The sequence below is a fragment of the Setaria italica genome, chromosome IX (assembly GCF_000263155.2).
Source record: "Setaria italica strain Yugu1 chromosome IX, Setaria_italica_v2.0, whole genome shotgun sequence".
Taxonomy (NCBI): domain Eukaryota; kingdom Viridiplantae; phylum Streptophyta; class Magnoliopsida; order Poales; family Poaceae; genus Setaria; species Setaria italica.
The window spans coordinates 56,697,022-56,763,102 of NC_028458.1; the positions used below are offsets into that span (position 1 = coordinate 56,697,022).

At 47.3% G+C, this 66,081-nt stretch overlaps 11 protein-coding genes and 1 long non-coding RNA gene across 13 annotated transcripts in view; 7 read left to right on the top strand and 5 right to left on the bottom strand.

Annotated features, from left to right (window-relative positions):
- The window catches only part of LOC101754597 (cyclin-dependent kinase inhibitor 5), a 4,289-nt gene extending 3,491 nt beyond the window's left edge, over positions 1–798 (bottom strand). The window contains exon 1 of the mRNA XM_004985722.2: positions 152–798. Coding sequence (XP_004985779.1) covers positions 152–501 — 350 coding nt within the window. The 5' untranslated portion in view covers positions 502–798. The remainder of the gene's footprint in view (positions 1–151) is intronic.
- An 8,189-nt stretch (positions 799–8,987) lies between these two features.
- Positions 8,988–11,982, top strand: LOC101756231 (putative magnesium transporter MRS2-H). Of its 2 annotated transcripts, XM_022823313.1 has the most exons (5): positions 8,988–9,593; positions 9,807–10,216; positions 10,883–11,167; positions 11,494–11,673; positions 11,763–11,982. In XM_022823313.1, the coding sequence occupies exons 1-5, from the start codon at positions 9,266–9,268 to the stop codon at positions 11,856–11,858; spliced, it is 1,299 nt and encodes a 432-aa protein (XP_022679048.1). In that variant the 5' UTR covers positions 8,988–9,265; the 3' UTR covers positions 11,859–11,982. The 2 variants fall into 2 exon arrangements, with proteins under 2 accessions (XP_022679048.1, XP_004985784.2); XM_004985727.3 differs by having other exon boundaries at positions 11,494–11,982.
- Positions 11,983–12,123: 141 nt separating this feature from the next.
- On the bottom strand, positions 12,124–13,917 carry LOC101755008. The gene is made up of 6 exons (XM_004985726.4): positions 13,478–13,917; positions 13,257–13,354; positions 12,953–13,024; positions 12,702–12,826; positions 12,539–12,611; positions 12,124–12,378 (listed from the first exon to the last, which is right to left on the bottom strand). Exons 1-6 carry the CDS (start codon positions 13,734–13,736, stop codon positions 12,274–12,276), a joined length of 732 nt encoding a protein of 243 aa, XP_004985783.1. The 5' UTR covers positions 13,737–13,917; the 3' UTR covers positions 12,124–12,273.
- A 272-nt stretch (positions 13,918–14,189) lies between these two features.
- On the bottom strand, positions 14,190–17,802 carry LOC101756629 (mitochondrial outer membrane protein porin 6). Its single transcript, XM_004985728.2, has 7 exons — positions 17,544–17,802; positions 16,934–17,011; positions 16,370–16,437; positions 16,171–16,281; positions 15,551–15,637; positions 15,138–15,346; positions 14,190–14,895 (listed from the first exon to the last, which is right to left on the bottom strand). Exons 1-7 carry the CDS (start codon positions 17,785–17,787, stop codon positions 14,589–14,591), a joined length of 1,104 nt encoding a protein of 367 aa, XP_004985785.1. The 5' UTR covers positions 17,788–17,802; the 3' UTR covers positions 14,190–14,588.
- Positions 17,803–18,985: 1,183 nt separating this feature from the next.
- LOC101762587 (PE-PGRS family protein PE_PGRS16-like) lies at positions 18,986–19,774 on the top strand. Its single transcript, XM_004987129.1, has 2 exons — positions 18,986–19,608; positions 19,768–19,774. The coding sequence occupies exons 1-2, from the start codon at positions 18,986–18,988 to the stop codon at positions 19,772–19,774; spliced, it is 630 nt and encodes a 209-aa protein (XP_004987186.1).
- A 1,239-nt stretch (positions 19,775–21,013) lies between these two features.
- Positions 21,014–23,806, bottom strand: LOC101757045 (CSC1-like protein At4g35870). Its single transcript, XM_004985729.4, has one exon. It carries the CDS (start codon positions 23,601–23,603, stop codon positions 21,219–21,221), a length of 2,385 nt encoding a protein of 794 aa, XP_004985786.1. The 5' UTR covers positions 23,604–23,806; the 3' UTR covers positions 21,014–21,218.
- A 1,514-nt stretch (positions 23,807–25,320) lies between these two features.
- Positions 25,321–28,493, top strand: LOC101757442 (protein CHAPERONE-LIKE PROTEIN OF POR1, chloroplastic). Its single transcript, XM_004985730.3, has 3 exons — positions 25,321–25,711; positions 26,523–26,883; positions 28,057–28,493. Exons 1-3 carry the CDS (start codon positions 25,403–25,405, stop codon positions 28,230–28,232), a joined length of 846 nt encoding a protein of 281 aa, XP_004985787.1. The 5' UTR covers positions 25,321–25,402; the 3' UTR covers positions 28,233–28,493.
- Positions 28,494–29,440: 947 nt separating this feature from the next.
- Positions 29,441–33,474, bottom strand: LOC101757840 (probable protein phosphatase 2C 28). The gene is made up of 5 exons (XM_004985731.2): positions 33,012–33,474; positions 32,331–32,752; positions 31,537–31,904; positions 30,725–30,961; positions 29,441–30,056 (listed from the first exon to the last, which is right to left on the bottom strand). The coding sequence occupies exons 2-5, from the start codon at positions 32,650–32,652 to the stop codon at positions 29,784–29,786; spliced, it is 1,200 nt and encodes a 399-aa protein (XP_004985788.1). The 5' UTR covers positions 32,653–32,752; positions 33,012–33,474; the 3' UTR covers positions 29,441–29,783.
- A 12,784-nt stretch (positions 33,475–46,258) lies between these two features.
- On the top strand, positions 46,259–50,285 carry LOC101758660. Its single transcript, XR_002675979.1, has 2 exons — positions 46,259–47,203; positions 48,363–50,285. It is a non-coding gene; the product is annotated as an uncharacterized LOC101758660 (long non-coding RNA).
- A 2,566-nt stretch (positions 50,286–52,851) lies between these two features.
- Positions 52,852–59,802, top strand: LOC101758928 (putative aconitate hydratase, cytoplasmic). Its single transcript, XM_004985733.4, has 20 exons — positions 52,852–53,163; positions 53,261–53,368; positions 53,782–53,942; positions 54,401–54,493; positions 55,157–55,342; positions 55,438–55,599; positions 55,747–55,891; positions 55,992–56,134; positions 56,220–56,276; positions 56,365–56,444; positions 56,523–56,598; positions 56,816–57,001; positions 57,281–57,348; positions 57,430–57,548; positions 57,630–57,751; positions 58,081–58,179; positions 58,297–58,776; positions 58,880–58,978; positions 59,069–59,311; positions 59,404–59,802. Exons 1-20 carry the CDS (start codon positions 52,899–52,901, stop codon positions 59,470–59,472), a joined length of 2,961 nt encoding a protein of 986 aa, XP_004985790.1. The 5' UTR covers positions 52,852–52,898; the 3' UTR covers positions 59,473–59,802.
- A 2,376-nt stretch (positions 59,803–62,178) lies between these two features.
- On the top strand, positions 62,179–65,051 carry LOC101759327 (dnaJ homolog subfamily C member 17). The gene is made up of 4 exons (XM_004985734.3): positions 62,179–62,916; positions 63,310–63,531; positions 64,137–64,307; positions 64,596–65,051. The coding sequence occupies exons 1-4, from the start codon at positions 62,443–62,445 to the stop codon at positions 64,620–64,622; spliced, it is 894 nt and encodes a 297-aa protein (XP_004985791.1). The 5' UTR covers positions 62,179–62,442; the 3' UTR covers positions 64,623–65,051.
- A 696-nt stretch (positions 65,052–65,747) lies between these two features.
- Positions 65,748–66,081, top strand: part of LOC101760141 (pentatricopeptide repeat-containing protein At4g35130, chloroplastic) — a 2,410-nt gene continuing 2,076 nt past the window's right edge. The window contains exon 1 of the mRNA XM_022829804.1: positions 65,748–66,081. This exon is cut by the window's right edge and continues 1,913 nt beyond it. Within this exon, the coding sequence (XP_022685539.1) occupies positions 65,748–66,081 (334 nt within the window).

Genomic DNA, 66,081 nt, shown 5'->3' on the forward strand with positions numbered 1-66,081 from the left:
AGGACTAGATACCCCGTGGCGGCGCTAATGGAGTGGAACCGAGAAGTTAGCGTAAGCCCTGAAGGCGCAAGGTAAACCCTAACCAATCCCCTTTCGCGGCAAAGGAACAAATTGGAGGAAGGCCGGAACAGAGGAGGTCGAAAAATCTCACCTTTCCATGGCGTCGAAGTCGAGCACGTTCTCCCCGAAGGAGACCTCGACCTCGTCCTCCGCCAGCGCGGCCGGCGACGCCGCGGCGGCCGCCTTCCTCCCGGCACCCCTCTTCGGCGCGGGCGCCACCGCCGCCGCCGGCTGCTCCTTGTGCGGCTTCTCAAGCCTCCGGCTCCTGAGCTCGAGGTACTCCCCGGCGGCCTGGTCGACCTCCCCCTTGTCGAGCGGCCTCTGCGCCCGCTGCAGCGCGAGCGTGCGGGAGCGCGTGCGGACGCCGAGCAGCGCGCCGCCGGGGACCTCCATGACGGCGACCTCCCCGGACAGCTTGCCCTTGCGCATGTACTTCCCCATGGCCCTGGTCCCGTGCGTCCTCCGAACCGAACCCCCCCCCCTGCTGCTCTCGCGGTTCGCTCGAAGCTTTCTTTGCTCGGAAGCGAGGGGAAGGAGGAGGCGGGCGGCGGTAGGTGGGTGGGGCGGGCCGCAGTCGCAGCAACAGGGGAATCCCGGGAATAATGGGGAGGGGAAGACGAGGGCTCGCTAGGCGCTGCAGGCGAGAGAGAGAGAGGGGCAGGGGGGAGGGCGCGCCTTGTGGTGCGGTGCCGCGCGTTGGCTAGCGGGAAAAGGCGCGGGAGGACGGGTGGTGTCCCGCGCGGTGGCGGGCGATGCTATTTAGAGAGAGAGTCAGAGAGAGAGAGAAGCGGCTGGGCTTAGGTAAGAGAGAGAAACAAAGGGGATTCTCTCTTTTCTCGGGGCAGGGGTGGGGAGGGCCTGTTGCCGCGTGGGGGTTGCTTGGGTTTTTGGGGTTCCAGTGGCGGAGGGGGGCCGGCCGGCACAGGGGAGGATAGGGGATGTCGTGTTGGCAGCGTCGGGGAGGGAGGGGTGTCCCTGGGGAAAAGGCGATGCTCTGCTTCCTTTCTGATTTCCTTTCCAAATTTTGCTTCTACCTTGGCGTTCCTTCGCCCTCACGTGCCGCCGCGATCGATTCTAAAAACAGAGATTGCAGGCACGTTCTCCGCTTTTATGCCATGGAATAAGGGGGTGTTTGGCAACACCCTGTTAAAGTTTAACACCTGTCACATCGGATGTTTAGATGCTAATTAGGAGTATTAAACATAGGCTAATTACAAAACTAATTGCACAGATGGAGTATAATTCGCGAGACGAATCTATTAAGCCTAATTAGTCCATGATTTGACAGTGTGGTGCTACAGTAACCATTTGCTAATGATGAATTAATTAGGCTTAATAGATTCGTCTCGCGAATTAGGACAGGGTTCTGCAATTAGTTTTATAATTAGCTCATGTTTAGTCCTCCTAATTAGCATCCGAACTGAAATGTGTTGAGGATCTCAGACTCCTACTTGGAGGTACATGCGCAAGAGCAAAGGTGTCCGGGGACGGGGAGGTCGCCGTCACGGAGGATCCTTCCATAGAAGTAGCCAAGTAGGAAACCGTCGGTGCACAGAGACAGCTGAGCGGAGGAGGCACCGCAAAAGAGGCTTGGGGCGTGAAGTGCTGGTTGATGAAAAATGCTAGAGAACTAAACAGTTGGCTACTAAGAATGTTGTGGCGCCTCACGTTTGTGGCCTCATTGTTGGCTAACCACTTTTGGCTGTGTGGACGTGCGATCCCACCGATTTGAACTCGAAAGACGACGATAGGTAGGATAGGAATCTCCTATCTCGATACTGTACTGCACCAGTAATGGATGCCGATCCAAACAGGAAAAAAAAAACTGGGCGAAAACACTGCGCCGAATGGCCCATAATTGAACCTTTCGCGTCAGTCCTCCCGGCTTCAATTCCCCTGATACGACGCCCGGGCCGCCGCAGCTGCTAGCAGAGTAGCATCCCAGCCCTACCCCCCACCCACCTACCGGCTACCCTGTACCCCCCTTGCTTGCGTCTCCCGAGCTGGCGGCCTAGCCGTCCGTGCACCATGCTGCCCGTGCTCCCGGTACTCCGAGCCGCTCGGCCGGGCCCGGGTTCAGTTCAGGTTCATGCATGCGCTCGTGCGCTCGCGCCCTGAGCACCGGGAGCGGGAGGGCAGAGGGCTGCATGGAAATCGGTTTGGCTGGCCTAGGGCCCCGGTGGTCTTGGAGTTGAGGGCTTGAAGCCACTGCCATCGCTGCTGGTAGTACCACCGTCTACCGGCCTACGACTAGATAGGGGGGCGATCAGTAGCTACTGCACGCGCACGAAGGCCCCTCCCTATACGAAACGTGTCACAGTGGTCGGGATTCAATTCCTCTCTCGCAGACTTGGGGCCCCACAGTGCCCGTGCGTCTCTCGCCTCCACAGCTTTTGAACACTGTAGCCTCTCCCAGGTTTAGAGTTCACACAGAGGGATCGGATCAAGCTCATCAAGGGTCTTCAATCAATGATCGGCTGACCGGTGCCTCCGAATTCAAAGCCGGTGTACAGTAGTAGCTTGTACCACTGCTAGACTCCAAGAGCAGTAACACCGCGCAATCAAGCCGGGATGTACCCTCGGCCGGTACTCGGGATCTTTTCCCGTACCGCGCCCATTATACACACTTCCAGTTCCCGTAGGGCCAGGCCACTGATTAACCTTGCAGTAATTGTACGCATGCTCCGTGTTTGTAAGAGACGCATACGGGCCGTGCCAGGGCTCGCAGCACGCAGCCGTCTGTAGCAACTTGAATTCCACGGGCAGGGCACGCGATACGGCTCGTCCGGCACCCAACTATTTTTCGTCGACGGCTGCGTAGCGTACTCTAGTACTCTGCCTACGTAGCCTGGGGCGTTCTGGCAGCAGTAGTGGAGTTAATGCTCTCGCTCGGGTGGTCTTGATGGCCGTCCTGCCCGCGGCGATCCCGCCGGCTCCTCATTCGCCGCCCGGCCCCGACGTGACCGGCGCTTTTCTCACACAGTGCCGTGTGATCCTCCTTGAATTCAGCTTCGGCTGCGCGCCTGCGGCCGATGTCAAACTAGGCAGATTCCGTAGGAGCCGAGGAGTAATACCAGTCTTACTGCTACAGTGGGTAGGCACGAAGCCAACGCAGTCTTTGATATTGCATTTTTAACCAATAATGTTTGTTGGTAAACTTGACCTGCATGCAGTTTAACTTTGATGTCTCTGACATCATCTGAAAATTGATCGGAGGTGATATAAAGTATGTGTTCCATTATACGTACGAATCTAATAATGTCGAACGCGTGCTATCAATCTATGTAAACTTTTAGTTATATGGTCAGCATATGCAAACGTTTAGTTATATGGTCAGCATCTTCTTAAGACGTGCCTGGTGAATGGGAAAAAGAAAAACAGCAAGAATTTCTATTCGCAACTGTCCACACTTTGCGGGTAAAATAGCAGTAGTACTATCTTCCCAGCTTGCACACAATTAGCTGATGCTAACTCAGATCATTAGCAATAATCCTGCCGAGTGCACTTTTCGCAGGTTTGGTGCATGCAAGTGGAGCAGATGTTAAACAACGTGTAGGGTTAGCCATAGTTTTTGCCATCTGTCCTTGCCTGGAAAGCTTTCAAACTGACGTCATGGACCGGAAGCTCTGTTCTCCAATCTTGGAAAAGGAAAAAAAAAACAGAGAGAATAAAGTGACCGGGCGACTTGTTCTAAGTCCACATCACCTTTTGACATCAACAAAATCGAAAAATGCAACTTTGGCACAGACCCCACAAACAATTCAAATCTAACTTGGAACGCGAACATTTTGACAGAATTTGTCGATCAGTAGATACTAACGGTACGTGGTTCAAGCTCAGCCGCTGATGAATAAGCTTCCCGCGCACCCGAGGCGCCGAATCATAGGATCCCAACCCCATCAGCGCTTAAACATACAGTATCCCTCAATCTGCCCGTTGCAAAGCTCTGACTTTCGTATTAACCACAGTTAATACGCCAGTTAATAAGGCATCTCCGCCTCGGTCTCCACGAGAGAGAGCACGTACGGAAGTGCAGTAGAAAAACAAAGCCCCGGCCGGCCATGGGGATCATCCGTGGCCCTCTGAACCGATGACGCGGCTGACGGAGCTCCTGGAAGGAGGAGGCCCCCCTCGGCCGGAGGAGGCGACGGGGAAGAAAACAAAGGGTAAAGGGTGGGCGTGAACGGATCTTATGATAAAGTTTAGCTCTTGTCGTATTGAATGTTCGGATACTAACTGGAATGATTAAATATGAGCTAATTATAAAACTAATTGTAGAAAACTTAGGCTAATTCGCGAGACGAATCTATTAAACCTAATTAATTCATCATTAGCAAATAGTTGATGTAGCATCACATTGTCAAATCATGAATTAATTAGAATTAATAGATTCATCTTGCGAATTAGGTAGGTAGCCTCCGCAATTAGTTTTATAATTAGTTTATATTTAATATTACTAATTAGTATCAAATATTGAGACGAGGGAAAGTTTAGCCGTCAAGGAAACAAACGGGTCCTCAGGGAAGAGAACACGGGCCGCAGCATCCCGGTCACTGCGGCGCCAATTATTTGCTTCGCCACGTGCACTCTTCCCCACGTAGGGAGAGACGTCAAAAGTTGCGGCCGAGAGAGAGAGACCATGCTCTTGAAGTCCTGACGGTTCTGTTTACTATCGTCGCCACGTGCGCCATCGGCGTCAGGTATCCGATGGCACCGCGCCCTGTTCATCACGCAGTGCAGGCACCAGGCAGGATGTGCAAGGCCGATGTGCCATGCATGCATGCGCGTCTATGCGCGTGCCCTTCCTAGTTTGCTGCACCCTTCTTCCCACCGGCTAAAATGGTTCACTTAAGCTTATTCAACCGTCTCACAATAAATCAGCCGTTTCAGCTTTTCAACCGGCTTATGAGTTGAAGCGAACGGGCTCATAGTAGGCAACGCTTTCCATTGATCCATTCATTAATCTACCAGTGATTTTAAAATACAGATGAATTGAATTCATTACAAAATGGACCAATCCATCCGTCCACGAGAGCTAAAGTATAATAGCAGATTGTAAGTAGGCTAAATGCTGAGGTGGAGGAGAGAGGAAAGGAGAGAGAGGAGAAGCAGGTTGTAAACTTACAGCCCGCTTAGACACAAGAACCAAAAAATTTTGTAAGAGAGATAAGTGAGCCTTATATTGATATTTAAGAGCTCACTAGTATATGAGTAGATTAAGAGATAGGCTGCAAAGATACTCACAGCCAACAGCCAGCTGTATTATTAGCCTTTCTAGGAGGATCTTAAATTGTAACTCTCCCCTCCCGTACCAACTACTAACCTTGTCCGGAAAAGAATGTAACTACGGGTTTCGTGCCGTCAAAAGTAGTTCACGTTTGACCAGTGAATACTATTCATATTTATGACTCAAAATTAATTTATTATGAAAATACATTTCATAATTAATCTAATGGTATTTATTTGTTATCTATTTTTTATCTATAATTGATCAAATTTAATATACAAAACCATGACACTGTGCTACGGGGTCGGGGAATATCGCATTGGTGCACACAGCAGGTCGTACCCACCGGAATCACATCACCCCCATCATGGCATGCGTACCAGACGACACGACCTGTGTCCTATCGGAATGATGCAAGTTTCAAAGAGATTCCCCTCGCTTTGGTGAGTGCCCCGCGTCCTCTCTCTGGCTGCATCAGTTAAAAAAGGGGGTCCATCCATGCATAGATTTCACTCCCATCCATCGCCGATGGTTCTCTTCTTGGACTGTGATCATCACATGACCAAAACCAACGTTCTTTCCTTCTTTTGCCTCGCAAGTTCAAACTTCCATCCATCTCGAACATGTAAAAATACGAGACAATCTGGATCACATGATTGCTTTCTAACCTTTTCCACGACCTCCAGAAGAAGCTGTCTACCGTTTCTTCTGAGTCAAGTGTAGGCGCAGTCTCTTACATACACTTTCGAAAAGGCCGAACCACTACAATCTCATCGCTGTCAACAGACCCGTCATCTACCATTAAAAGGAATACCACAATTTCAGTTCCTTGAACAATCTATAAAAACCCAAACAAAAACATCAACGCCGAATCGAAAACTCTTACGGGGTGAGCAGGTCCTACTTGACTACTTGTACGCAAAGAACCTAACCTATGCTTGCAGCTATCTGTCTAGATGCTTAGATCACATATCGATGGTAACTGGGATTCATTTGAACAAATGAGGTGGCCGAGATCACCGGCTCGCAGCATGAGTTCTTGAAGCTGGCACGAGCTCTGAGCGATCATTCGAGGTAGCAGCCCATTGCAAGCGCCAAGGCCAAGCTGCCTATGCTGTTGGACGATCAGGATACGGTCTACGGTGTCGGTGTACGGCCACAAGCTGGCGCAGCGCGCCCTGTTGATGCTGTTGACCTGACGGTGATTTTTTTTTTGTGCTGCCCATACTGGCCGGCCCCACCCACTGACAGCCTTTGCTCGTTTTTGTCCCGTTCCCTTCCCGTGTTGAAAAGCTGCGATCTTTCCACGTTTGGGAGCTGACCCCAGCCGATGAGCAGAAAAGCCGCCTTTTCCCACGGCCGAAATGGCTTTACCGCGTCATGCGTGCATGCCCCCGGGGACTTTCGAGTTTGAGTTTTAGAATTTAGCAGTGAGCAAGGGTTATGTCTGTGGTAAAAATGTGCCAGGTGGTGCAGGCTGCGGCAGCAGCAGGCTTTGGCCTTTGGGTACGGCATGGCATCCGATGCCTGCAGCCAGCTCCAGTACAATCGCTGCATTGTACTCTCTAGTAGTACATGGTATGCGGCGTGTATATGCAGTGTACGCTGGCTGTGTCCATTTTCGTCGAGGTGAAATGTACGTACAAAGTTTTGGTCGTAGAACCTGCACGCGTCAGTGCTTGCACTACAGTTGTACGTGTAGGAATGTACTCTTCTAGCTCGTGGTGAACACGACAGGCTTACGAAGCACACGACGCTTGCCGGTGAGACGTGAAAGGACTGAAAATGCAACCATGGTGGCACGGTCCATGGCCCATGGTGAAAGCCAGATAGAAATAGAGAGAGATGGACGGACGGAACCCTTTCCTTCCGTCTTTCCGCCGCGGATTCGGCCCCCGGACGCTCAAACCGCCAAAACCGAACCTTTCCCGCCAAAACTTGGCGCCAAAAATGCGCGCCGCCGCCAGCCGCCCAGGCCCAGCCGGGCACGTGCGGCGCCGGAAGCTGGGTCAAACGTCCACTCATTCCTCGCGTACCTTCCCCATGATGGCACCCCCGCCGCGGCTGCCCCGACGTGCGGGCCACCCACCTAGTCAGGGTCACGACGGGTAGGACTCTCCGTATCTGTATCTCTGGCCGCGAGCGCCACCTGCGGGCCCGCCTGGACGGAGCCGCCAGTGCGGTGGTCGGGCCCACGCGGCAGGCAGCCGGAGAGCGTGGACAAGCACCGGCGCAGCCGCGCAGGCGAGGGCGACGGAGACGGAGCCCGAGGCGCTCGAGAAGGTAAAAGAAAGGCGCCCCTCTGCGCGGTGGGACCGCAAGCCCCTCCTCGTTTCACGGGTACCTGCAACCTGCTGCCTGTGTCTCTTCAGCATCCGAGGAGGAACAGGTCGCGCCCTACCCTACTGTATCTGTATTTTCTCATGTACTTGACGCGCCCTGTGTCCCCTGTTCCTCCTTGGGAGATACGTACTCCATGTCGAGTGCTCGTATACTCATGCAACAGCCGTCCAATTGCTTGTAAATTTCTCTCGGAAGCAAAACCGTTGCGTACAGCTACAGTCGTATGAGCCGGCAGTGCTGTAGAAGGTGAAAGATGAGGCAGGGAGCTAGGGAGAGTCCGAGAAGCAGGAGTGCCCGTGGCGAGTGCGCTTGGCCGCTTGCCTTTTCTCGTTCCAGGGACCAGTGGATTTGCAGTTTGCACAGCACAGTAGGAGTAGTATAGCAAGATCAGGGGCGCACGCGTCGCGAGGCTCGTGGACCGATCGCCTTGGAGTGCGCAGAGTCCAGGGGCGCTCCCGCCGTACGTGCGCGCCGCGTAAAAACACTTGGAAATTGCCGTGCCCCGCGCGCGCCACGGGCCACCGCGACGGCACCGTATTGCCGGCCAATCACCCGTCCACGCGCGCTGCCGGCTGCCTGCCGCCGCCTCCTCCTTTCGCTTTTCCGATGGATGGAGCTCACCTCGCGTGGCGTCGCCCCATTGCTCGTGCACCTCCAATGGGATCAAGCACGTCGTCATCGGCTCATCGCCGAGCGGCTCGACGATCGCGGACACCGAGAAATTCCTAACGGGCATCGTTGTTCCTTGCCGGTGGAACCGAATCGCTCTGCGGGCATCGGCGAGCAACCACGGTTGATTGGTTGGTCGTCGTCCTGCGGCCTCGCCGGCCCGGCTCGGCGACTGGCGAAGCCTGCGCCGAGGGACGGAGCATCCCGACGTTTTGTTGGTGTTCTGAAAAGGCTGGCTGGCTTGCTCTGGGATTTTCAGCTGCTTCCTTATCGTCGTCTGAAAAGGAATTGATTCGTCCGGCAGGCTGCAGCAAATGACCGGAACGGATGGAGCGATTCAGAGTTTCAGTACGATGGAGGATAATAGTGTAGTGGCATCCTTCAAAGAATCAAGGTACTGTCGTACAGACAACTGAAGAGCACTCGGACAGGAGAATCTTAGAAAAAATGTTTCTTGGGTTGATTTGGTTTTTGGGGCATTGAAAATGGTGATACCACGTCACAGTGCGTCACTGCAAGTTGCGAACAACGCTTGTTAGTAGTGTCAGTGAGACGGTGACACTCGGTCGCTCATCTGAAATTGGCAGACTCGGCTTACCACAGGCTTCTGTACATGGGCTGTGTTAAATAAAAAAGCTGGGCCCTTCGCGGTGGATCGACAAACGCAAATAGGCTCTGGTGGGTTCAATGTATTTCGGAAATCTTGGGCCTCTAATTGGGCTGAGATCAGCGTCAACTCTTAAACCATGAATATTTTCCATTTTTTTTTCAAGTACACGCCCCGTCGGCTTCGCCGGCCGCGCCATCCGCCCAACGGCCAGTCAGGCAGTCACCGCGCGCCGCTCGCGGCCAAACCTCTCGCTCTCGGCTGCCTCCGCCGCTCCGCCCCCGTCTCCCCGCACGACCAAAAACCCCACCGCTACCTCTCCGCCCCTTCCCCACTATGGTCTTCGCCGTGCCGCCGCGATGGGGAGGCTGTGCGGCAGCGGCGGCAGGAGGCCGCCTCCCTTCCTCTCCCCCTCCGCTTCATTCTCGTCGTCGTTGCACTCCAAGCGCTCCCGCCCGTTCCGCCGCCTCCCGTCCCTTCCCAAGCCGCCCCTCGCACCGCCGGCGCCGCATTTCGCCGGGAGGAGGAGGAATAAGGCGCCCGCCCGGCTGTGGATGAGGATGGATCGGTGGGGCGGCTGCGAGGTGTTCATGTGCGACAAGGCCTTCGTCGTGGAGCGCTCCGGCGTGCACACGCGCGAACTCCGCGTCATCGGACCCCTTCTCTCCCGCTACCCCAGCATCCTCGGTGAGTTGATGACTTGATGCTCTCAGATTTTGGATCCGTGCCTTGCACAAAAATAAATAGTGTGGCACAGGTCATTGGTCCATTAATGTGTAATGATAATATGATATCCTCGTTCTAGCATGTCGTGGAGTGTTATTCGTAGAAATATTTTAGCATATCATGAGTCATATTTGTTACTGGTGAGATTAACCTTAGATTTTGCCTGTTTGGCAGCTAGAGAGAAGGCTATGGTAATCAATCTAGAGTTCATAAGAGCTATTGTGACTGCTGATGAAGTCCTGCTGCTGGAACCTCTTGCCCAGGAGGTTATCCCTTTCATCGATAAATTGAGGCACCATTTCCCTTTGAAGAGCATGGTGGTTGATGTTGGTGCCACGCAAGTGGATAATTTGGATGGCAAGCATGCTCAAACTGGTGCCGAGTGTGAGCTTCCATTTGAGTTTCAGGTGTTGGAGCTCGCCCTAGAAGCTGTATGCTCGTCATTTCGTTCCAGCCTATCTGATCTTAATAGGCATGCAGTATTTGTGCTGGATGAATTGACTAAGAATGTGAGCACTAGGAACCTCGAGCGTGTTCGGAGCCTGAAAAGCAATCTCACCTCCCTGCTTGCTGGTGTGCACAAGGTATAGTTAGACATACATATTTTGGTCACTTCTTGAGTTCTTGTATCTTAAATCTGAAGTCTTATGCACGTTTCATTTCAAATTTTTGCAAACGTACCGGTATTGTTCGCTTCATTCCCACTGTGCATGTAGCTTTTGAATTTCTTAAGAATAACATCTGCAGCATGTGTGTCTGCTGTTGATTAGCAGGACACATAACAAGTGCTCCATCTAATAAAATAATTAATGAAGTTTTGGGATGCATGTAGTCAAACTTGCTTAACTTCTGCTGCCTATATCTTTATGAATATTTAGTTTATGCAATAGGCATATGAAAAATGATAATGTGTAGCATTGTCTGAAAAAAGTGTTTTCAAACTGTAATAGTTTATCAGGTTCCATAATTATAGTACATCAACAATTAGCTTTCAAAATTGCACTTTGGAGACTATGCTGATGTTCAAAACATCACTTATCTGCGTTGATGAAATTAGCTATGTTTGAATCTTTGAAGAGGCACAGAAAGACAAAAGTTAATCTATCATTCATATCATACTAGACTTTCTCATACTCCACAAAGCCTTCCAATCTGTTCTTTAATAACTAAAAGACTTTTGTAATAATCCTTATGATGTGTAGAGCCGCTTCCTTTTCATAATATTCGACATTGTTTTCTTAAATTTGCAGGTCAGAGATGAAGTAGAGTATCTTCTGGATCATAATGAAAACATGGCACAGCTACCCCTATCATGGAAGCAAGCAAAAAATCAGCAGGATCAAGCTCTACTGGTTTCTGCTGCAGTAAGTAGCAATTTTCCTTCAAAGACAAGCCTGGCTAGACCAAATCCTATTACCAACCAAGCCATGGGCATTGCTACAAGTGCGCCACTGGACACTGATGCTGGAAACCTAGAGATGTTACTTGAATCCTATTTCATGCAGCTGGATGGAATTCGCAACAGGATTGTGATGGTCTGTTCTTTTCTTTCTCCCAACCTGTACTGCGTTTGCATAGGCATTCCTTGAAACAACAATATACCTCACAATCAGTATCATTTTTGGAAATTTGTGCTTATTCACCATTATATCATCATATCGCCATTATCCAGAAGGTTTTTCTTCTTATTTATTGTGGAGCAAGCTAGTGAAAATGGAAAATCCAGCCAAATTCCTTTGCACTTTCATAGTAAACTGTTGCAGTTTCATTGGACTGATGGAAGCTTAGCATTTTTTTTGGCTAGAGGGCTATACTTCCTATCTTGATCATGCAGATAATTCTTCTTTGGTACATTTAACAGGTTCGAGAATATATTGTTGACACAGAAGACTACATCAACATCCAACTTGACAACCAACGCAATCAACTTATTCAGTTCCATCTGGCCCTGATCATCGTATCCTTTGGCATAGCGATCAACACATTGATAGCTGCATCATTTGCCATGAACCTGCCTCACAATGGTGATGAGAACACTGCTGTAGGTCCTTTTTGGCCATTTGTTGGGGCTACCTCATCTTTCTGCTTGTTGGTCGTAATCGTGTTGTTCACATATGCTTGGAGGAACAGGCTACTTGGCAGTTGAAGACCATACTTAGAGAAACCCTTGGAAGCAGGGCCATTATGTTGGTGACAGCTGGACAGGTATTTCATAATTCCTCCTGACTGGAGATTAGCAATACATTGCTATGGGTATATGATAGTCGAGGACTAAGATCTTGTATGGAATATTTTACATATTGATGCTTTAAATCATAAGAAGAAACCCCCTTTTCTTTTCTTTTCTTTATGGAGATTGCATCGGCATTCATCATGCAATGCATGCTGCCATACCTGTATACTACAAGGATTTTTTTTAATCATTGATAGCCTAGAACCCAATCTTCAGATTTGTCAGAATACAACTGCTATGTGCCGAAAACATTTACTATAATCACGAACAAAGACAAGGATAATAAATTTGCTTTCTCTTACATTATTTTTCTTTATAAGGGGATGCCTCGTGTGATAATAACAAGAGTCGGTTAAATCTCCAAAAACAATCAGAAAGAAGCAAACCCCAAGATATTCTAGCCAAAAGTTAGAAACTGAGCCCAAGCTGCAGGCCGAATGCTGCATGGATTAGAAACAGAGTCATGATGCCACTGCCGAGTAGACCATGTGTAGTCCTAAGCCCTGGGTTCCCCTGGCATTAGAGAAACAAGTTATTCATGCTAGCTATGTAAATCATCAGACATTTTAGACTATTTCCTTGAAAAGATCAGTAGTTTTCGATGAGCCAGATTTGAATTGCGAAAGCAAAATATTGAACTGATGTGATCATTTGATGTATCTTCTCAAGTTACCTCGAATAATTTTGGAAGAATAGACTGAATGGTCAAGAGTGCAAGGCCGATGACTCCAGTTACTGCATGAGGACTGTGAATCCATCGCAGAAAATTCAGATGGCGACCCTTAGCTTCGCAGAAGGAAGATGGTATTCTGAATTCTGAGTTCTAAAAGCAGTACCTTTCAAAGATTGGTTTGTCTGAGGTAAGAAGAGCGGTGACACCGCCTGTAGCGCCGAGGGCGAAGAAGAAGAACATGCCGGCCAGGAGCTTCGGATGGAGATCTTTGGCCTTGGCCTTCTCTTCCTGTATGCAGGTTCCATTCCCGAATTTTAAAAGTGTTCTCAATGGAAGGCAAAAGGCAAAAAAGGTACACTTTTGCTTATGTAAGTGGCCAACTGGCCATATTGGTGAATATTGAATACTACTTACTGGATCATCTGATAGTTTGATCCTGAAGCCGAGGTATGTCCCGTAGCCACCCATTGCAAATAGCACCACAGCCTGAAAAGAAAGAACACAGACTTAGGATAGGATCAGGCAGGTACAGATACAACCAAACCAGCTAGGCTCATCCAGCTCTGTCAGTTCATCTACATCGCTGCTCTGGCAGCCACAGAATTCGATCTCGCAGCATTCTTACAGTAAAGGTTGCTACCGATTTCCAAACTTGTTTGGGAACTTGAAAAACGTGAGACGTGAAGAATGCAACGAAGGGGAACGAAAGACGCAGTACCATGTTGCCTGGGTGGCCCCAGTGCACGAGCCAGCCGGGGAGGTCCAACGTCTTCACCAGCTCCACGAACGGCGCGAACACGGCCGTCACCGGCTCGGCTGTCCACAACAAGGCAAGCGAAACCGCCGGCGAAGAAAGGGCAAAGCCATCAGCACCGGCCACCGAGCGAGCGCGCACTCGCAGAGAACAAACCGAGGCAAAGAACAAGGCTCCGTGCATACCTCCAGGCAGCAGCGCGGCGAGCAGGAGAGGGTAGGGCGCCAGCGAGTAGAGCCGCGTCCCGGCCGGCTGCCGCCGCTCGCCCTCGTAGCTTCTCGCCGAAAGGCCCGGCTGCTTCTGCTGGGTGCTCGCGGCTTGGAGCAGCGTGGCCGGCAATGCCCGGCGGCTGGAAGGAGGTGGCGGCGGGAGCGTCCGCCGGAAGGAGGCGCGCGGCCGCAGGAGAAGCGAGCTCGCCATCGCCGCGGTAGGCACGGCCACCATCCCTCGTGCTGTCGTGCACAACTACCACCTACTGGCTACTCGATCTTTTTTGACTTGGCGTGGCGGTCGTGAGATGCCCGACGACGCGGAGGGATAGACCGATAGAACAAGAGCAGGTGGCGGCGAGAGGAGAGGAGGGAAAAGGCCAAAAGGGGATGTGGGGGATCGTGGCGTGGAGACAGCCCGGCCAAGTGAAGTGAGGCGAGCACACGCGCCAGTGCTTGCGTGGTCCTGTGAGTGCTCTTCGTGAGAACAATAAACCCGATGCTGTCACGAGGGACTTGCAGCGTTAGGACACGCAGCGCAGGCCTCCGCCCCAGCTGCGCGATAAGCTACCATCGGCTCATCTCGAGTCTAGTCGCATTCAACTCCTATCATAAGAACCAGCAAGCAATCAAAACTAAGGCCGTATCTAAATACATGAATTTCACGAGAATAAACTCAGAACAAGAATTTCAGCAAAAGAATCAATGACTAATAGGGAACAATCCCAGTAATTACTCCTTGGTCGCTGGGTACAAGTGTCCCCATTATCATCAGAGTTGTCAACTATCCTCATGATCACAAGCCCTTAGGCGTTTAATCGCCCCCAAAATCAATTTGCCTTGAATAGCAAAACAGGGAAAAACATCGCAAAGAGTAAAAGCTTCTGCTCTAATACAAACCTCTGTATTTTCAATTCTCGGTGTGGAGTTGGCTCTGATGGAAGCATTCCACAAAACAAGTCCAACTCCCAGACGGTTTCCAAAAAGGCTAAAATGGGAGAGCTGTTCTAGGTATTGCTCCAAAGCTTATGTTCTTGGAGACAGTATGTGACGCTTGTACTGTTTTACAGGAGATAAGTCGGACTCATCAAGGCTTGACTGATATGGCCACGCCGAATCTTGAAGGCGAACGCACCACCTTCGGATCATACTCGGCTGAAAGAGTCACGAGGGACTTTGGCCTCCACTCATGCTGACAGAGAAGTCCGACCTTCCCAGAGTTGCTGAATCTCGTCTTAAGTGATGTAGAAGAATCAAGGGCATGGGAGCTCCCAATGGTGAAATAGTTCTCCTTTGTTTTCAGCTTGTGTGTTACCTCAGCCGCCACTGTAGCACCATTGGTCGGATTGAAAAGGTGAATATATGACGCCTTTAAAGTCTCCCCTTTATCAGCTCTATGTACCAAAAATGTGGAAAGATTGGTCAGCCCACAAGTAGAGGTTGCTAAGAAAATATTGTTTGTCTGCCAAACATGCAAAATCTTTCAGGCAAGGAAAAGACCAAAATGACAAACTAGAATAGACATGGATTAACTTTTGTACACTGACCAGAGATTATGTAACTGATTATAACATCAAGAGCAATGCACAAATTTCCATATATGCCTAAACAGAAAGCATAAATTTGTGGAGCTTACAATAGTAAAGAAGCAGAGAAATCCGGTTTGTTGTATCCGATCCCCGAGTTGTACTTGGTAACAGAAGCTGAAGTACTGTCAAATCCAACCTCAGCACCAAAGCTAAGTTCACTCGTGCCAACAGTTGCAGCCAGCTCAACCAAAGGTGCTGATGTCAAACCAATGGTTGAATTCAATGCAAAACGATTGTGAGCGTATTGCAGATCAAGCTGTCAGCCGAAAAAACAGTAAGTATTTGCAATGATAAAAAAAATATTTCACTGAAAATTGGTGGGTTGAAATGCAGATCATTAGCCCACTGATGTAATCAATAAACACAATATGTGAGGCAAATACAGTTCAGTTAAGATTGGACTGCTCATTTTGTATTTCAGTAAAGCTGATGTTTCCTCCTTACTTCAAAAGATACTAACCTTAACAGACTTGTGATCGGGAACCTTGAAGCTGAATGAAGTCTTCAAACCAGTGAGTGCTTCATCAACAGTGACTGTGGTTGACACCTGCAAACAAGAGGACTCCAGTAAGAACACAAGTGAGGATATCTAATGCAGACATGAAGGAAGACCATGGCTAGAGCAAACATGAATATGAAGCAATAAATATTATGAATGCACAAATGCAGCTGGTAGAAATGGCATATTAACCGCATCAGTTTATAACTCAAATTCAGAAATCCACTAGTTCTAAGTTGGCAGATCTTTCTTAGCCTAAAAATGGAAGGAGATCCAGTTTAATACAGGCATCACTTTTAGATGCTTACAACTAGCTAAATTTAACACTATTACCTGCCCACAGAATTTATTAGCAGTGTATGTTTGCTGCTTACATAGCTGATGCATGTATCCCTATAGCATATATGAAGCAAGTGATCTAATATTTCTGATGCCAAGATATGTTTGTCTCATGAAAGATATTTAGTGACAACAATGCCACTATTAGCAGCCCTGATCCAGAAAACAGAGAACCTATGCTACCAAGCTCCGCAAAAGGAATTCAAATGCAGAAAAACAAACAAAGTTTACAAGGACCGTACTTTAGAATCACTATCAATTATGACATCAACAGTGGTTCTACCACTTTTATGCTGTGTCCGTATATCACCAATGAAGTCTTCATTGATCCTCACACCAGTGGCCGTGAGATTCTATGACAAAAACATAGGTTATCAGAAAAATAAACTCAAAGAGTTTTCGGGAGGAACTAAATGAGAAGTATAAGCATTAAACCCTTACCAAACCGGAGCTGCTAGACGTCGACAAAGAAAACTTTTGGTCAAAGTTGTAGTCCTTGTACAAGAGATCTGTAAGTAGGGGAAGTAATAACACATGAAGTTTGCAAGCACAGAAATCTGACAATAAAATGTATATGCATGTGTCATACAATATATGCTGACAGACAGGTCCAGATGTACATTTACGCCATTCTATAGAAGAGATAGATAAGCCATTCACATTCACAAAGAATTGGGCTTCTGTTTCTCTGCCCATAACCTATCCATGCAGATCACAGCGACTAGATAATGGTCCGTTCTCTATGAAGCTACACAAGAATCCTCGTGATGGTTGTATGAATCCTTAGCACCTAAAACCAATTAACAAGCCATTCTATTAAAACCACCCCATGCATATCGAACAGAAATGCTACATTCTTAGAGAGAGAGAAAAACTGCATTCTAATAACAAGCCACAACACGAATTATCAAGCCAAGTATCACACCAGAAATTGTCTGCCAAAATGCATAGAATGGCATGAAGCGCATCAACTGAAAACTAAGATCTGAAGGACTTTTTGAGAACCTTTTGCTCTCTTCCCGATGTTGCCGAACGGAACTGGGCCTTTGCTCATCTTCCTGAACTTAGTAAGGTACCAGTGACCTGAAAATAAGTGCACATTAATACCATGATCAGTCAACAGAGCAAGAGGAGGCTGGATTAACTGGCTACAGCCTCTAAACAGGCAGAAATTAGTCTTCCGACACAAGAGTTTTTTTGGTAAAAACAAACAGCTGCTCCCGCTTGAAACAATCAATGGTTTTCAGTCAGAACAAACATCTACATCATCACCAGAGGCGAACATGACGCGGGGGCAGCGGGTTCAGTTGAAGAACCTCCAAATTATCTGGAAAACAAACTGCACCCGCACCTAAATTTGGTGCTAACAACTCCTACGGAGTCAACTAATGCTGATTCCGGGGACGCACACAGGATGGATTATAATGCACTAGATTAGTAGCGCGCCACGCAATCGTTATCGACGAAGTAGCGCAACACTTGGCACACAAATCTACAGGTAACTCAATGGGGGAAGAGGAAGCTCCAGATTCGCTCGAGAAGAAAAAACCAAACTCTCACCAGAACAAAGGATTCCGTGTCAATCCACCGAGGCAGAGATAGGCTTGCCACTTACCAACAGGAGAAAACCGATCCGCGTCCAGATGTATCTCCACAACACGAGACCTAGAGAGACGAGGGGTGGCGGCGGCGGAGCGAGGATCCGGCGGAGAGGTGGGAGAAGAGTAGAGGGAGGGGACCGGCGGCGCGGTGCTTGCTTGGCTGCAGTGGGAGAGGCAGAGTCCTAGGTTTGGAATCCCGCACCGCACCGGCAAGGCAACGCACGCTGAGTCCGGGGCTTGGCCCACGACGGCCCACATGCGGCCACGCCTCCGGATCCTGGATTCCCTCTCTCTTTCGCTGTTTCCTTTCACTTTCGTCTCCAAGATCCTCGCCGGATGCATCTAGAAGAAAGATTCTCCCCAGGTAGAAACGTTAAATTTGAATATTGTTTTAAGGGTCGAATTCAAGCGAAAAAATTTGGTGATCACACGGGATGGAACACAGAAATGGTACGCACAGGTCAGGTGGAGTCGCCGACTGTTGGGCCCCACAGCTCTAACACCGAAAACGAGAACGACAGGGTCATATTCAACTGTTTATGAATTATCATCCTTCATCGTCAACAGAATCACAAGATATAGTAACAGACAGAAGCCGTGATTTACTAAATTGTTTTACAGTGCCTAAAACGATCACAAATCATAGTAACGAACTAACGAACACAGAAGCGACGATTTACAGAATTGTTTTGCACGACCGCACGAGAACATCAGAAACTCAGAAAGTGATTTTTGCTGCTCCAAGAAAGTTGCCTCGTCGAAACACTAATCAGAACTCACATCGATAACCCAATTAATCATCTTATATTGGTACCTGAGTTTCATATACAAGGTGAAAAGGATATGGACATCAATTAGCAGTATAACAATTGCAGCCAATGCTTCAATATGCCATAAAAGTGTACATAAAATGTTACAAATTGCCTGTAAAGCCTGATTTGAACTTCAAATGATCATGCCATATTTTACCTGTCACAAATTATTCACAGTAGCAAAAATTGCCTCTTGTATCCAAACCAAATAAATTTATCTCTTCTAGGCACTATCGATTATAATAGGAAACTTATGAGAGAGAGAGGATGACAAGCATGACATATTTCTTCTGGTCACAGGAGCTTAGATTATATTAAGGGTCCATTTGGTAGGGTTTATTGGACAGCTTCTTTGACGGCTTCTGGAGAAGTTGTACCAAACGCCCTACCAAAAAACGGCTTAGCCCGCGAAGCACCCACAAGCCCGTGTGCATTTTGCACTAGCGAGGCGAAGCCGGAATTTTTGGCTCCCCACGGCTTCCTCACCTTCCGCGCAGGACTGGGTACGAAATTGCCCCTGGACGTCGCAGTTATTATAGGCAAATTGCCACCACCCCGGCCTCATCCCTTTCCGAACCACACGTCTCTCTCCAGGCCTTGATTCCTCTCTCCCTCTCCTCACTGTCAGTGACGGCGGCAGAAAAATGGAGGACGAGGCAGCGGAGGCACTGGCCGGAAGAGGACCCCCGGTGGCTGGAAGGGGCGGATCCGGTGGTGGTCTCGAAGATGCGGTCGGCGGTGTGAGTGGCGGCACTCCATCCCTGTTCGTGTGGCATGGAGGCCTGCCAACGGGTCCCTTGGGCACGCTGCTGGTCGCCGGCGGAGTGGCCTCAGGCATGGGCGCGGGTGCATGGCTCGGCATCCCCGGCGCGGCTGGAGCCGCAACCACCGGGGGTGCGGACGGCGCGACCCAGACCGGCCACGTTGCTGGGTCGTGGGTTAGCGCCCCAGCAACGGTGGGCCTGGCCACCGGCGCCTGGCCCGGAGGATGGTTGGAGTGGTGGGTCGGAGCAGCGGCGGTGGCTCTAGGGCTGGATTGGAACCGTGCCGGCGTTAGTGGAGTGTCGACGCCGACCACCTATGTGACGGCTTCACAGGAGGTTGGAGGCGACGAACAGGGTGATGAATGGCTGCCGGTTTGGGCCAACTTTGGTTCGGATCAGGGCTCCTCAGCTCGCCGGCAAGGTGGCCGTGCACCTAGGCCGCCACCGGTGGCTGGGACAGCTCCTGCTCCTGCATCTGTGGATGTCGACCTCACCAATCCAAGGTATGACCTTGCTTGTAGCATGAATGTACCAATGAAATGGACTGAAATGTGGCATATTAGCAGATGGTTGATGGAATGGTAGCTGAACATATTTGACTGAAATATGTCATATTAGCTCACTGGTTTTGATGGAATTGTAGTTGAATGTTTGCATTCTAGGCAGTGAATGGTAGTTGAATCACAGACATGAGCCAAGTTGAGCAAGTAGGCTGGCTTTGATAGGTGACAAGTGCTTTATTGTTTCCTAACATTTGGGCGTGTTCACTTATACATCTATTGGGCAGTTCGGGTCTATGCATTACACTAATGTGCTCTTTCATGCACTTCGACATGATCACGACACATTTCCGCACCCCCTCAGGGTATGTTGGATGACCTATGTTTATCTTTTTTCTCATGTTTGTACAGAAATGCATGTCTCCCACAACCTTCATTTTTACATGTGTATTTAGGAAAATATTATTTTACATGTGTATTTAGGAAAATATTATATGGTTGATGTCGAGCACCCAAATAGACCTGGATACTTGGCACCATACAAGGATGAAAGGTATCATGTGCCAAATTGGAGGAGAGGTCCTGCTCCAAATGTTGAGCAAGAGCATTTTAATCATTTGCATTCAAGTATTCGCAATGTGGTAGAGCGCTCTTTTGGTGTGTGGAAAATGAAGTGGAGAATCCTTCTCTTGTCGAGTTACCCAATGGAGAAGCAAAAGATGATCGTTGCTGCAACCATGTGTCTCCATAACTTCATTCATGAGAACCATGCACAAGACAAGAATTTCCACAAATGCGATCGGAATCCCGATTATATGCCCACTATACCTTCAAGATATAGAAAGCATTATATTTCTCAAGATGCTGGAGATACATCCAATTAGAAGGATGATAGGAGCATGGATAAATTCCGAGATAACCTTGCTACGTCAATCTTCCTTTCTAGATCATGTATCTTGTATGTATGGGGGACAATGCAATGGGACATGTCTGTTAGCTTGAATGGGACATGACAGTTAGCTTGTACGGGACAATGCAATGGACGGATTATGTCTATTTTTGTTACTATTAGTTTGTATGGGACAATGCAATGGGACATGTCAGTTAGCTTGTAAGGAGCATGTCAGTTATTACTTTGGTTGCCTAATTATTGCTTAAACAACAATCCCTTTAATTTATTTTTAAATTTGTAATGAACTCAAATTAGAAAGTAATGTTAAACATTCAATAATTAATCCACAAACAATCCACACAACCACATTTAACCTCTCGAAGGAGAAGCCGTTTTGCCACAGCTTCAGCTCTACCAGATAAGCTGCTTCACCAAAGCAGCCACAACCGCAACCCAAAGCAGCCACAGCCGCAGCCCTACCAAACGAGCCCTAAAAGAATCAAGATGACCGCATCGTGTAGAATAATTTGAAGTATGTTTAGATAGACCAGGTTCATGATCAAAATTGCATGTGCCTGTCACCTCTGACAAAGAAAAAGACAGATAATCTACATAGCTGTACAGTAAGAATGAGCGACTGTGGTACACTAGGGACATCATCAAGTGATAAAAGATGTCACTGTAATAAAACAAAAGAGTGTATTGATCTTGAGTTTTTTCTTCAGGATTGATACATATTCCAATCCAGGTCAGGTTGTGAAAAAACTTCATAATCCGTGGGACCATCTACAAAGCTATTAACTGTCTGCATCCCTTCTAACAAAGATGGCTGGAAGCTATCACTTCTAGAAGGCAGCAGCTTATAGAACACTAGCATCCCAAGAGTACATATAGCCTGTAGCTTCATGGAATCACCCTGAACGGCAAAGAAGAGCAGCATTGCAGCAAGGAAGAAGATCACACAGAATTGCATGATGCACAGCACTCTGTCCATCAGCTTCCCATCATTCCCTGCTGGAAATCCTCTAACTCTGTACACAAACAAGAAATTGTACTTGTCCACAAGATATCGGTAGCCAAAGTATGCTGCACCCACAGGAACCACGAGCGGAGCAAACAGGGAGTAGATCATTGTGAGTGCAAATATTGTAATGTCAAAAGCATAGTACTGTGCAAAGTCAAATTTCTGCTTTGGCATGTGGAAGCTCCTGTTTAATGGGTATAGAGAAAGATCATGCCCCTCGATACTATCCAGAAGGCCACTGTCTTCTCGCTCAGGCATCAGAGGTGCTGTCAAATTATTACTTTCTTCACCATTCTGCATCATTAGATAGTCCTCATTTTCTTCAGGGACCAACTGGACCATGTCATTCTTTCTAAATTTCTTCATTATATGCTTTATCCAAGGGATTGGTGCCAACAGATCAAAAGATATTCCCAGAAAGGTACACGTGATCAAGAATGCCAGGGATGAAAGTGATGATCTTGATAAAAATGACGGGCTTAAGTAGTGTTCGATCTGCTTGCAATCTGGACCATCCAAGTAGCATCGCCCCATGCTAAGGATCCAACTTTCAAGTGACGATTCCACCAGGGCACGCAACAGGATCAGATTAACAAGGAAGAAGCAAACCATCTTGAGCAATGCAGCCCTCTGCTCCCCTGACACCGTCAGATGGCACTCAAACTTGGAAAAGTATGACAACACAGATGGGATGATGATATACATGCTCACAAAGATGAGAACATTGGGAAGAAACTGAAAGATTATGGTCCAGAACCAGCTTGAGCCTTCAAGCCAGGCAAGCCATGATTTGGCATGATCCATAGCCTCCACATTGATGATCCGTGCCGCGCTTTGCATCCCGCTGATGATTGCCAAGGGTGAACTGAAGAACAATAGCATTAAAAGTAGGCAGGTGTTAACTGCAATCCTCCTCAATCTCGAAGACATCTTGCTAAGACCTAGATGATTCCAGTAAATATCTGAAGCCGGCGGTGCTCTCTCCACCTTCCACCGACTTCTCTCGAGCTGGAGCTCCATCACAGGGAAAAACCTGCCGATCGGGGTCTTCTTCCTCTCAAGCTTAAAATCCCTTACAGCCTTGTTTGCGGTGTAGACATCCTTAAACACCACAAAAGCTACGCCAGCGCCAGGGGCACGCCCTTCCTTATAATCCGATAGCTTGCTTCCAAGCACAAGTTTCTTAGTCTGCAATTTCCTCAACCTTTCCTCATCAGTAAAACCTAGCCTCTCCGATGCCATCACCCACAGCTCTTTGCACCTTCTCACAAACCGATGCTCCTCTGATTGAGCTGCTTCGGCGTGTGCAAAGTCATCAAACAGGTCACGAGCGCCCAACTTTGCCTCCAGCCAAGAGATTTTGTTCCGGACCTTACCCAATTCCTGGACGAGGTATTCCAACGTGCAGAGATCAAATGGCACGATAACACGGTAAACTTTGCCAGGGTACTTGTGCTCGAAGTAGTCCTTGAGCGGGGTCCTGTCTGCAGCCAACGTCTTGGGGATGCCCTGGATCATTATGGTGAAGACGGCCACGGAGCTGGAATTGGGGTCGCTGGGGTTGCCGTTGCCGTCGCGGAAGCGTGTGATGCGGAGCGCGTCCTCCATCCGGGAGATGCCGAGGTGGGCGATGGCGACGACGGCGGCGGTGAGGAGGAGGTGGAGCCAGAGGAGCGGTGAAGACTTGGGGATGTGCGAGATGGTCGTGGTGGCGAATTGGTCGATGATGGCGGCGTCCCCCGCAAGGAGGTTGAGCGGGAGGGCCGCCACGACGGCCGCACCGGCGACGGCGGCGAGGATAAGGAAGGAGGCGCGCTCGAAGAGGAGGAACTGGGCGGCGTCGGCGCCGCAGTGGAGCGCGATCTGCGGCGCTGTGGCGTGGTAGACGGCGAGGAGCTTGGCGGCGAGCGCGGATGGCCCCGGGATGCGGCGGTGGTCGAAGCGGAGCTTGACGAGGAGGAACAGGAGCACGCAGGAGGCGGCCCCCACGGCGGAGATGTTGATGAGGTACTGGATGCTACCGTACCACGCCTCCGGGTCCCCACCCCCGCCGGCGTCCGGCGGCGCCGCGGCCGGGACCATCGGGGGCGACGCCGGGGTGGCAAACCCTAGATTCCGGTGGAGACGGAGTCCGACCGCGAAATATTCCGTTCGCCGATGAGATGCCTTGCCGCCGCTCGTGGCCCTGGTCGTGGGGGGTGCGTGCGGAACGGGTGGCGGATCGGGTCCCGGCTGGCTAGATCACGGGACGGGACGGGGGCGGTGAACGAGCCGTGTCGCCGTGCGCTGCCCGTCGAGGTGCGTGACGCTGAAGGTGGGAACACCGCGTCGGGTGGAGATCTATTTTCTCGAAGAATTTTTTTAGCATGTGTCGCGTGGGAGTAGAGTATGCCTCGTGTTTTTTTTGAAGATAGTATTCCTCGTGGTTAAGGGACCTGCAAAACTTGCTCGTGGGTGATTGAGTCATAGTAAATTTGTAAGCTTCGTAACCTTTTTATTAAGGATCTATATTGATATACGTCAATTACCCCGTAGGACACTCGTGCCACAAAAGATTTTAGATGATATGGAGATAAGAATGGTGAGAAGATGAGATCATTATTTTGCAAATCAACGGTCTTATGAACCACTCTGTCCTATCTGAAATATGAGTTTATCTAGATTTGACATAAATAAACTATTTTTAAATTTTATACACATATTAAAAAATTATATAGGTTGACCAATTCGCAGATCTTCTACGAAATCTTTTCATATACAACTCTTTACTCTTTTTAATCAAGATAATAAGTCTTTATAAATATTGTTAGTCAAAGTTCGAGAGATGCAACTGTGTTTTATTTATGGCATTTCCCTGTCACGGATATGATCCAAATGTTTTATTCTACCGTTAAGTTTTGTAATTCTCTTTGTAGAAAATGTGAATACCAATTCAAAAGACGGTGAGTAATGACGAAGTATATTAGGGTCATCAAACTTGATGCATTGATCTAAAGTTGGCCATCGGCTAAACTTCTTTATCGCATGCTTAAGTAAACATAAGGCATTTCTTATATTCTTGGAAGGAGATTGACGTTCACTGTATTCAAGTTCTTTTACTCGTTTATCACTTTGCTCTCGTGGGGATGCTTCCATCTTGCATAAATACGACGGTGACAAATTCTCTCATGCGTGTAAGCAAAGTAAAGCAAGTATTCTATCTCTTTACTCCTCTGCTACCTAAAATCAAAAACAAACGAAAAGAAGGCGAACAACAGCAATATTATATAATCCACTTCATGGTGTACTCCATATTCCTTTTGGTTCCTGATCTTGTGAATTTTGTTACAGATTGACCCACACATAATCAACATCAATCTTAGTAGAATTGCTAAATTGTCAAAACTCAAAAGAGACCGAATCCTCTAGAGACTATTTTCTACTTGAAGCTTTGTTTCAATATCTTATAGTACAAACTAATAAAGTTTGCAAAAATAAAAACTCATAACCGATACCCTTGAAGGTATATCTTATTGTGTTTTAGAATATCGATTATCAACATTATTTTACAGTTTTTATGTACATCTCGACCAATTATTATCATTTTATTTAGTCATCATGTACACTGGCCCACGTTAATAAAGAACTCTTCCAAGTTTTCTTTTTTTACGAAAGAGAATATTTCCATGTGGCATCCAAATGACCAAATCCCGCCTTGGAAGGTTATCCAAAAACTCCTCCGAAAAGAACCCCAAGAAATGTCCGAAACCCCCCGGACCCACAGGGCAGAATCCACCCTTGACAAAAAAATCATCCGCGATGGCAGAAGCCGACGCACACAGCAACAGCGCACGCACGCCAGAGACTTGAGGCTCCAAGCGAGCGCAGCCGAAGAGAAAATAATGGCCACGGCGACGGCCCTCTCCCTCGGCGGCGGCGCCCGCGGCGGCTGCGGCGGCGGTACTCCCCTCCTGCGCGGGTACACGGCCGCGGCGGCGGGTCGGTGCTGCGCGTTCCCCCGCTCGCGGTGGAGGCAGCCGCGCCTGGCGGCCTCCCGCGCGGACGACTCCTCGCCGGCGCCGTTCGAGATGACGGTGGAGGGCGCGCTGAAGCTGCTAGGCGTCGCCGAGGGCGCGTCCTTCGAAGAAATCCTGCGCGCCAAGAACGCCGTCCTCGCCTCCTGCAAGGACGACCAGGACGCCGTCGCCCAGGTCCCCGAGACTACTTCTCCTCCACCCCTTTATTATTATTCCATTTGCGTCCGCCTTTTGTTGTGCTCAGCCGCTCAGGGGGAATAAGGCGATTATTTATTGTGTCCTTGGTACCTCCGATTGAAGTTGCTAATTTAGTACTGGAAGCCGCCTGGATCAATTGGGAATGTGTGAAGCGATGTGGACTGTTGTTATATATCCTAGCGCGCTTCTCAAATGAAGAAGCAAAATTTGTTTATGAATACAATTCTTAATACAGTGGGGGGAAAGGGTGATGACTTTATCTGGCTCATTAAGTTGGTGATGGACTGCCTGTTCATTGGTTCATGCAATTTGATTCGCGATGCATTATGCGTGATCTCTAAAAAGCTATGCAGTGGGTTAGTTTGAGACTTAAAAGAGGTATTGGTCTTTGTATATCCATGGTGGAGATGATCATATATGTATTGCCTTATTTTGAGGTAGTAGCCTGCTTCGTAGGAATGGAAGGGTTTTAAAAATTTCAGTAACTTAATTTTTTGCATGTTAGAGTGCTCAATTTTTGTTGCAGCTTACTGTTATTTTATGACATTTATAGCCTTTCTTGTTCCAATGGACTAGCTTTATTTCCTTCTTGTTTTCTTCTGCAAGCCGTCCTCTTGACATGTACAGTTGTTTGTGGCTGTTCCTCAGATCCTTGCCTAATTCCTTAACTGTCTATTTCAAAACAATTTTACAAGTAGTTACGGCTGTTCCTCAAATGAACACAGAAATCCAATCTCATACACTTCCCTGGTGCCATATTTGACTCCTATTCCTTGTTTCATTTCAGGTGGAAGCTGCCTATGACATGTTGCTTATGCAGAGTTTATCGCAGCGGAGGGCTGGAAAGGTTGCTGATAACAGCATCCGCTATGCTGATGTTAAACCTGTAAAAAGTGCAGGAGCAGGGACTGTCCCGCAGTGGATGCAGGCAACCATGAAGAATGCACCTATTACATTTGAGACTCCATCTTCGAGCAGCTTGGGCATCCAGTCATGCGTTTATGGTGCACTGATGGTTTTCACATATGCTAGTGGAAGCTCTACATCTTTACCATCGGCATACACTAGCCCTGATGTTCCAGGTTTTATCCTAGCAACAGGATTTGGTGCGTCATTGTATTTCCTGGCAAAGAAAAATATGAACTTAGGTAAATTGATCCACCACTTTTGCTCCGTAGTTATATATCCAATGCCTTATGTTGGTTTATTTTTTTGCTCCATAGTTATATATCCAATGCCTTATGTTGGTTTATTTGGACATTGGTTTTTAGAACGTATACAGCAAAAAAATTTAAGCCTGCACATTTTGTATTGTGGAAGCATAGGAATGTTCATCTAAAGTTGAAGGTGCAATGATTCCATAATTTATACAAGCACCGACATTTTAATCGCATTATTCACCTTTTTGGCAAAAACCAGTTTCGCTCGCCCTGGTGCAATCGTTGAGCGGCATAAAGTTGTGCATTGTTCATCATATATGAAACCTATATCATCTTCTTGCTTTTGTAGGCTGTGTTGTCATGGTAGTTTTCTCGCAAATTAGTACTTGGTCATGAATCATTTAATTTATCAGTGTCATTTTTTATTTTTGAGTATAGTACAGAACCCAGATATCCCACCACGGCACTACTCATATGCTACTAAGAAAGGTGCATGTATCCTTTTTGGTTATAAGGGTGATTAAGCAGAGATTGCTTGCATTAGGCTATACTGGACAAAAGCTATATCTGTCATAATTCAATGCTAGTCTGTCTCATGCAATATCAGCCTTTTGGATAAGGTGCCTGGATAGCCAAGTCAAACATGCTGCATCATCCTTTTGTGTGGCCATTCTTCTAGTCTTCTGTAGTGTGTCCCTATAATCATTCTGCTCACGGGCCATTTGATGGGCTTCAGGTGACAGTGAGGTTTGGTTCAAAGAGTTATGAGCTCCTGATGAAAAGAAAAGTTTAGCTAATCTTCAAGAGGGCACATAGTATTAGCCCATCAGAAACAAATACAGATATTCAGGTACAATAGTAAAAAGTAGATCAGATGTCTGGTGACTATACTATACTATGGAGTACCTTGATTTTGAAATGCATGTGTAGAATTCTTATGGTGAGTTATTTTTTTAAAAAAAAGAATTCTGATAGTGAGTGAGCATGTGGGTTTCGCTGGCATAGAAGTCCAGAAAACCCCTATCTGCTTTTGTGCATTTTATGACATTGCTTACTTATGGGAGGAAACCTGGTTCAACATTTAGGTTAATGCTGCTCTTCTGCCAACCTTCATGTATAGATTTAGCATGATAATAAAGCCTTTTGTGGTCCTTTATCCAGGTAAGGCTGCATTGATCACCGTCGGGGGACTTGCAGCTGGTGCGACTGTTGGATCTGCAGTGGAGAATTTCCTGCAGGTTGATATCGTGCCCTTTCTAGGCATCCACTCCCCTGCTGTCGTTGTCAGCGAATTTATTCTCTTCTCCCAGTTGTTGGTATCACTATTTGTTAGGTAGGATCTGAAATCAAGCTGTCAACCTGGCATGTAATTAGCTGAAATGGATATCATGTTCGAAGAAGAGTCAGGAAACTGCTATTCTCCACAGATGGAAGCAGATGTGTATAGCAAACAATATATTGACATCTTTGTCGATTATAAAAATCACCTGTATCTAGTTCTATCAAGCTCAATCTGTGTTTCTGAAAGAAGCTTGTACGGGTTTCAATGTAAATTTGCATTTTTCTGACATCAAAGCAAAGCATTTAATTCTTTGGTATGTCACTGCTGAAAATGGTGAAGCCAAAGGTGCTGGATTCATGGCTGGAGATTTTGGTCATATGAGCAACCCATTTACATTGAACTTTGTATACAGCTGCTATTCTTTCAGTATCTTTGAAACTGTTATCTTTCACTTCAATTAAGATTAGTTGCAGGTTGCAGTCCTCCGAGACTGGCTCCAGGTTTGCCTCAAAAGTCAGATCGGATCATGTTTCTCGCATCAACTTATGTCTGGATTACTTTATAAGATTCTTTGTATCCTTTGCGATAGTGATAAGATGTGAAAAATGTGAATCTGAGACATTAGCATGGTTGAAAGGAGTATTTGTTTGAGATGACTTCGGAATCCATCCAGTCTCATGGATTGTTGTCAAATAAATGGGTTCCTTGGATATCAACTATGTGGACTCATTTGTGTTTCAATTAATAACGCACATAATGCATATAAACAGCTAAGGACCTGTTTGTTTTATCTTGCATATTGTGGATTGCAGCTTGCAGGTTGTGATGATCTGCAAGCTGGAACGAACAAGTCCTATCCCCCGGCCAATCCACAGCCTGTAAGCTAAAACGCCTAAGCCTAGTTTCGTACTCCACAGGTTGTGGAGTAGATCGCTGTCCCGTGAGCAATGCCTGATCCCTTTACACTCGTGTGCCGACCTGCCACTAACCTTCAGGGTCACAAAAATCTGTGTCACTGTGTGTGATGTTCCTTACATGTCAAATCTCTGATGCTGCTAGCTGTCTGAGCAAAATCACGAACCGGATCAACCTATGAATGGCCAAGCCACGCGTCCAGATCTTTCATTAAAAAATGTCGAGAAAAAGGACACACTGCAGCTCAGTACCTACCTTCTTGAGAGCAACATGCTGCTACAGCACATCATCAAAAGTTTTGGATCCGAACTAGTCAAACCATGCGTCCTAAAACATTATCTTGAGCAGTGATGCTGCCGCCTTCATATCAACACGAAAAAGCGGGATATGATGGACTATTACGGAAAACATGTTCTGGACAATTTACAACCACCTGTTCTCTCATGGATAATGAAGAGAAAAGGGATAAGAATAAAGAGAAGAAAGGAAGAAGAAGAAAAGGAAGGATTTGCATTGCTACGAAATAATCTAATTTTTATACCTCGCTATCAGTACGCTAATTACCAGGCGGAGTCTAGACAGTAGGTTTTGAGAAGGGCAACACGACAGGTGTTACACTACACTTGATTGCAGCAGCAGCTCTCATCTCCAGCAGATCTGCATCGTGCCTTTTCTTTCCGGTATAACTTCTTCAGTAGGTGCTGTTCAGCTGAGCTGGAGCTGAGAAAGGAGCGAGGGATTTTGCGGGAAGGGTGACACCGCCCCCTCGGATAGAGACCGAGGGGCTTTTGCTCCAGCTAGCTTTGCTCATGGCATTTGAGTCAAGGAATATCACAACGACGGTTATATCGTCATGGAAATGCCGCCTCACCCCGCGGTCGATTTTCTTGAGGTCTGAATATCTCATCTCCCTCTTCTTGGCTGCTTCTTGCATCGCGACTTTCACTAGCTTTCGAGCGATTCCCTGGTGGAAGGAAATCACAATGTTTTACAGTAGGAAGCAAACAATACCAAGCCAAAAGATACATGAATTCGACAAAGAAAGAGGTAGCAATCCAGAGCTGTGATATGGTTAATGAAAGCAACTTGTGCTATGTTTTTTTTTGCTTTGATAGTTTGAATTGACTTGTGCTATGTTGTTTGGAATGCATTTGAATTTAGGAGGAAGTGAACAAAAGAATACTCCAAATGAACAAATAGGCATCCAGGAGAAATGTGTGGCAGTTAGAAAGTTTAAGGTATCACAATAAAACGATGAGTGGGTTCGATATAACAAATCAAATCAATGAAGGATTCATTTAACAGTGGTGAAGAACCAAGTGCTGTGCAATGCTTAAGCTCTGCATTCTAAGTTGTGAGTTACATCCAGATTTTAGATGTATATTGTATTCTGACACCCAAAAAAGTCACCACCAGTTCAGCTTGATTCAAACAATTATAGTATTTGAAAAGCCTCATATCATATATTTCACTTAACGCCAAAAAAACTAACACGTTCATTTTAAGAGAGAAAACACAATCCAATGAAAGCACAACATAATTCAACATCTGTTTATCTATCCAGTAAATGGAACAATATTGACAAATAGATTCCAACCCATTGCAATTGTAGCAGAGGAGAAGAAGTCATACATTACGGGGACTATTCTGGACAAGGTCAACTGCTTCCTGATTGCTGAGATGCTCCCATAGCCCATCAGAAGCAAATATAACAAACTGATCGTTGGGCTGTATTCTGTGTTCAGTAATTTGAGGATCAGAGCTAAGAATTGGCTTCTGGAAGGTTTCTCGAAGCCGAAACTTGCTATGAAGAGGTTCTCTGTTAAACTCCGGTCTCTTTAGATATACATCTCCGATAGATCTTGAGATCTGCAGATATGACCTTACCACATAAGCAATAGCATGGATAAAGCATATTGACAAGGCTCCAACGCACTCAAAGTGTTAAATTAGCTTGATGGTTATGTGAATAAACGAATAAAATATTAATCAATAGCAACACTAAATACATCGTTTTCTCCTGTATATGGTGCACTCACCTTTCAGTAAAGTGAAAGCACAAATAGGAGGACAAGTGTTATCAGTGCAGTAACATAGTATATTGGCCCAAAGGTTACATCTTACCATCCACATTTATTTTGAGATATATGACAAGTATGTTGCATGATTATTGACAGCTGATAATGGACCTTATGATGACGTAACTATAAAGAATGCAGATAACTTTAGCTCTAGGAATGAGACCATACCCAATACCTAACTTATGAGATAATGCGAATACAAAAGTAATTATCCATACCCCACAATGAGGAAAGTGTGACTATAATGAGAACAACAGATGATGTCAAAAGTTCGAATGCTTTCAAAAACTAATTAGCTAGATGAGCCTACCCAATAAAGTGGCAAACTAGCAACCTGATGTTAGAGTACAGATTTTTGTTTACCTGGATGAGACCCTTCACACGCCAAACATTGTGTTTTAGAACCACAATTTGTGGATCATCAGGATGTGCTGACTGCAGCTCTTGTCTAACTTCCTCGTAGCACGCATTGTGCTCCGACGACAACTGCATGGCCAGAACCTCCCCAGTTGCCTTAACAAGCCTTCCAAGAACTGCACGTGAGTCGCCGAGGTTCGCGACATAGAGAGTCCCAGAACAAATTACACCCACTAGGCAACAGGAGCCTACTGATGCAATCTGAGGCTTCAAAGCCCATTCCCTGCTGACTAGAGAAAGAAAGCCCTCCTCAGTTGCTTGGAAAGCTTTCCGGATCACATCCACTGAGATGCACTTGTGCTCAGTTGCAAATTCTGGAAAAAGAAATAATTTTAATACATCGAACAAATAAAGAAAACTGATAATAAGTAAGGTAACACACTCAAGACAGTATCAGCAAATAAATCGATGTGTCGATGTCTTTTTATTTCTTGCAAAAACCTGACACAATTCCAACTGCCATCCCATATCTGGTCATGATATGCAAGTTTACCAATCAGATCTATCGAACCAATGATAATTTCTGCGGTGAAAGCAATAAGTACCAATGCACTTTTCGAGACATACAGTCAACATCGTCATCATGCTAATAGTCGTAGAAATGCAACCCATAATCAAATCAACACAGCAAAAGTTAGGATTAGATCATTGCATCATCATCAGTGCCTCTAAAACTAAGTAAGGGGGGAAAAAGGAAAAGAAATCAGCAGCAGCAACTTTCGCATATAGAGAGCCCTTACTCATGAGATGGTTGAAGAGGTGGTCATTGATGAATCGGGACGTCTCCGGGCCGCCATGGCCATCATAGACGCCGACGAAGGTGCCCTGCGGGCCGGGGTCAGCCAAGGAGAGCGATCCGGACTCCACCTGGCTCTGGTCCTCGAGCAGCTGGTTGGCCTGCACCACGGCCATGGAGAACTCCCCGGTGGCGAGCTGGCCGGCGTCCTTGTACCAGAGGAGACCTTCCTGCCGGCCGGCCGCGTCGGAGCCCTTGCCCCGGTGCCCGGCCCGAGATCGCGGGCCCCAGCAGGAGCTGAAGTAGTCCATCACTGCGGCCAGCATCCCTCATCTCATCGCCCTCCCCTCCACGCGGTTTCTTGACGGCATGCTCAAGGGACCCAGCCCGCTCCTAACTTCACCGCCCTTTCAGCCTCTTCTTCCCCTGTGCAACCGAAACAACAGACGCAATCAAAGCGAGTTAAAAGTCAATAATTTCTATGCGCCTGAGCTGGTGGATCGTATGCAGGGATCAAGAAACTGCATCGAACTCATCATCTCGTATGCATCAAGCGTCGTCCAGCGTAAGCAACAAAAAACAGATCAAGAAGCAACAATTGAAGCTTACCAATCGGAGCTAAGACTACGCGACGGACAGTTTGGCAATGGTGGACGGATGAGGAGGGAGAAGAAAAGGGCCTCACCTTTTTCCCTAAGAACTCCCTGTCGAGTTCGTGCTCGATTCCTGGAATCCACCGAGCAGGTGGCTCGGATCTGGAGAGCAATCAAAGCCCGGGCACACGAACAGCAAGGATTAGTTGGACTGGCGGCTGCTCTCCGGGATCAAAGAGAATCAAGCAGGAAGCTGGATAAAAAATTCTCCTTATGCCCCCCTTGAGCTCTCTTTTTCTCTCTCTGGCAGGCAGCTCTGCCCAATCTAATCTATCCTGCAGACTGGATGAATCAGCTCAGAGCTCTCTCCTCTCTCTGATGCTGGGAACTAGTACGCGCCCACATGAGCACAAGCGCAAATCCAAGGAGACAAAAAACCCAATAAAAGAAGAAGGGGAGCGACCAGAGAGGGGAGAGAGAGGTCAGAGCCAGCAAGGCAGGGCGCAGGATGGGCTCTGCCAATCCTAATTTGTGTGCGACCTGTGGTGGCGTAGGGCTTTGTTCGGTCCCTTAAATCAGTTTCCACCCATTTCGATTCACCCAACCTGCAAGAAAAGCACCTTTTCTAATGACCTTCTTACTTTGACAGTATTGGCATTATTTTGCATAGACGTAACAATACTCCTTGAGTTAGGGCTTTTTTGGAGTGTAATATATGGATTTCATACAAATACACGAAGAAATCAGCTGAATTTCCAAATGATTCAAGATAAGATCCGCATTCCAGAGGAGGTCTTCGTCAGGTATTAGTCTCCCTCAATTCGGTCAACTTTTGTTTCTTGTCATATTTCTTAGGCTATTCTTGTTTACACTCTACCACCGAGGTACAAATTGACTTGATAGGGTAGAGTAACAATGTCTACACGAGCAATAGGTCAAAGAGTTGCTTTCTCTCTTATGATGATAACAAGCATGCACTTAAAATTTTCTGGTTAAAATCGTACACTTGAATTTTACCAAAGAAAAAGAAGTGCACTTGAAAACTTCCTTTTCCATATTAAACGGGTGGCTTCATCTTTCATCAAACGAAGTGTGCGTCGGCTCTGGAATGGCTAACTCGTTGCTGTAAAGGAGAGCGTAACCGATGGAGCTACGGTGACTCGAGCACATCACACTGGAATGAATGAGAATGAATAGGAAGAGGCCAAACGACATGACAAGAGCGTGTACGCGATGTGGCTTTGTTCCGATGCCGGATGAGAGCTTGGACGGGTCAGACAGGTGCGCGCGCGCGCTGCGGTCCCTATCCCATTCCTCTGGACCCGTTTAGTTGTTGCTGAAAACTTTTCTCGCTGAAAAACAAGGCACAAAAAGAAAATCATTCGCGAGCTGAGGAGAGTAGTTGCACTAGCACAGTAGCACTCCACGTTTCACAGTTTTTTCACACGGCCTGCATGATCTGCAGTGACCTGCCTGGTCGGTTACTACGATATGCCGTGCACGGCATATTCCCAAAGCAAATGCCTTATCTGTAGCTGCAAATACATTTTCTGGAGATGAATCCGGGGAACGGGCAAGGCGGTGACTGGCAGTCATGTAGACGGCGACAACGATGACGAAACATTTGCAAGGTTTGGACTTTGCAGCCTTCAGCCTTGCAGGCGGTATTTCGTTTTCGGAGCGCCCATGGTTAGATCTGGGGTGGGATGTGATGTTCCTGTTATCTCCAACTAAGGGCTTTTAAAGATGGAAATGATGATGCTTGGACTCCGGAGAAAAGTCTTGAAGATGGCCGCCATTTGTATTCTGAACACAACAAGCTGCTCGATCGCCTGGCTATATGAAAATCAGTGTAACTTACTCTAAAAAACAGTGTAGAAAACTGGTTTTCATATGCATGCTACTACTGTCTAGGGCTACGAATCAAAAGGCAATTAAAAGATACGCAGTCTCAGGAAGGCAAAACGTTACAACTTGTGAGTAAAGTACCGATTTTTTTTAAAAAAACGTATAAAGTACCGATTCATAGTGCGACTTTTTGGTGCCTGGAAGGCTTCAACTTTTATTCCCCCAGAAATTGCTGGAAGACGTCAGGGGGAAAGCAACTTCACAATTTTAGCAGCTGAGCTAGCGTTGCAAGCTTCAGCCTCTCACTAATAGAGAGTACCCCCCCTTGAGGCCTTGACAGCACCTTGTTTGAGTGGATCAATCCTCCAGCTTATCTACCTAATCAGGTCAGCAGCACGACGTATCACTCGCAAAGCCTTTCCTGTCAAGGACCGAGATCCCGGCCAAATCCGGCTTCACGCACTCGGACGGCGACTAAAGATTGACCCGCGGGTGAGAGAGTTGAGAGTGAGGGTGAGCAGAGTACCCTGTAAAGTTAAAAGCAGAGCCCTTGATCGTTCGTTACCACCGCGCTGACACACTCCCCGCACCGGGGGCGCCGGGGTCAATGGGGTGGCGAAGGGAAATGCGCAGGATTTGATGGCGAGAGCGACCAGATTAGGTCGTGACAGAGCGGCGTGGTCCACACCCCACTCATGGGCATGGCAGCCCCAACGCCCGGCACTCGCTCATCAGCTCAAGCCAAGCCCCGGGCACAGGGCGGCCACGGCCACCTCCTCTCCTCTCGTCGTGCGCGCTCTCGAGAGCATGCTGGCCTGCTGGGTGACGGGAACGGGAGGGGAAGGGGGCTTGGACGAACGAGAGCTGGCGCCTGCGGGGCGGGGGTCCTAGCCGCGCGGGGGCGATGGGCGAATGTAGACGGACGGTTGGGCGAGTGGCCTAATCGCGCAACTAGGCGACTATGCGCGTGTCGGGCGGCCGGCCGGGTGGGGGATGCGTGCCGTGCCGAGGTGCCTGCCTGCCGGGGCTGGTGGTGGTGGCGGCGGCGGCTTCCCATAATCCCTTTCGCTCCGCGCCAGCGTCCCCCGCGGCCCCGGCGGGCGGCGGCCAATGTCCGCTAGCCCGTGCGCCCGCGGGACGAACTGGCATCCGCATCGCATCGCATCGCATCCCATGGCGTGGCCGCGCGCGCTCCGGGGGGGACCGAGACCACCAGACCCCCCCCATCGGCCGGTGTCGACGGCCGCGGGGTGCCCTACCGGCCACCCCGCCAGCCTGCCCGCAGCCAGCCGGAGCGCGTCGCGACTCGCGAGTGGCCAAGCAAGACTCGAGGCGGCGTCGTACGGGCCCGCTCGTCGATCGCCAGGCATACATACGTAGCGCCCCGCCCGTCCATGCAAAACGTGCGCGCGCTGCAGACACGATTGCTCACGGATTGCTGGACCGACCGGGGCGGCCGGCCGGCCCCGCGGCGCTCCCCACGAGCGACCGGTACGACCACGCTTGGCTGGCTGGCTGTTACTTGTTGCCAGCAGGTGTCCTACATTCACCTTGCCGTGCTACCCTGCCATAGATCGGTCCAAGCGGGGATGCAAGGCTGGATGGACATTGCAGGGAAGCGAGCACGCACTTCAATAATTGACCCCAGAAAGCTAAGCTAGCCCTCCACGAACGAATGAACCAAGACCCAACCGCCTCCATGCCGCTGGTCCCTCTACGGAGAGCAGTCAGTCCGGGCCGTCCGATTCGTTGTGCGCGTTCGGCCCGCATGTCATCTGAGCCGTCCGATACGTTCCTATTTCTGGTAACGCTAGCACGGCGGCTTTTACAAGCTGCTATTTTCTAATCCCGATTTTGTTCACGTGCTCGTTCCAAAACGGCATCACTGTGGGATGTCTGTACATAGTTGCATACCATCCTCTCTCGCCTACGGCCTACCCTCATATGGCCATATGCTTTTGCTAGCTGGCTAGCTGCGGTGCTTGTTGAGTCCTGGAGAAGCTAGTTTAAAAAAAAGTCATGGAGAAGCTAGCTGCGTGCCCATTGCCTCATTCACCCGTGGGATGAGGGGATGGTGCATGGGCGGTGGGCTACGTGATCGCGTCAAATCTCCAGTCTCTAGGTTTAGCCACTGGAATAGGGGTGAGACGTGAGAGGCCGTCACTGCCGCAGCACTGCCCCGCCGGCGGCGTGTCCGCGTGTTTGTGCGGTGGGTAAAGTGGGGTGTTTGGTTGCACGGAAAAAATTTTAGTCCCGGTCACATCCCTCCGTTCCAAATTGTAAGTCATTCCAAGAATCTTGAAGAGTCAAAACATCTCAAGTTTGATCAAAATTATAGAGAAAAATATAAAGACTTATGACATCAAATAGATATATACTATGAAAATATAATTGATAAAGAATCTAATGATACTTAGTTGACATCATAAATGTTATTATATTATTATATAAATTTGGTCAAACTTGAGATACTTTGACTCTCCAAGATTCTTGGAATGACTTACAATTTGGAACGGAGGGAGTACTAATTAGAAAGATTAAATATGAGCTAATTATAAAACTAATTGCACAAATGAAGACTAATTCGCGAGATGAATCTATTAAGCTTAATTAGTCCATGATTTGATAATGTGATGCTACAATAAATATATGCTAATCATGAATTAATTAGGCTTAATAGATTATTCTCGCGAATTAGACTCCATCTGTGCAATTGATTTTGTAACTAGTTTATGTTTAATACTTCTAATTAGTATCTAAACATTTGATGTGACAGTGATTAAACTTTAGTCCGTGGAATCGACGAGGATGACCAGAACGAGATGACAAGGCACTGCCCCTACGTAACAGCATTGACCTACCAGCGCGAAGTGCTAGCTAGCTACCGAAATAGACAAGGCGCGTACGTGATCTTGGTGAATCGCCACGTTTTCCATGGGTTCAGCACCAGCAGCTAGCGAGTCCGAGATGATGGTCAAATTGCGCAGGAGACGACAGAAGAGGAGTAATACTGGCTCGACGAGTATGGGGGTGACTGTTGACTAGCTATCGTAGCGGTCTCCATTGACGACGGTGAACTATTGAACGGGTGCCTCCCTTGATTGCCAGGAGCTGCGGTTAGCGTCGATTCGCCTCGGCATGTGGAAGGCGATCAGTGCTTGACCGGAAGTTGAATTTTCTTGCCCCACCGCGAGGCACGCCCAGCCTGTCGCTACAGCAGCCAGATGGTACCAATTGTTCCCATGCTGATCAAAATCGATCAGACCCATCCATCCATCCCCAGCCTCCCTGACCTGTCGCCCTGACTGCCGCATGCATCGACGACTCGATGCAATTTTTCTCACAGCGACTCCTTCCTTCAAGAATCGAGATGCTTGCGTTTGCCCTATGCTATACATCATGCAGGAGCGTGCACAGCACTGCATTTGAGTATACAGTACAGCCTAGTAGAGGCCCGGGCGACGATGTGATAGATACCAACCAAGGCCATGTTTAGTTTCCTCCAAACTCCCAACTTTGACACTATACAAAAAGAAGATTCTCCATCACATCAAACTTGCGGTATATGCATGGAGTACTAAATGTAGACGAAATCAAAAACTAATTGCACAGTTTTGTTGTATTTTGCGAGACGAATCTTTTGAGCCTAATTAGTCAATATTTGGACAATAATTCACAAATACAAACGAAACGCTACAGTTGCGCATTTATGGCAAAATACCAATTTTACCAATCCCAAATTAGGAACTAAACAAGGCCCAAGGCCGGAACGTAGCTGCTGCTGTGCCTGTGGCCTGTGCGCACGAAGATACAAACAGGAGTCTGCACGGGAATCTTCTCCGTTGTTTGGCTCGTGCCAGCAGAGTGTAGTCACGGTCGATGCATGCAGCTTGCAGGCTGGAGGTGACGCCGGGAAAGGCTGCCTCCCCGGCACCAAGGCAGCCGCGCGCTCGTACGTGTGACGACGACTGTGTCTGTGTGTGTGCTGTGCTCTATCGCCAGGCACCAGCTTGCAGGCGGAATCGGACAGTGACGCAACGATAAGCCTGTCGTCCATGCCAACATCGACTACTCTCGGGCGATGCACGCGTGTGCTGTACGGAGGAGTCAATGAATAAAGCGTAGCTTCTCTTTTTTTAAAAAAAAACGAAAATAAAGCGTAGTAGCACTGTTCCATACCAGAATCTACTCCCTCTGTCCTAAATTACTATTCGTTTTGATTTTTTTAGCTAAACTACGAACCTTAATATATGCTATGGCTAGATATGTAGTAAAATACATGTATCTAGAAAACGATACATCTAATAGTAATTTGGGATGGAGTAGATTAAAAGCGACCAAACTCGTCGAAACCAGCTTTGCCGTCGCCGTTCCAGATGAATCGGTTGCACTGCGCGCCATTTTGAATTCTCCCCCAAATCGGTGAGAGAATCGTCGCTGGTTGGTGCCCCCAAAACCTTTTGCAGGCACGACGCACGTATACAGATACAATACAGCCAAGCAAAAACCGTATGGGACGTCGTCGTCGTCGTCCCTAGGCTGCGAGACGACGACGGTGTGTGCTCGCTCGAGCTCGATGGACCAGCCGTGGTCCCGCTCCAGCTAGCGCGCATTGCTCCGCTCGCTCCTCTCTTCTGTTGTCCGCAGGCGGCCGGGCAGAGGGGTACAGTACAGGTCGAGGGTGACGCGGCTGCGTGCTGCGTCGTCGGTCGTTGCATTGCTTGCAAATCGTCGCGTCCGTCCGCTCGGGCTCGTCACCTCACGGACGGGCCCAATAATCAATCGCGCATATTAAAAAGGCTATGCAGGCGCTAGCAACTATAGCTCTAGCTAGCTGCGCACCAAAATTTAACAAAAAGCGGAGGCCAGTTGCCTGTACGGATGGATGGGCACGCATGCACGCACGGCGCGATCGAGCTGTGACAAACCATGTCGCCCCAGCTACAACCTTAGGGTTCCTCTCCTTTCCGACATCCCCTGTTCCTCACCACGCACCGCGGCTGCTGCCTGCTGGTAACACGTTTTTCCCCCGGCCCTGTAGCTAGTTCTCGCGTAACTAGTTTCGGAGCTGTCTAGAGCTGAGGCAGCGGCAGGCAACCTGATTCGTTGAACACCACGCGTACATCGATGTATACTGTACATACCAGCTATCGCAAGTGGGTGTTACTATATGTTGCAGCAGAGCGAATAAACAAGAACTGTGAGAGCAGCATGCTTATCTCTCTTATCTCAGTTTCATGCATGCGCTGGCCGTGATAAGGAGCCTGCCTACGTGGTGTGGATCGAGGAGTAGGTGGGGATATACGAGTACAGTATATAAGAACACTGGCATATGCTCAGGCCACACCGATTCAGTATTCCGTTGCAGCAACAAGTTGGCATAGTATATCTTACACGGCTAGCTAAGCTGCTGCTAGTTTTCTACTCCGTAGCTTACTGGCGTACGTACGTGAAATTAGTTTAATTCGTCCCAGTACGTCAGTGTGCCTCCCTACTCCCTAGTCAACTTTACGCTGGTTTATGCGCGATCTGGAACCCACTTGCACGTTACTGATACGTCAGATATACGTGGATCCTCCACTAGCGATCTGACGACTGGATAAGTGGACGAGGAAGACGTACGGTGCATGTGTTGTTGATGAATAGCGGAAGTCAACGACTAGCTATCTGATCTACTACTGTCTACACATTGTTAGGGCCGGGAATCGATCGATCGAATGATCAACCCTAAAGCTTTGCGAGTTTGCATGCCAGCGGGGCAGCTGACAGTGGGTCTACTCTTCTGATGAGCTCAGGAGACCGATCGAGGTGCAGGTGACCCCCACAAATCGCAATTGAAGCGAAAGTAACGCTCCCATTTTCAATTTGTTGCATGCATTTTTAGCATCTTACTCTGAAACTGGATGCACGCGACAAAAACTGTACCCCGCTATCTAATCCTGTCGACAAGAATCATGGCCGTCATTTACGAGCAAATACATTTTTTAAAAAATAATCTGATACTGCTAGTCGGCACGTACAATGCACGAAGTAGAATCGATGTACTCCTGTCGGCACTTGGCTTGGTCTAGTAGTAGATTTTAGAGAGAGAGCAATCAAACTAAGTGGCCCGTATATATCTCCATCCGCCTACAAGAGAATAAAAATAGGGGAATGTGTTGTCCTGCCGCCGCTGCGTGCCAAAACCAAAAGGCACAGATTATGAACCGAGAAGAAGGCTCTGGCCGTAGATTTCAAGATCATAACCAACTCCGTACCAACAAAAGGCGCCACATCCTTGCAGTTGCCAGCTTCCTCGAACGAGCCATCCCCAGGTGCATCAGTGCATGCCTTCCAAATCCGCAAGTCGCCGTTCTCCGTTTCACATCACCTTACACTAACGGGTGTTTGTATACCATCAACTAAAGTCACTTGTCATATCGGATATTTGATACTAATTAGAAGTATTAAATATAGACTAATTACAAAATTAATTGTACAAATGGAGTCTAATTCGCGAGACGAATCTGCTAAACCTAATCAGTCCATGATTTGATATTGTGGTGCTACACTAACCATTTGCTAATGATGGATTAATTAGGTTTAATAGATTCGTCTCGCGAATTAGCTCAGAGGTTCTGCAATTAGTTTTATAATTAGTTCATGTTTAATCCTTCTAATTAGCATCCGAATATTTGATGTAACACTGCTAAAATTTAGCAACTAAGTACCCGAACACCCCTTTGACCTTTCGTTTGGTAATGAACGCACGCAGAACGCCGTATTTGAATTTAGATACGCAGAGGACACGCAGATTCGTCGTCTAACCCAGGGGCAGTGATCATCAGGTGCAGCGTCGCCTGGACCAGACCAACACGCTGGTCTTCTTCGGCCTTGACGACGAGCCGCCCTGCCCAACTAATCTATTCACCGCTGCTGACTGCTCCGCCCGAATCTGGCCGGCCGGCCGGCCACGCAAGCGGCCGTCTCGGCCACCCATCGCGCCTGCCGACCAATCATCCCCCACGCACAAGTGGCCACGCATGCGTCCCGCGAGCTTTTTTCTAAGCGCAAGTGCCGGAATAGTTTAGGTCTTGTTTGGGAGGAGGGTGCTAAAATTTAGTCCTGGACTAAATTTTAGTCCTCTCAAAAAGAGTGCTAAATTTTAGCCTTTGGGGGTGTTTGGGAGGGAGCCTAAAGTTTAGCAACTGCTATACCAAATGACCCTTTTACCCCTGGAGCGGCATGAGCCAGAGGTGCCGGACGTGGCGGTGAGGGTGCGCAGCGTGCGCGGGCCGGAGGTGGTGACGCGCGCGAAGAGGCCCTGGAGGAAGTAGGACGCCAGCTTCTGGTCCACATCCCCGTACGGCAAGGCCAGCTCGTTGAGCATCCACATGAGCTGCTGCACGCGCTGGCTGTCGCGCGCGGCCACGGCGCGCGCGCACTACAGCAGTAGCTGCGCTGCCCACCTCCCGCCGCCGCCGCCGCCCGACGAGGAGCGGCATGAGCCAGAGGTGCCGGCGAGCAGCGCCGTCAGCGCGGGCGCCGCGAGCGCCGTCAGGCCGCGGGGGCGGGCGGGGCCGGCGGAGGCGGCGGGGTCGGCGCGGGGCCGGGCGGGGCCGGCCGGAGGTCGCGGCGGCGGGGTGGGGCGAGGTGGAGGTGGCGGGGTGAGGTGGCGGCGGCGGGGTCGGCCGAAGGTCGCGGCGAAGGCGGCGGGCGAGGTGGCGGCGGTGGGGCCGGCCGGAGGTCGCGGCGGCGGCGGCGCGGCGAAGGCGGCGGGCTAGGTGGAGGCGGCGGGGCCGGCGCGGAGGTCTGGGAGGCGGAGGCGAAGGGAGAGAGAGACAGGGGAGGAGAGAGAGGGGAGGGGGCAGGGGGAAAGTGGTCCGGGGGACCACTTTTTAGTCCATTTTAGCTACCCCCAAGTGACTAAATGATTAGTGGGGGGCTAAAGTTTAGCCCACAAGATTTAGCCCACCTGTTTGGAAAGCTTGGGGGCTAAAATAGACTAAAGTGGCTCTCCAAACATCCCCTTAGCCGTCGAGGGTCGGGGACAAGTCGCGGCTCGCGTTTCCGGAACCGAGGACTCGATCCCCTTCCGGCGGCAATCGTCGGGAGCCAGGCCAGCCGCAGCCAGCCTGGGATTAAACAAGGGGCCGTGCCCGTGAGCTGCAGGTTCGGCGGACGGATTACTTGATCAACCGGTCTTGTCTGCCCGTCCATGTCACTACATGAGGAAATCGAGCCGAATTGTAAGCGAGCGGCGTGGGGGAGTCGAGTCGAGTCGAGTCGCGGCCTGTCGATCACATGACGTTGATAATAATAATTAAGTTGGTGGCGCATGGCACTATGGCAGTGGCAGGGCACGGCGCGTTTACGTAGCGGCGAGATTTGATTTGTTGCGCGACAGCCTCGTGACCGAGCAGGATAAGTTTGATAATTTCACGTCGTCGATCGGGGTTCGGTTCAGAGGGAGTTAAAATCTTAAATGGCGCCACCCACATGACCACTTCACTGCATGCCTCTGCACCAGGTGATGATTGGGCTGACGGGTTTCATAATGGCCTGTGGCCAGGACGACCTCAGGAGTCAATGGCCTGTAGCTCCAGCAGTGCACAGCGTCGTCGTACGTCCGCGTCAGATGAGATGGTTTCTGTTTCCGAATTTCCAAGAGTTGTTTTATGCAGCGGTTTGAAACGGCAAACGGCGTAGAAAATTCAAAATATACTACTAGTATAGCAAGTGGTGTCTGGTGGGTCGTTGGAGACTTGTATTGCCAAAAAGGAACAATTGAAGAATGAAAAAAGAAGAAGAAGAAGAAGAAGGAAAAACAACAAGGGTGGGGATAGGAGAATAGAAGGGAAAACAAGAGGGGAAAAAAAAGGAAAAACGTGACATAGGCCGCGTCACAATGTCTTGTGGGCCGGCCTGTAATAATATGGGCCGCAAGTGTTTGATGATGTGGGGGCAGGCAGGGTGGCCGAGTACCTGGGCCGTAGAGAAGCTCTTAGGGTAGGGTGTGTGCCTTGAGAGAAGAAGCTTGTGCTTCACGCGAGGCCCAGTACAAGCAAAGTAATCAAATAATCTATCTATCTATCGATGGATCGATCGATCTATCTATATATCCAAAACAATTGAAAATAATTTTGTTTTTCACCCAAAATAATTTTTCTGTACCTCTCACAGAGAATCCGCATGTTAGGTTGATGGGTTGGAAAGTGTTGGAAAGAACTCTGCTGTTTCCCTCTCACTTTTTTCACCTCAACTTTAGATTACCCACCCGCCGTACCCACTCTGAAATTTCCATCACCCACCCGACAAATTAGGTTCCCAGTGCAAAATTTGTTTCCTTGTTTGCTATACATACTGGCGCATGAGCAAATTTATTTCCAGAATCACCGCAGGTGCATTTTCCTTGTGTGTACGGGATCACCGCAGGTGCTTGTTTCCTTGTTTGCATGCCGATCTTGGCCCTGTTTAGTCCCCAGAATACAAACTTTGACACTACGCAAAAAGAAGATTTCGCGTCACATCAAACTTACGGTACATGTATGGAGTATTAAATATTGACGAAATTAAAAACTAATTGCACAATTTGATTGTACTTTGCGAGACGAAGCTTTTGAGCCTAATTAGTCAATATTTGGACAATAATTCACAAATACAAACGAAACGCTACAGTGTACTACAGTGCCGTACAGTGATTTTAGCGACGCCAACTTCGCCGAACTAAACAAGGCCCTTGCTATGCAGGCTCCAATCACGTCTGACTTGACGTCCCAAGGCCGGATACGATGGCTGCGCATGAAATCATCAATACGATCGGCAGGTGCATATATACCATTACCGAAGTGTAGAGCGGTGATCAATCACCGGGAGGATCGGTCACAGCAGGCAGGTGAGTATAGATTTAGTTTATATATTGTCCCAAATGTGTTTCAGTTTGTTTTCTTATTATCTCGCTAATGCTGGCGGCACCTGAACTAACACGCATCACATGCAACCTCCAGTTTTTTATTAGTCAGCATAATTCTGCTTGAAATCACATCACACTGTGTTTCCTTTTCTTATGCTTGAAAAAACTTCCATTTCATTTTTCTTGGTTCACATCATCACGCATTGTTTCCCTTCCATGTCGAGGTGATCACACCTCCATTCTTCTTCTTTCTCTTTCACCCCATGACTTACTCCGTGTTTGATCCACTGCGAGTTGGAAGGACGGCGCCTCGCCTTGCTTCCTCTGCTCTATCTGGCTCTGCCACGCGCCGCCGTCGTTGCAAGGTCATCTATCCCCGACTGCTCATTGGCCGCTCGCCCTCCTTCGCTGGTGCCAGAGATGCGACTGTCTTTGCACGCCCGCATGTCGGTAATTCTCCCCCGTCTGCACGAGATTAGGGGCGACGACGTTCCGGGACCTCTTGGGGCTCCCGGAAGGCGTGAAGTCCAAGCATACAGTGCGAGAGGCCAGGTCGGCACGTTATTGTGCAAGTGCTCCTCCTCGAACGGTATTTTGCAATACATAAAATTTAGTACTCAAAGTGTTTTTTTCTATTGCAGATTAATCTTTTACTATAATATTGTAGTGCCATTTTATAACGCATCAATTGTTTTCTTCTAATGGATCGTCATCCTCCAACTGGTGATGTGGAGAATGTACGGGGTTTCATCTTTGGATTTTTTTTAAAAAAAAGAAATAGAGTTGTCAGCTAGGACTAAGTGCTCAAAAATTCAGTTTAGTGGTCCAAAACTTTTCAGACTCAATTCTCAGTATCGTATTAATACGAGCTTATGGAGATGCAAGTCAAGATAATGCGAAACAAAACACCTAAAAATAGCATGAAGCTTTCGCATAACCCTAATGTAGAAGCTTACACGGTGGAATTATTGGGTTGAAGTGCGCTTAGGCTATCAAATTTAAATTTTGCTTTAATAGCATGTTTGATCAAATGACATGATTTTTTGAGAGTAAAATAGCATGATTTTTGTTTATTAAAATTTAAGAAAAGACATCATTGCCATCTTTGCTATAATTATAAATTATGACTCACTAGATTTTTATGAATTAAAATCATTGTTTACTAAGTTTCTTAAAAACACGTGCGTGTCGCACGTGCATTCTCTGCTAGTAAGTTTATTTAAGTTACAACGTATCTCGTCCTGGTTACCTAGGCTAGAACTTGCTTTGTGCCAGTAACCACCGAAGATAGTTGTAACAGCCCAAAATTCAAATAGAATTAAAATCAAGATAAATAAATAAATAAAATTTGTTTTGGCTTTTATTTGGTTCTTCTTATGTTTTATGCATTAAGAACCCTCCTTGAGCATATTTAAAATGACATAAAAAATGGTAATACAAAAAATATATCAACAGCTCCTCACTCATCCATTTTCTCTCTGTGCGCACAACAAACTTCTCTCATTCTCCTTCTATCGGCGGATAAAAAAAAAGGATCAGCATCTGACCGAGCTAGAAGACATGACTGTCCTATTTTTCCTGTCCAACTCACCTGTCTCTCACCTCTTCTCTCTCTGTCGGCAGCCACCACCAACACACAGCTTCTCTCCGCTCTGCTTTTCCCTCTCTACCGAGCAAACCAGCAGGCAGCAACACCCAGCGCTGCATCCCTTCTCACTCTCCTCCTTTTCCTTTGCTGTCCTCTCCAATCGAGCAAGCACGGCAGCCACATCCTCCTCTCAGCTTTAGCAGGCAGCAGCGCCACAACTCTACTCTGTTTCTCCCTAGCAACGCAAGGCGGCGGCAGCACCCTCTCCCCTCAGCTCCACCTCCCTCTCTCCAGCGCCATCCTCCTCACAGCAGCGGGCCAGGCCCAGCGGCGGCCGGCGGCCAGGCGCCCAAGCCTGTGGCAGGGCTCGCGCGGCCCAGCTAGCTGCGGGGCAGGGGCGCCCAGCGCGGCCAGGCCAACGGCTGGCAGCAGCAAGGCTCCGGGCGACCGGGCCAGCGGCCACGAGGCAACGGCGGCGCGGCCAAGCAGCATCGTCGCCAGCGCGCCGATGTCATCCCCGGCGCTGGCGGTGGACCGCGACGTCATCCTTGCCCCGCAAGTGTTAGGCAAAATGTCTCAACGGCCTCCCGAAGCTACTGCCCTACACGTGTTCGACGAAATGCTTGGACGACGACCACGAGGTGAAGCTGAAGCCACGCCGGGAACGACGACGATGCCGCCGGCCGCAAGGACGAGGAACTGAGGTGGAGAAGACGCCGCCGAGCCTGAAGCCGGAGCTGCACGTCTACGGTGACGACGACCCCCCTGGCGCTCCACGCTGACCTCGCCGACGTCCGGAACCGAAAGCCCGCCATCCACAACCACGAGCTCGGACCATCCCTACGCCGTCGATGCCGTCGCCGGGTACCGCGAGCACGGGCCTGCCTGCACCGCACCGAGCCGTCACGGCCACGCCTCGCCACGGCGTCGCTACCCTGTCCTCTCCAAGTCCCACGGTGAGCCAAGTCCCGAGGCCTCCTCCCTTGCCAGCCTGCCTGTGTTGCCGTGCCTTCGAGCTGGCCGTCTCCTGTAGGATGACAACACCACCGCGCCGTTCACGCTCAGCCGTGGCCTCGGGATGCCGCGAGCAGCACTCGCACACGCCCACGGACATGGCGAGACCATGCACCGCGCGGCCGGCCACCCTGATCCGCCGCGGACTCGCGTAGTCGAGTGCCCGCACACTGCCGCAGCCGTGTTGCGGCCGTGGGACACCACGTCGTCACCACGCTAGCAAGCACCAACCGCACAATCACGAGGCTTGGCCTCTCCACGCTCGGCCACCCGCTACGGCGCACCTGGCCCCGTCATGGCCTTGATGCGTCGCGAGACCGAGCGCACCGAACCGCCGGCCGTATCCATGGCACAGCCAAGTCGGCACGCGCACGGCCACGAGCACTTGCTTGTCACGACCGGCGCCGTGTGCGCACGCACTCGCACTCGGGCACGCGTTCGAGCGTGCAACACAGCAATGGGCTGCCGCAGCTCTGCGCCACGGCCACGAGCTTGCTCGAACGGCCGTGCTCCCAGCCGCCGCACTACGCCACCACAGCGACTCCCGCCGCTAGTTTCCGCTGCGAGCGCCCAGCCGCGTGCGCAGCGCTTGTGCCGCCTTCGCTCACCTCTCCGCCCAGCTCGAGCCGCCCGCTCCGCCCCGCAGCCTTGTGTCGTTGGCCGTCCCGCGCTCAGCCCACGTGGTGCCGCCAGACCAAGCTGCCCTGCGCACTCGCGTTGCTCTCCCCTTGTTTAAAAAGGGCAGTGACATCATGCCGACTTAAGCGTGACATCATTTTCCTGTTGGAAAATAAAAAGAGAAATACATTAAGAATACATGTCATGTCAATGAAATAGAACCTCTTCATATGAGTTTACGACGTAAATAATGACAAAAATGATGGAAAAATCGAAGTTAATATGAATAGTTATGTTTTCTTTTTAATCTCATATCAAAACTTCAAACTTGTATATCTCACTCATATGAACTTCAAATAACTTGATTCTTTCTGCTAAAATTTTCTAAAATCATGCTCTATCATCTCATGGTGTTTATATAGTTGTTCATTGTTGTTTATTTGGTTCTTTTGCATGTACCTTACATTCGTCCAATTCGAGTAGGCGACGAGCCGTTCGATACTTTGCCGGATGCCGAGCAAGGCTCTGATCTAATACTCAAGAACATGAATGATCAGCAACAAGGCAAGCACCCCCTTGATCATCTTTGCTCCTATTTAAATGCCTAAGCTTGTGATTTATATGCATGCGATGATGATTTTATGAGTCCAAATGTCATTTTGTACCGGGTAGACACATCCTACTTTAATGCATATACCTACCTTGTTATTTTAAACCTTTTATACCTTGTTGCCATAAGGTTATGGTTTTTTCGTTCGGTTCGGTGTCATATGCTTAGTTTGCTTAGAGCTAATACGCGGTCACTTAAATAGCATCACTTGGGAGGGATGATTTGAAAGATAAATATGGTTTATATTCGAAAAATAAAAACTCTATGGTAGATGTGGGTGATAATATGGTCTAGAGGTCTTGATGGTATGAGGATAAAGAAAGATGGATGATAAAATGAATGGTGGATATGACTTGGTCCTATATGTGTTTCCGGCGCATTTTAGGGATTCTCACCCGTGTCAAATTAAGGATCGGAAATTGGCATCTTCTAGTCGAAGTGTTACAGTACAACCACATGTGCTTAATGGGTACGGCCTTAGCTTACTAAGTCAGTTGGCCCCAAGGTGATGTTACCGTCTGAGCACGAGATGTCGTCGGTGTCGGGGTAGCTAACCCGGGCAGATGTACGAAGGCGCTCCTACAATCTGTTGTGTAGCATTATGTCGGGTCTGACTGATGTAACAGCTTTGTCATGCTCGCTTGCCGACACATCTCGGAAATGTGTCAATTCGCGATGGCATCAAAGTGGAGCATGTCGTGTGGGTAAAGTGTACAAACTTTGCAGAGTTTTAAAAACTATTCGAATAGCCGTACTCATGGTCATGAGCAACTTGGACTAGTCGCCGGTTATAGAGCTATTTTTTGAAAACTTGGTATGGACTTGAATGATATCACATGCACCGGTTCAATCATTTTGGACCGATATAGTTGGTCGAAGGACCTAACGCGGTATGGGAAATGGTGAGTCATGTTTGGTATGGTCAGTCTATTTTAAATATATCAAACTAATTTACAAAATATGTGTAAAATGATGAATTTAATTAAAATGCAGCCTAGTGCTAGTGAACCTGTCAGCCCTCCTTGATTACCTTGCATGTATAATAGGATTTTTCTATACACTCGAAATCTTGTGAGTACAAAATTGTACTCACCCTTGTTGCTTAAATTAAAAATCCAGAGTTCGAAGAAAAGTCACCTCTGTTCAGTTCGCTGCCAAAGGATGCGGGTTTCGCAACGTAGCTTCTTTCTAGGACTAACTCCAGTCAGTTGCCTGTGGGATGGTGAGGCACACTACTGTAGGATGGAAGTCCTATATTTTTGTTTGCTTCTGCTCTAGATTATAATTTAGCTCCGATCAAATCTTAATTTTACTAACAAATTTTGTGTGCAGTTGTGATACCGGTGATGCTGTGTGTACTTGCGGACTGATCATGGGACAAGTACAATAAGCACAACTGGAACTGGGTATTTGCATACCCGGGGTCCTGACAATAGTCATATAGTTCTATTTGAAAGAAATAATGTGTTTTCATTGAATAGATGACAATAGATTTCTTGCCTACAGCTTAAATCTTTTTTTTCTTAGTTAATTCTTGACTAGTTCTACTGTTAGAATCTCTTTTTTCAGATATTGGGATTATGATCTTATTGGTGGGAGTATCAACATGTTACCGCCTTTTTGTATCTGCGCCATAAACCTCCGCAAGTACTGTACTGCAGTCTTGACTCTTGAGAAACAGTGCGGTACCATATGGTTATGGCAGGCTTGAGCCCCCGAAATGACAAGAGGGACACCTTCCTCAATGGACTTCGTTGTTAATACCACGATAGCAGTTATGGTTTGTTCGTATTTTAGCTTTCAGATCTACATAGTTAGTACTAGCACCCTTCTCTATCTGCCTATCATATGACGATGATTACTCCATTTTAAGCTAACGAACGTATGCTGGTTACTTCATTTTTAACCTAACGAATGTCATATGTTAAAGGATGGGGGAAATAGTATAATTTAGATTTTAGAGCATGCACGATTAATAAAAGTTAGGGGTTGCGAATCGGTGGTTCTAAAGAATCACCACCACCGACTCTCTTTATTTCAATTTATCAAACTACTTTTTAAAAAATATGCCGTCAATTTGCGCATCTAATTAGTAAAGTGGTATCTATCTTTGATCTAACATAAGAACAAATTTAGCCCAATTAAAGACATGAAATCCTTTTCAAGACTCCAGTCTAGCAGAGCACGAGAATTTCTAGACAAACCCCAAACATAAGACAAATGGTAAAAGATATGAAACAATGTACTCCTGCAAAGAGGGATGAGCAAGTTTGCTCGATTGGTATAGAATCATAGGTGATACGGTTTCTGAGTGTCATCATGCCCGTTTGGGCTCTCCAAACGGGACCGTCACTTTCTTGATAAGACTTCACATGTTCAGAAAAAAAGTTATTTGTAGTTGCTTGCTCCATACCAATCGCAAACCGTTTTTGGCGCGCTCATATTATTGCTAGCTTTTTATTATGATTCTATGATGGCTGGCTGGTTCATAGGTTTAAAGATACCGAAGGGACAACTTGGCGTACCAGTTCTACGCATGCTGCGTAAAAGAAGACGTGGACACCGGCCGGTGACGGTCACAACTATACTCTGGAACACAACTCGGCGACATATTTGTAATGCCAGCACAGCTTGCAGAAGATTATTTCCAGTTCCAGTAAAAGAGAATAAGAGAACAAAGATGGTAGTGGTAGTACACGGCACGTTTATTTTTTTATGGAACGGTCTATCCAAGCTCGCGACTCATCGTTGACCTTTGGTTAGGGGAATGTCAGAGGAACTTGCGCAGGGCAAGAATCCCATCACAATCGGAACATCGAGGAAGCGAAACGAGCTTTGCTCTCCTCTATTTTCTTATACAGCTTCGCAAGCCGCAAACTCGTAACTTCTCAAGGGAAGCGTCGTTTGGCTTCCACCTGCACAAACAGAATATTGAATAATGCAGGAATCTTTTGGTACTTGTACAATGTATATTCTCGATTTTTTTAAAGCAGGAATGAAAAAGGTCAATAATGAAGCAAATAAACAAAAGCATTCAATCACACATGACCATGAATTTTCTATTTGTTCAAGGACAGTTCATCGATCTGCCTTGCTTTCCTCTCATCCTTCTTTCGTTTGCAGCACATATTCTCAGTGGTGCTGCTAATCGGCCGCAGCGATTCATTTTGTAACACATGTGGATTACGGTTGACCCGCCATTTTCTTTGATGAGGTACCACCACCTTCGATAGGAACAGCGACATTTTTTTTTACTCGTGCTTAATGCTATTTAATTTTCAGCTATCGCTTTAAAACTAAATCGGGCGGGAAGTCAATTCTTTTTTAGCGTTTTTCCGATGAAATCAATTTGACGCGGTTATACAGTACTAACTCCAAAAGCGAAAATTGTGGTTGAGCAGCAAGACATGCACATAGTCGCCAGAAAAATGCACCCAAAAAAAGGGTATTGAAAGAAACTCGAGCATGAAAATTGTAAAGCACGGGATCCGCTGATATGAAAAGTGCACGTGGTGCCACACCACCAAGAGGCACCAATTTACCTACGCGCACTATATTATTGCACCAAGATATTTTCTAATACCATTTTTTTTGCCAAGTTTCTAATACTGTTAATACCCTGAACCATTTGTCTAACCGTTTGAGAGTTACTACAATCCCACAAAACACTGCGCAACTTGCTAGAAAGTTATTAAAAACTCTAACACACTTACAGATTGTAATTAGTGGATTTAGATGCACATAAAATAGAAAATATCATAGATAGTAAACATTTACAAGATCAACACTAAGGCCCGATTCAACCTTGTAGGTTATATATCTTTTGCACAATGACTATGTGCGCTTCTTTCGATAAACAACAGCTGTATCGGCAATAGGTGGATTGGCACTAGACGCGCTATTGTCCACGTGGACATGCCAGGAGGTAAGTCTCTCCGTTTTTCCTTAATGGGGTAATTTTACGGGAGTTTGTTTTTGAGTTGGCCCTCGTTATTCCACCCCAGGGCCCCTGATCTCTGCCATGCGGGCCCGCGGGATTGGCCAGCCCTTGCTACTCCACCCCAGGTCCCTGATCGGGCCGCGCAATTGGCCAACCGAATGGAAAGATATTCCCACCGTCACATTCGCCAGTTGGCCCCGTCTCCAAGAAAGAAACATCGCAGCGAAACTTCACCTCCGCTGTCCTCCGCGGCGGGCGGCGGGGCAAGGGCTCTCTGAAAGACGACCCGCGCGAGCCCAATCGGAACCCATCTCGACGGCAACCCTACCGGTCGCCCGCTCCCCCTTGCGCCGCGCCGCGCATTCCCACCACGCGTCTCCCAAAATTCGCGGCCGCCTATATAAAACCTGCCCCCACCACTTTGCCATCCGCCCCTCCCCGTTCCTCCTTCCTTTTGGGCTTAGCGGCCATGCCTCCCCTCACGAGCGCCCTGCTCTCCCGCTCCACCACCGGCTCCTCCCCCCGCGTCTCGGCCGCGGCGGCAGCAGCGATCTCCAGGCCCGCCACCCCGTCGTCCTCGGCTCCCCCTTCCCGCCCGACCCCGAGCCCGCGCCCCAGCCCGGCGTCGCCGTTCGCGTCCGGCCTCGCGGGCCGCCTCTTCGGCGGCCACCGCGCAGCCGCCCGGTCCGCATCGTCTGCGGCCGCCGTCTTCGAGCGCCGGTTCGCCTCCGCGGGTACGGACTCCGACGACGTGGATGGGCTAACTGGGTCAAATTATTGCATCTCTCTAATTGAGTCTCTGTCTCGACTTGTGTTTTTTTCCCTCTCCAGCGACAAAAAACTCTTACGATGAAATCCTGACGGGCCTCGGGAAGCCAGGAGGCGGTGAGGAGTTTGGGAAGTACTACAGTCTGCCTGCGCTCTCTGATCCGCGGATTGGTGAGTCCGTTGTGTTGCTCTGGTACTCAATTTTGGCGTGACTTGTTTAATTGGTAGTGGTGATGTGGTTTGATCCTGAGTTTCTGTTGGCGAATTCAAATTTATGAGGTTTGTCTCCTCCGATCTGTCTTCTTCGCTCAGTTTTGCGTAATGTGTTTTCGTGTATGAATTGATGGGTCCAGTACTCCAGTTCGGAAGCCCAGAGTGCCCGATCTGATCTAATGCTGGTTGTGCATGATTCTGTTGGTGAAACATGGAAGCCTTGATGTGCAAATTGTCTGAATGGTGATACCAATATAGCTGTAGAATGTACCACTGTTTGGCTTTTTTAGGTTTTTATTATCTCTCCTTTTATCCTTTTCCCCCCTGAAAGTACTGCTGATCTGACCCATGTATTTGGTTCTTCCTGTCAGATCGGCTCCCCTACTCTATAAGGATTCTTCTCGAGTCGGCAATCAGAAACTGTGATGAGTTCCAGGTCACTGGTAAGGATGTCGAGAAGATCTTGGATTGGGAGAACAGCGCATCAAAGCAAGTTGAAATCCCATTCAAGCCAGCCCGTGTTCTTCTCCAGGTACTGATTTCAACAGTTCCTTTTTTATATATATGTCCAACTTCTGTGCATAGAATAAGTGTGAGCTGGAAATATTCCCGTCAATAGCTTTTGATTACAGGAATCTTGCTATTGGAACTCCACTTTCTTATCCTATCGAGAAAGTGGAGTTCCTTGCCCATTAGCCAATTGTCTGGTGTTTGATTGGTACCATTCGTTGACTTTTTGAGCTGTTTAATGATAGACACCGACATCAGAGCGTTTAGGTGGCAGAATAAAAGCTATCTGCATTGACTGTTCTCATAACAGTGATAAAAACTTAACCATAGCAAGTGCTATATAAAGCTGGACGCATTGCTTATTTTAGTATAATATTTTCAAATAAGGTATATAGCTGATGAATATTTGCTCTGTGTTCTGAACTATTATTAATTGACTGATGACTATCTTTCCCTCCCTACTTCTTGGTTAAATTACAGGATTTTACTGGTGTCCCGGCAGTTGTTGATCTTGCATGCATGAGGGATGCTGTGAGCAAACTTGGCAGCGACCCAAACAAAATTAATCCTCTGGTGAGTTCAGTGTAATGCAATTCATTATCTCTGGTGTTTTTTATGTATCTTATTGCCATTTGTGCATTTCTGCCAACCATACTTCATTATACCATCAACTTGCACGGTATCTATATTTTAAACTCCCATTATGAACATTACCTGTTCTGTTCATTATGTAGTGCTTGTTGTTATTTAAGAAACATTGCCATCGCAACCAACAACAGTTGGTGTCACCTTCTCTAATAGAAAATTGTATACATTATGGTTGCAATACATACCGTATCTAATGCATGTACATCATAGGTCAGTCTTTATTTTTTTAATTGTTTGTCCAAATGTAACTCTGTGATCTTGAAGTTTGATGTTAGGGCCAAGCATATTATTGCTTTATATGGTACTTCAAAGTCTGGCATAAACTTTGCTAGTTGCATTTTTCTTTTGAATTGAATATATTCATCTTTTGAGTCCGGAATCTTGAAAGTAATCATGTGGAGCCTTTTTCCCTTACTGTTAATTTATTTCCTGTAGCTTTTACCTTAACTCAATCCTTTTACCCTCCAGTTAACTTTTGGTCGCTAATGCTGCCTTTTTTCATTCATCTCTATATTGTACAGAATATAGATACTGCAAATTGATGCTGGTGCCATTTTTCTGCTGATATGTAAATATGTATGTTTGCAGGTTCCTGTAGACCTTGTTATTGATCATTCAGTACAAGTCGATGTTGCAAGATCACAAAATGCTGTTCAGGCAAATATGGAGCTTGAGTTCCATCGTAACAAGGAACGGTTTGGATTCTTGAAATGGGGTTCCTCTGCATTCCGTAACATGCTTGTTGTTCCACCTGGGTCTGGAATTGTCCACCAGGTAATTTTGTGATGTCATCATTTTGATATAACTTTTATCCTGGCCAAGTTGGCTTTGTTGATTCGAACTCTTAACCCTCCATTTGACCTTTTCAGGTCAATCTTGAGTACCTGGCCAGGGTTGTGTTCAACAATGGTGGGATCCTTTACCCTGACAGCGTTGTAGGAACTGACTCTCACACAACTATGATTGATGGTCTCGGTGTTGCTGGATGGGGAGTTGGTGGCATAGAGGCAGAAGCTGCAATGCTTGGCCAGGTGAAGTACATTTTGATATCCAAAAACTCTGTTTCAGATACCATTGAACCTTGTTTGAGCCTTGGCAGCGTTATGTACAAGTACATTTTCTCTTTGACTGCCATCTGCTTTGGCAACTTACATATTGAATTTGGCTTCTATCTGCAGCCAATGAGCATGGTCTTGCCAGGTGTTGTTGGTTTCAAGCTATCAGGCAAGCTGAGGAATGGAGTTACAGCAACAGATTTGGTTCTAACAGTAACTCAAATGCTTCGTAAACATGGGGTTGTTGGAAAATTTGTTGAGTTCTACGGTAATCATAATGCCTTTAATTTTAATCGAGGCCTTCCTTTACAACAGCTTCAATGATGGGCTTCTCTAATGTAATATATCTGAAACCTGTAAAACTTCAGGGCAAGGTATGAGTGAATTGTCACTTGCTGATCGGGCCACCATTGCAAACATGTCACCAGAATATGGTGCAACTATGGGTTTCTTCCCAGTTGATGGAAAGACACTGGACTATTTGAGGCTTACCGGCAGAAGTGATGATACAGTAAGCTATTAATGGCAATTGTAATTTTTTGTCTTTATCTGCATTGATGGTAAGACACTAGACTAATTTTTGTTTCATATTTTAGGTGGCCATGGTAGAATCCTATCTGCGTGCTAATAAGATGTTCGTCGACCACAACCAGGTGATTGTTTTTCATTTGTTGAGCACAAGCAGATAGTTTGGCGTATGCTTAGTGCCTTTGTTTTATTGACACATTGTCTCGGATGTAGGTTGAAGCTGAAAGAGTGTATTCTTCTTATCTAGAACTTAACCTTGAAGAGGTTGAACCATGTCTATCAGGACCAAAACGGTAATGTACTTGATTAAAGTGCTATTAATATATCTTTGTACTCATTTGATAATATATTTGTTGTTCCTTTTTGAACAGGCCTCATGATCGAGTGACATTGAAGAACATGAAGTCGGATTGGCATTCTTGCTTAGACAACGATGTAGGGTTTAAGGTAAGGATTTCCTCTATGGATTGCAATAACTATACTTATTTGTGTATGCTCCACCAGCCACTTATTTTATCAATTGATATCTAGTACACTAGAGTTGTTCAATATTTGTCTCATCGCAGTGAATTAGGATACAGGTCCAAACAGTTTTATGCTTGATATTGTTGTGTACTTTGTTTGCCATTCCCCTCATCTTATTCTCACTGCAACCGTATTTCAGGGATTTGCTGTCCCCAAAGAATCACAGAGCAAAGTTGCAGAATTTTCATTCCACGGGGCTCCTGCAAAGATAAAGCATGGTGATGTTGTAATTGCGGCTATAACTAGTTGCACCAACACATCAAATCCTAATGTAATGCTTGGAGCTGCTTTGGTTGCGAAAAAGGCTTGTGAATTAGGCTTGGAGGTTCGGTTCTGAACGACATCTTGCATCTTGCTTTTTAACCCTTTTTTTAACAAAATTATTTCCCTATTTATTACCCTGTCTGACTAGGTTCGCACTGCTTCAAATCAAAAGACCTGTTTGGTTTATACCTTACTGAGTTCCGTGCTAAATATTCTCTGGCTATTGTTCCAAATGATTTTTTTAAACTTTCTATTATGATAATGAAATTAGTTCAATGCTGCATTTCTATGTTTTCTATGAATACCATCATTTAGTTTAACACTGGTTCATGTCAATCAGGTAAAGCCATGGATTAAGACAAGTCTTGCACCTGGTTCTGGTGTTGTGAAGAAGTACTTGGATAAGAGGTAAGTCTTGGTTCCATGAGCTCAAATGCCTACCTTGTACTGCCAGCCTTTGTAATTCTTGCTTTGTTTCCCCTTTGGCAGTGGTCTGCAGAAATACCTTGATCAGCTAGGCTTCCATATTGTTGGCTATGGTTGCACAACCTGCATTGGAAATTCCGGAGATCTTGATGAATCTGTGTCTGCTGCAATTTCTGAGAATGGTGATCCTGACAACATTCGATAGTTAAAAGTGCAAAGTTATGGAATAGAGCATATTGCTTATCTTCCCCCTTTCTTTGTAGATATTGTTGCTGCTGCTGTCTTGTCCGGTAACAGGAATTTTGAAGGACGTGTCCACCCATTAACCAGAGCAAATTACCTTGCTTCTCCTCCACTAGTTGTGGCTTATGCCTTGGCTGGCACGGTAAGTGGGTGGGCCCGCTTCTAGTTTGCAACAAAATGAATAAATAAATGTTTCTTATTCTGTTATGAGTTTCTAGCTATCCTACACATTTTTACAGGAAGTCCATTCTTCACTGATAAACAAAAATACTGTTATAGTACAATTAATCCAATTTATGTAGTTGAAACAAACCATCAGTGGTACTCCCTGTGTTTTATTGCTTCATTTACCGGCTATTATTTTATGCTCACATGATTCGTTGCCATGAAGTTAGTTTCAGTTACTGTGTTCAAACTTCCATGTGATTTTTTGTTGTCTTCTTTTTTTGATGAATTTTTACTTCTGCTTAGGTTAATATTGATTTTGAGAAAGAACCTATCGGCATCTCGAAAGATGGCAAAGAGGTTTACTTCAGGGACATTTGGCCTTCCACAGAAGAGATATCCGAGGTCAGCATGCAGCACAGAAACTTTGATTATATTTCATTGCCTCAACTCACTTTACTTGCGGTATGAAACCTTGTACTTTCATTACATGCTTTTTATGCTTGTCATTTTAATTGCTAGGTTGTCAAGACCAGTGTGCTCCCTGACATGTTCAAGAGCACATATGAGGCGATCACAAAAGGAAATCCTATGTGGAATGAGCTATCAGTGTCAGCAAGCACTCTCTACCCATGGGATCCATCATCTACGTACATCCATGAGCCTCCTTATTTCAAGGATATGACAATGACCCCTCCTGGCCCTCGACCCGTGAAGGATGCATATTGCCTTCTGAACTTTGGTGACAGTATCACAACTGATCACATCTCCCCTGCTGGAAGCATTCACCCAGATAGCCCAGCTGCAAAATATCTGAAGGAGCGTGGTGTTGAAAGGAAGGACTTCAACTCGTATGGTAGTCGACGTGGAAATGATGAGATCATGGCCAGGGGAACTTTTGCCAACATTCGCCTTGTGAACAAGTTCCTGAAGGGTGAGGTTGGACCAAAAACAATCCACATTCCATCTGGGGAGAAGCTTGCTGTTTTTGATGCTGCTATGGTAATATAATTCTAATCAATACCATGTAGTTCAGTGATACATGATATGTGGCACCAGCGTTCATTATTTATATTGATCCATTCTTTTTTGTTTACTGGCACAGAAATACAAGAATGAAGGGCATGACACTATAATCCTGGCTGGCGCCGAGTATGGTAGTGGAAGCTCTCGGGATTGGGCTGCAAAGGGCCCAATGCTTCAGGTAAGTAGTTTCCACTATTTTCTTCAACTATGCTGTTAACAAACCTAACTGTGTCACTTATGGTGACATATGTTCACTTGATGGCTGCAGGGAGTCAAGGCTGTGATAGCAAAGAGCTTTGAGAGGATCCATCGTAGCAATCTTGCTGGCATGGGAATCATCCCTCTTTGCTTCAAGGCAGGGGAGGATGCAGACACCCTTGGGTTAACTGGCCATGAGCGCTACACGATCCACCTTCCAACCAATGTGAGTGAAATCAAGCCTGGACAAGATGTTACCGTGACAACTGATACTGGGAAGTCTTTCACTTGCACACTCAGATTTGACACTGAGGTACGATTTTTCTCCTGTGCGTTACTTGCTGACGCTGATTAAATAAACTGGTATGCTGATGTTGTATTTTTTATTAACGATTCAACGTTCAGGTGGAACTTGCTTACTACGACCACGGAGGTATTCTACCATATGTCACCAGAAAGATTGCGGAACAGTAGGTTGTACCATTGAGATGATTGCGATGAGGCGAATCGTGATTGATGTAAACGGTTTGTTTAGCACACCCCATTTTTGAGTACTTCTAATAATCTCTGGGCGCGGAGAGCTTTCTGTTAGAAATTTTGTGAGCTATTGGCCTCCAGCAAGAATTGGAGTGCTTGATGATGCTATGCGATCTTAACCTTTCTTGAGACGTGTCAATAATATTCCAACACCTGCAGCCACTGAATACATTGGGCAGATGATTACCCATTATGTAAATGATACTTCACTCATTGAAAGTTAAATGCTGATGCAGTTCGAAACTGTTAGCTTATTGTTATTGGTTACTTTTTGAGAGACCTGTGTTATGATTCCTTTAACCAGTGCATGATGAATCCATTTGGATTTTATAGATGCTATTTCCTGCCTATAAGCTACTCTTATTAGTAGAACTAGGAGGGGCGTGGCCCGGCCCCTCTCTTTTTTGTTTTCTTCAAAAATAAGAACTTCTGTATGATTTCTGCGTAACTTTGTTTTCCTTTTTGCAATTATAATCCACATCTGGTGTTTTGGGTGCTTCTGGTTTCCGTCAAAAACTCTGCGCATGTAAACAACAGGGCTTCCGCCATTAAACATTGAGCCTTTTACGAGCATTCGATAGGAATACCAGTTATATCTTGGGAGGTACATTTTTTTGGTATCTCTTGAAGGACAGTAAAAAGGCTAAAAAAAGGGCTAAAAGAAAGAATAAAAGAGAATAAAAAACGAAACAAACCCAACATATGACTTTCTCCAGTAGTCCAGCACCTGTAAGGCAGTAATTTAAAGCTATGTTTGCTTCTTGTCCAGTAGGTGCCATTCGTGCTTTGGACTTGATCTCCCTCTATTGCGGTACAATACCCTCTACTCCATATTTGTGTTGTCAAGCCTGAAAGAATTGCTAGTCTTATGCACTAGTCGTCGAAACAGCCTCTGTTCACGATCCTGCTTGCCGTCCCGCTGCTGCTCCTGTATGCCCTCTAGTGCCGTGGCTGCCGTAGCGAAAGCCATCGACGTCTGGAGCTGCCCGACGTGCTGGTCTGCCCCTAGAGCGTCGCGTTCGATGGCCACGGTCGCAAAAGAGTGTCATTTTAGTTCAGTCATAAGTTAAATTATCTTATATTTGATCAAATTTATTAAAAATATATCAATACTTTTGATGTCTAATAAGTTTTATTAGATTCGTTATGAAATATATTTTCATAGCGTACTAAATCTTATAAATATTAATACTTTTTATTATAAATTTGATTAAATTTAAAATAGTTTGATTTAAGACAAACCTAAAACGGACAATCTTTGCGGGATGGAGAGACTCTTTGCGGGATAGAGAGAGTACGTCAGCATCTCGGATGACTGCATGCTCAAGTAGGGTGGTGAGCGTTCTCTGAACTTACCCCAGTCGCCAGGGAAAGTTCGTGCGGCCGGCCGCTGGGCCTACGGTTTATGCGGGTGGGGTCGAGCGGTGGAGACTGGAGAGGACGAGAGGCAACTGTGGTGGTCACGAAGGCTGATGGCGAGCCATTCCGTTTCAGGAACGGGGTGGACGTCGACCAGGTCACTGGCAACGTCTACTCTACCAACAATCGCAACACCAAATGATCACGACGACCGGAGACTCTACACTCTACTGGTCGTATCATGAAAGTACAATCTACACGTCAATCAAGTCACCGTGCTGCAATCTGATGTGACCTACCCTAATGGCATCACCATCAGCGATGATAGGACCCACCTCATCACGCTCACCGGGCCATGCAAATTGCTTAGGGTTGGGCTCCGCTCGCTAAAATTTAGCACCTGTTACATCAAATATTTGATACTAATTAGGAGTATTAAATATAGATTAATTACAAAATTAATTGCATGGATAGAGTATAATTCCCTAGACAAATCTATTAAACCTAATTAGTTCATGATTTGACAATGTGGTGCTACATTAACCATTTGCTATGATGGATTCATTAGCTTTATTAATAGATTCGTCTTGCGAATTAGCTCAGGAATTCTGCAATTAGTTTTATAATTATTTCATATTTAATCCTTCTAATTAGCATCCAAACATCTGATGTGACACTGCTAAAGTTTAGCACTTGATATCCAAACATCCCTTAGATATTGGATCCAGAGGTCCAAGACTAGTACATCCGAGATTTTCGCTAACTTGCCAGGATACCCTGATAATATGAGGCCCGATGAATAGGGGGCTATCGGATTGCATTGCATCGGGAGAAGTTTGAGCTCCCGTTCGACGTGAACAAGTGGTTGGTGCTCAAGGTGAAAAGCTACAAGAAATGGCGGGTCCTAAGAACGATAGGCCAACCGAAGTGGTGGAAAACGAAACTAGCAAAATATATCTTGGATTCGTAGAGTTATCGTACATCGACGATGTTAGGAATACATCATTCAAGCTTTAAGACAAAATTAAAAACATTGCGTATGCCAATAATGAAAAAAATTAAATGTAATTTTTGCTTGTGCTATCACCATCTCCATGTCACTGAACACTGATGGAGAGATTGCACATATACATGAAAACTTTCACATATGAGCACATAGTTCAGATGGAGATATTCGGGGAAAAAAAAGGTTCAGATGGAGACGGATCCGTCTTCGACCGCCGGTTACGTCCCTTTTTTTTCGAAATCACCCCTCATAGTCTTGAAATTCTGCAGAGGGCCTACAGCGGCATCCTCAGGCCTCAGCCCGACCCGAAGCCCGGGGCTCCCCGCCGTTTCCAACTCGGCAACTCCCGATCGGCTGCCTCGGCCTCGATCTAGGGTTTCGGCGCCCGGTCTCCTACGTCCTACCCTCCCCGTGCTCACCGTGTCCCTCGCTCGCGTTCAACTCGCCTTCCGGCAAAGCGGAGGCGAAGGCGAAGGCGAAGGCGAAGGCGAGCGGGGGCGCTTCTCTGCGGCACCACGTGACCTATTTGAGGCCGTGCGTCCATGGCGGCGATGGGGCAGGAGGAGGATGACATCGATCACTACGAGGTGCTCTGCCTCCCATCGGGGGAGGAAGGCGCGGCGCTGACCATCGAGCAGATTGAGAAGGCCTACCGGACGCAGTCGCGGCAGCGCCACCCCGACAAGCGCCCCGACGATCCCAACGCCACCGCCGACTTCCAGCGCCTCTCGAGCTCATACAAGCTACTGCGGGACGAGTCCCTCCGCCGCCAGTTCGACGCGCGCCTCCGCGGCCGCCGTGAGGCAGCGGCCCGCGCCGCCGCCTCGGGCGTCAAGCGCCGTAAGGCGGTCTCCGACCTCGAGGAGCGCGAGCGCGCCGCCGCCGCCGGCCAGCCCGCCAACCCCGAAGAGCTCGCCAAGCGCGAGATGAAGCAGAAGGCCGCCGACATCGAGCGCGAGCTCGAGCAGTTCCGCACCGCCAAGCAGGCTGCCGCTGCAGGCGCCACGGCATCTTCGGTAAGGGTTTGGAACTCTTTCAGTTTGGTTTCTGCGCGCTCTGGGAAATTTATTCAGTTAGTTTGTTGAATTGAGTAGGATGATTGCATAGCGATTTTGTCTATTGATTTTGCATTTAATTTGATTAGGATAGCTACATTTTGGGATCCTGTGTGTCAGGAAATTTCGCAAATTCTAATTCATATACATTATGATTCACTTGAAACATCACATTTCTTTGAGACTATTGGTGAGTAGTGTAATCAGAGGGGAAAATGCTTATAGGGGAAATCGCTTATAGTTGTACTTATTGAGTCCATGGTAAGGCTGTGCAAGGGGCTTGTTCAACAGAGTAGAATTTTATTTGTTAAACATTGCAGTTTGACAATGGCCACCACTTGGTTATATTTTCAGGCGTATGGAGATAAGAAGGGTGGAGCCTCGCAAGATGGGGTGAAAACAGACAAGGGCAAGATCTTGAAGGTTTCATGGGATGGGAGTGCTGATTCTTATACTGCAGCAAAGTTGGAAGAACTCTTCCAGAAATTCGGCAAAGTCGAAGACATAGTAATCAAGACAAGGAAATCAAGGAGTAAGGGCTCAGCAATTGTAGTCATGGGCACCAAAGAAGCTGCAGTAAGTCCTGTTTCTCTACTCTTTTAGCCTTGGACAGCATTCCAATTCTGGCCTTGATGAATAGTTTGACTTCGGTTCATTGGCAAACTATGATTTTGTGCTAGTGCTACTTCGATCCAAAATTTTACATCAGGTAGTAAGCAAATGTGCATCTTATACCTTCCTAGGAAAATGACAGCAAGATAGCAGAGTGATCCCAGTTTTATGCACAAGCCTAAATACAATTATGTGTCAAATGTTGCATAAGTTAATAATTCTACATCTTTATCCTGATGGATGGAGAATTCAAGGATGTGTATGTACGGGTTATACATGGAGCAAACCAAATCCTTGAAAGTTACCATGCAACGTTGACTAAGTAGTATGTACCAGGTTCTTGCTGTCTACATTATCTCTTGGGATCCCTTATCTCTTTCATGCTTGTGCATAAACTCTTTTTTAATATTTATAAAATCACAGTAGCCCCCCCCCCTCTCCTGTTTTCATTAATATTTTTTATTTTTTAATAAATTTGGGGTCTTTACTGAACAACATTTCATGTATTGGAGTTTTATATTACTCTGCATTGTGCAATGCCTAACAAATGATTGTTGCTCTTTTGGCAGCTATTAGCAATACAGAACCATTTTTCTCTGTTTCCATTAAATGTCGCTCCTGTTCAAGAATCGGGTGGGTTACCAGCAAGGCCATCTCAAACACATGAATCGAGGGCAAGCAACATCGATGGAACTGGATTTAGCGATTTGGAAGCGTCGGTATTCCGGAAACTCCAGGAGGTAATTAGTTATTAGTAGTTTTGGCTTTTCTAGATACATAATTTTTGCTATGTATCTAGTCATGGTATATATTTATGTGCATATCAAAAGCTATGCACCTAGAAAAACCAAAACAAATAGTAATTTGGGATGGAGGGAATACTAGATATGTGTCTAGCAATTTTGTGTATTGGTGGACAACAAAGGATATATTAGATCTTGGTATCTTTGTATTTTTGTTACATAACTGAGTCAATGACAGACTGTTTTGAATAGTTGGAACTAATATATTGCCTTTTGGTTTTGCAGGCCCAGAAAAGGAAACAATGTGGCTGATTGCTTCTTTCTGAAACATGAGTTGGTACTTATGTATGACATGTTGCGCAACAGACAACACCTGAGGATTGCTGGGGTAGCCGAGTAACAGAAATCAGAACTACACATTTGTTTAGTAACAAGTCCTGTAGCAGCGACAGATGATTTTTTTGGTCAGTCAACAAATTGTACCATGTATGTATGAATAGTCTGTAATCATAATCCTTAACTGTGTACTGGACTATGTCATCCAACATGATGTGACCATTTTTTGCTGCAAAATGGGAAAAGGAGGCCTCGCGGAATGGTTCGTTCACAGGTGCTTGTTGCCTTGATCTTTAGTAATCTCAGTTCTTAACTATGTACTCTAGTATGTCTCATCACAATGGTCGGTGTACAAATTGTACCCTGTATGTACTCGAGTATATGATACTACCCCTTTTTTGGCTTGAAAATGGGAACAAAATCCCTCTCGAAATGGTTCATTCATGCGTGCTTGCATTGATATTCAGTAAGATATTGGCTATGGCTGGGATGGTTCGTGCCAGAATATCTAGCAAGATGTTGACTGGTATGATTTTCTTTTTTGGGTGTGTGTGTGTGTTGGGGGGGGGGGGGTGTTATGGTTCGTGCCTGAATATCTGGCATGTTTCGTAGTAGTATCGGCTGTGATAGACGTACTCTCTCGGTCCCAAAAGAAAGTTATTCTAATTTCATCCTATAACAAAGTTTTTAAGTTTGATTAAGTTTATTGTATGAAAAGTACCAGCTTTTGTGATACCAAATAAGTATTAGATTCATTATGAAATGTACATTTTAAAATATACCTATTTTGTGTTATAAATGTTATTTTTTCCAAAAAAATGATTAAATTTAAGAAAGTTTGATTAGGACAAAACTAGAATTACTTATTTTTTCTAAACAGAGGGAGTACTCTGCAATGCAGCGGGAGCTGCTGCGAACATATATGTTTGCCATTGCCGGGCCATTTGAACTGCAGTAAGAGAGTAGAGACGCGTCACGTTCCTTCCCTCTTCTCCGTTCCCTGATTGGATAAACCGCGAAAGCAAAAACCCGCAGCACAGAAATATCCCATCTCGCTTCGGTCCGCTTCCCTCCGCGGCTCCCTCGCCCCGCCCCCACACCATGGCCACGCCGCTCCTTCTCCCCTCTCGCGCAGCCCATGCCGCGGCCACCGCCACCTGCGCCTCCCAGCACCTCACCGCGGCCACCGCCAAGGAGCCCCCGCCCCGCGTCCGTCCCAGGCGCGGCGAGGGAGGCGTCCCCGGCCCCGGCTCTGGTCCCAAGTCCCTCGTCCTGTCCCACGTCGCGGCGGGCCGCATGGACGACGCCGCGGACGCCTTCGCGGCCGTCAGGGGCCCCGACGCGTTCCTCCACAACGTAATGATCCGCGGCTTCGCCGACGCGGGCCTCCCGGGCGACGCGCTCGCGGCCTACCGCGCCATGCTCGCCGCCGGCG

What these genes read in the sequence shown, in the direction of transcription:
- LOC101756231 (XM_004985727.3), top strand. Translation starts at nt 9,266, where the DNA reads ATGGGGAGGCTGTGCGGCAGCGGCGGCAGGAGGCCGCCTCCCTTCCTC. An exon ending in TGCTTGCTGGTGTGCACAAG is followed by an intron (nt 10,217 to 10,882) that starts GTATAGTTAGAC and finishes TTAAATTTGCAG; the next exon opens with GTCAGAGATGAAGTAGAGTA. An exon ending in TTCGCAACAGGATTGTGATG is followed by an intron (nt 11,168 to 11,493) that starts GTCTGTTCTTTT and finishes TACATTTAACAG; the next exon opens with GTTCGAGAATATATTGTTGA.
- LOC101755008 (XM_004985726.4), bottom strand. Translation starts at nt 13,736, where the DNA reads ATGGTGGCCGTGCCTACCGCGGCGATGGCGAGCTCGCTTCTCCTGCGG. An exon ending in CGCCGCGCTGCTGCCTGGAG is followed by an intron (nt 13,355 to 13,477) that starts GTATGCACGGAG and finishes TGTTGTGGACAG; the next exon opens with CCGAGCCGGTGACGGCCGTG. An exon ending in GACAAACCAATCTTTGAAAG is followed by an intron (nt 12,612 to 12,701) that starts GTACTGCTTTTA and finishes ATGGATTCACAG; the next exon opens with TCCTCATGCAGTAACTGGAG.
- LOC101756629 (XM_004985728.2), bottom strand. Translation starts at nt 17,787, where the DNA reads ATGTGGGCCGTCGTGGGCCAAGCCCCGGACTCAGCGTGCGTTGCCTTG. An exon ending in CGTCTAGCAGCTCCGGTTTG is followed by an intron (nt 16,282 to 16,369) that starts GTAAGGGTTTAA and finishes TTTTTGTCATAG; the next exon opens with AATCTCACGGCCACTGGTGT. An exon ending in CCGATCACAAGTCTGTTAAG is followed by an intron (nt 15,347 to 15,550) that starts GTTAGTATCTTT and finishes TTCGGCTGACAG; the next exon opens with CTTGATCTGCAATACGCTCA.
- LOC101762587 (XM_004987129.1), top strand. Translation starts at nt 18,986, where the DNA reads ATGGAGGACGAGGCAGCGGAGGCACTGGCCGGAAGAGGACCCCCGGTG.
- LOC101757045 (XM_004985729.4), bottom strand. Translation starts at nt 23,603, where the DNA reads ATGGTCCCGGCCGCGGCGCCGCCGGACGCCGGCGGGGGTGGGGACCCG.
- LOC101757442 (XM_004985730.3), top strand. Translation starts at nt 25,403, where the DNA reads ATGGCCACGGCGACGGCCCTCTCCCTCGGCGGCGGCGCCCGCGGCGGC. An exon ending in ACCAGGACGCCGTCGCCCAG is followed by an intron (nt 25,712 to 26,522) that starts GTCCCCGAGACT and finishes GTTTCATTTCAG; the next exon opens with GTGGAAGCTGCCTATGACAT. An exon ending in AAAGAAAAATATGAACTTAG is followed by an intron (nt 26,884 to 28,056) that starts GTAAATTGATCC and finishes TCCTTTATCCAG; the next exon opens with GTAAGGCTGCATTGATCACC.
- LOC101757840 (XM_004985731.2), bottom strand. Translation starts at nt 32,652, where the DNA reads ATGCTGGCCGCAGTGATGGACTACTTCAGCTCCTGCTGGGGCCCGCGA. An exon ending in CCTCTTCAACCATCTCATGA is followed by an intron (nt 31,905 to 32,330) that starts GTAAGGGCTCTC and finishes TTCTTTTTCCAG; the next exon opens with AATTTGCAACTGAGCACAAG. An exon ending in GTGTGAAGGGTCTCATCCAG is followed by an intron (nt 30,962 to 31,536) that starts GTAAACAAAAAT and finishes TCATATCTGCAG; the next exon opens with ATCTCAAGATCTATCGGAGA.
- LOC101758928 (XM_004985733.4), top strand. Translation starts at nt 52,899, where the DNA reads ATGCCTCCCCTCACGAGCGCCCTGCTCTCCCGCTCCACCACCGGCTCC. An exon ending in CCACAGAAGAGATATCCGAG is followed by an intron (nt 58,180 to 58,296) that starts GTCAGCATGCAG and finishes TTTAATTGCTAG; the next exon opens with GTTGTCAAGACCAGTGTGCT. An exon ending in CTGTTTTTGATGCTGCTATG is followed by an intron (nt 58,777 to 58,879) that starts GTAATATAATTC and finishes TTACTGGCACAG; the next exon opens with AAATACAAGAATGAAGGGCA.
- LOC101759327 (XM_004985734.3), top strand. Translation starts at nt 62,443, where the DNA reads ATGGCGGCGATGGGGCAGGAGGAGGATGACATCGATCACTACGAGGTG. An exon ending in TGGGCACCAAAGAAGCTGCA is followed by an intron (nt 63,532 to 64,136) that starts GTAAGTCCTGTT and finishes CTCTTTTGGCAG; the next exon opens with CTATTAGCAATACAGAACCA. An exon ending in TATTCCGGAAACTCCAGGAG is followed by an intron (nt 64,308 to 64,595) that starts GTAATTAGTTAT and finishes TTGGTTTTGCAG; the next exon opens with GCCCAGAAAAGGAAACAATG.